Here is a 71,517-nt window from a genome sequence, read left to right as displayed (position 1 = left end):
CACCCCCTTCTATAGACTTACACAGTAATTATGACAACTTCTGGAGGGCATCCTCCAACCTATCTGAGCTCTTAGAACATGAACTGACATGTTGCCCAGCCAATCAAAGGATCAGAGAATGAATCTAGTGCTGAAAGCACAAGCCACAGCTAGCTAGCCCCGCAGTGCATAAAATGTGGTGAGTAGTTGACTCAAAGAAAGAGAAAGACAATAGTTGAACAGTTTTGAACAAATTAATTTCTTAAAAAATGAAGGAGAATCGAGAGGAGAGGAGAGCTACAGTTGAAGTCGGAGCTTAAGTTGGAGTCATTAAAACTTGTTTTTCAACCACTCCACAAATTTCTTGTTAACAAACTATAGTGTTGGCAAGTCGGTTAGGACATCTACTTTCTGCATGACACAAGTAATTTTTCCAATAATTGTTTACGACAGATTATTTCACTTATAATTCACTGTACCACAATTCTAGTGGGTCAGAAGTTTACATACACTAAATTGACTGTGCCTTTAAACAGCTTGGAAAATTCCAGAAAATTATGTCATGGCTTTAGAAGCTTCTGATAGGCTAATTGACATCATTTGAGTCAATTGGAGATTTACCTGTGGATGTATTTCAAGGCCTACTTTCAAACTCAGTTTCTCTTTGCTTGACATCATGGGAAAATCTAAATAAATCAGCCAAGACCACAGAAAAAAAAGTGTTGACCTCCACAAGTCTGGTTCATCCTTGGAGCAATATCCAAACGGCTGTACAAACATCTGTACAAACAATAATATGCAAGTATAAACACCATGGGACCACGCAGCTGTCATACCGCTCAGGAAGGAGACATGTTCTGTCTCCTAGAGATTAACGTACTTTGGTGGAAAAAGTGCAAATCAATCCCAGAACAACAGCAAATTACCTTGTGAAGATGCTGGAGGAAACAGGTACAAAAGTATCTATATCCACAGTAAAACGAGTCCTCTATCAACATAACCTGAAAGGCCGCTCAGCAAGGAAGAAGCCACTGCTCCAAAACCACCATAAAAAGTCAGACTACGGTTTGCAACTGCACATGGGGACAAAGATCGTACTTTTTGGAGAAATGTCCTTTGGTCCGATTGTCACGTTCGTTGTAAAGATGGGACCAAGGCGCAGCGGGAATGTGTGAACTCATCTTCTTTTATTGAAGGAACGTGAACACAAAACAAATTAACAAACAATGACGACAAAGACAGTCCTGTCAGGCAAAACGCTAAACACGGACCAACTACCCACAAAAACCCATGAAAAAACACCCCTACTAAATAGGACCTTCAATTAGAGGCAACGAGAAATAGCTGCCTCCAATTGAAGGTCAAACCAATAAACTAAGCATAGAAATAGATAAACTAGACACAGACATAAAAATAGACTAACATAGAACATTGCCCAACAAACTCCGAAACATATTAAACAAACACCCCCTGCCACGTCCTGACCAAACTACAATAACAAATAACCTCTTTACTGATCAGGACGTGACACTGATGAAACAAAAATAGAACTGCTTGGCCATAATGACCATCATTATGTTTGGAGGAAAAAGGGGGAGGCTTGCAAGCCGAAGAACACCATCCCAACCGTGAAGCATGGGGGTGTCAGCATCATGTTGTGGGGGTGCTTTGCTGCAGGAGGAACTGGTGCACTTCACAAAATAGATGGCATCATGAGGAAGGAACATTATGTGGATATATTGAAGCAACATCTGAAGACATCAGTCAGGAAGTTAAAGCTTGGTCGCAAATGGGTCTTCCAAACGGACAATGACCCCAAGCATACTTCCAAAGTTGTGGCAAAATGGCTTAAGGACAACAAAGTCAAGGTATTGGAGTGGCCATCACAAAGCCCTGACCTCAATCCCATAGAACATTTGTGGGCAGAACTGAAAAAGTGTGTGCGAGCAAGGAGGCCTACAAACCTGACTCAGTTACACCGACTCTGTCAGGAGGAATGGGCCAAAATTCACCCAACTTATTGTAAAAAGCTTGTGGAAGGCTACCCAAAACATTTGATCCAAGTTAAACAATTTAAAGGCAATGCTACAAAACATGAATTGAGTGTATGTAAACTTCTGACCCACTGGGAATGTGATGAAAGTAATTAAAGCTGAAATAAATCATTCTCTCTACTCTTATTCTGACAATTCACATACTTAAAATAAAGTGGTGATCCTAACTGACCTAAGAGAGGGAATTTTTACTAGGATTAAATGTCAGGAATTGTGAAAAACTGAGTTTAAATGTATTTGGCTAAGGTGAATGTAAACTTACGACTTCAACTGTAGCTATGTTTGCATTGGAACGTGTGAAAATTGCAAGTACTTTCAGAATTGTTTGGTGAGCTACTCAGGTGGGCTGTGAGCTACTGTACTGGTATCTCGCGATGACCTGTTGGACAGTGGCAGTCGGTGCCGTTTAAGACGACGGATCATTATTTTGATTTTATGAGCATGGCCTTATTTCTATTACAGCATGTTGGATGACTGTCATTCATATTCCAATATTCCATTCACCCAGCTCAATGTAACATTGATAAGTTTAGGCTACTACTACAATTTTTCCTATGCTCATCACGAGGTTACTAGCCTATGAATGAAAGTTTACATCGTAGGTGCACAGGTCCAGAGAAATTTGAGTAATCAAGGTGACAGACATTGACACATTCAATACCGCCTTGAACACAGCTTGCCTGCATCTAGCTGATATAGGGTGCAATCTAGAGTCCAACAGTTGCAAACGAGAGTTTCTATTGGACAAATGCAGGTATTTTTATCTCCGTTTCGCGCCGTTTGCTATCGTTTAATAAAAGTTTTTCTACAGAATCGGCAGAGTGAATACACCCCTGATCACCACAAACACATTTTACTTCCATAGCAGCCGCATACAAACACCATGATCATTTGCGCGTTGTATAATTCCTTCTCGCATCTATGCGCTCTCTTCCTCTCACCTTCTCCTTTCGCTTGTGGACTTCAGTGCACAATACAACAGCTGTCTGTGGCCAGTTGAAAAAACCTTTCCAAACCATAAATGCTAACCGCTACACACAGCCCACATGGTTGTCACCTAACATCATAGTCAACATAGCTAGTTACTAGAACTAATGCGTTAATAAACCTTGTACAATCATGGAGTACAGTAGGCAGTTTAGCAGTTACACCAGCGGGCCCAGGTGGCAATAAATTAATACAATTAATACAACCAAAATCTTACCTTGACTTGGAAGAGTTCCAGTGTTGGATAGCCATAGCCAGCTAGCTAACATAGCATCCCTCTGTTTGAGCCGGGGGTTTGAGTAGGCTAAACTAGCTAGCTGCATTCACGTGAAAGGGGGAAAAAATACAAGGAAATATAGATATCTCTCTCTCTCCTCTCGATTATCCTTAATCTTTTAAGAAAATTATTTATTTATTGTCTTTCTATCTCTTTGAGTCAACTACTTACATCGTTTTCTGCAGTGCTAGCTAGCTGTAGTTTGTGCTTTCTAGATTCGTTTTCTGATCCTTTGATTGGGTCGACTACATGTCAGCTCATACTGCAATTGCTCTGATAGGTTGGAGGACGTCCTCCGGAAGTTGTCATAATTACTGTGTAAGTCTATAGAAATGGGTGAGAACCATGAACCTCCTAGCTTTTGTAGTGAAGTCAATGTAACCAAAGGAGGACGGAAACTAGCTATCCTCCGGCTACACCATGGTGCTACCCCAGAGAGTGCTGTTGAGGGTACTGTAGGCCTTCATTCCAAAACAGTGTACTTTAATCAATTATGTGGTGACGTGAACATATTGAGAATCTTAAAAGTACACCGGTGCCCCCGCACATTGATTCTGTACTGGTAACCCCGTTATTGTTATTTTACTGCTGCTCTTTAATTATTATTTTGATCTCTTACTTTGTTTTAGGTATTTTCTTAAAACTGCATTATTGGTTAAGGGCTTGTAAGAAAGGTTGTATTCCTGTTGTATGCGGCGCATGTGACAAATAACATTTTATTTGATTTGATTAGAAAATTATATATATTTGATTGTTTCACTATTTTTTGACTCTGTCCATTGTAATCTTGTTTATAATCAGAAATTCAATTGAGATCCTAGATCATCACTCCAACTGAGATGCTTCATACAAAAGGACCCAGATCTCAAATCACCCAACCATGGGACCTACCCTTATTGTGTAGCATTCCCCTGGGTGAAGCATAGAGGGCGCAACATTCCAGGAAGTGAGTGAAGGCTTGTCTTGACTGAAGTACATCACCTTCGGTTCGGCCCAGTTGACTGAAAGTCGAGACTGCTAAGTCAATTTATGGTCACACAAGTCAGACGGCACATTCAAACTATTATCTCCGTCATGTCTTGATGTTTTGTGTATGTAAACCAATAAATAAAGGCCCTTGTGATCCCTTCTAGGTAATAGACAACACATGATTATCAATCCAACTTCTTTTTCTAAAACAGATTTTAAATTGAACAAGGTGAAAACCTTTTAACACACCGTTCTTCCCCTAAGATATGAATTATGTGATCGGTGGCCTTTTTTTAAATACTAAAACATTTACTTGGACATTGACAGTGGAAGTAATACATGCATAAGAACAAATGTTCTATTGGCAATCAATAAACCCATTTTCAACAATGTATTTAAGAGCATTCCTTACATTCATTGAAATCAATAGTATTATTTCTATATGCACATTTTGTTAGAGGTTTATGTCAATACAAAATGTTTTAAATCATGTTAGTCAGTAATAAGTCATCTTTGAATATAAAGAATACGCAATGTTTGATTCAATAATACTGAATGTCAATTTAGGGGTTAAAACATTTACCATAACATTGTGGCAATAACAAGGAAAGCCAAAGTACCGGCAGAGCCTAAAGTTATTTATAAGAAATCATACAAAATGTTTTCTCAGGACTCTTTTGTTGAAGATGTAAGATGTGTATAAGGAGGAGAATCCAGATGCACCACTTTGATTATTTGTAATATTATTCTTGCCAATTGTTGACAAACATGCACCTGTTAAGAAACAAACTGTGAGAACATTGAACATTTATATGTTTCAAAGAAAGGATGCTGTAACGTAGATGCAGGGAGTCAGGAAGAGAGTGCAATTAGTGAGTTTAATGACAAAGAACATTGAACAATACAAAACAAGAAAAGCATCTAAACATGGAAACATAAACAATATAGCCTGCTGGTGGGTGATAACAACAGAGTACTAGATAAAGGGGAAGTAATCAGGGAGGTGATGAAGTCCAGGTGTGCCTAATGAGGCGCAAGTGTGCATAATCAAGGTTGCCAGGTGTGCATAAGGATGGGTTGCCAGGACCGGTAGTTAGTAGACCGGAGAGGGGGAGTGGACGTGACAGATGCAAAAAAGGTGGGATACATGTCAGACTGCTCAGGTGATTGGTTGACATATTGACAATTCAAATCAAAATCAAATCAAATGTATTTATAAAGCCCTTCTTACATCAGCTGATATCTCAAAGTGCTGTACAGAAACCCAGCCTAAAACCCCAAACAGCTAACAATGCAGGTGTAGAAGCATGGTGGCTAGGAAAAACATCCTAGAAAGGCCAGAACCTAGGAAGAAACCCAGGCTATGAGGGGTGGCCAGTCCTCTTCTGGCTGTGCCGGGTGGAGATTATAACAGAACATGGCCAAGATGTTCAAATGTTCATAGATGACCAGCAGGGTCAAATAATTGAGAAATGTTGTGACTAAACTTAACAAAAAAAATAAGTGTCAGAGGAAGGCCCCAAAAATGGTCAAAGACTCCAGTCACCCAAGTCATAGACTGTTCTCTCTGCTACCGCATGGCAATCGGGACCGAAGCGCCAAGTCTAGGACCAAAAGGCTCCTCAACAGCTTCTAATCCCAAGCCACAAAACTGCTGAACAATTAATCAAATGGCCACCCGGACTATTTACATTGACCCCTTTGTTTTAACACTGCTGCTACTCGCTGTTTATTATCTATGCTTAGTCACTTTACAATGACCTTAACTAACCTGTACCCCCGCACATTAACTCGGTACCGGTACCCCCGCATATAGCCTCGTTATTGTTATGCAATTTTTTTTTTAATTCTGACTTTAGTTTATTTAGTAAATATTTTCTTAACTCTATTTCTTGAACTGCATTGTTGGTTAAGGGCTTGAAAGTAAGCATTTTATGGTAAGGTCTACACCTGTTGTATTTGGCACATGTGACAAATACAATTTGATGTGATTTAAATATCTAATAATGAAAGAGAAGGATTACCGTTTTGAATTTGGACAAGTTTGTGTGGATTAGGTGGAAAAACGGTCGTTATCCATCAATAATGATACAGTGCATTCGTAAAGTATTCAGACCCTGTCAGCGAATGCTAGGAGTGGTGGTAGGAGTCAGGCACAGAGATCAGAGTTAAGGAAAAATGTATTTATTCCTTAAATACATAAAACGGTCGACGCCAACACAACCGGCGTGAATAGCGAAGTGCCCAAATACAACGGGTCCACAGTACGCATATAAAACAACACAAGCAGATCGCCAGCACATCCAACAACAAAAACACTCTGACGAAAATAATCCCGCACAAACCTGGGCGGGCTAAACAGGCTTAAATAACCATAAATCAAGAGACACAAATAAGGAACAGGTGCAAACAATAAGACATACCAAACGAAAAGGAAAAAGGGATCAGCGGCGGCTAGTAGGCCGGTGACGACGACCGCCGAGCGCCGCCCGAGCAGGCAGGGGAGCCACCTTCGGTGGGATTCGTGACAGTACCCCCCTCCTGACGCGCGGCTCCCGCAGCGCGCCGCCACCGGCCTCGAGGGCGACCCGGAGGACGAGGCGCAGGGCGATCCCCATGAAGGCGGTGGAATTCCCTCAGTAGTGAGGGTTCCAAAATGTCCTTCCTAGGTACCCAGCACCTCTCCTCCGTGCCGTACCCCTCCCAGTCGACGAGGTACTGTAGGCCCCCCACCCGACGTCTGGAGTCCAGCATGGCGCGTATCTTATACGCCGGGGACCCCCCAATGTCCAGCGGGGGTGGAGGGACCTCCGGCACCTCACCTTCCTGCATGGGACCAGCCACCACCGGCCTGAGGAGAGACACATGAAACAAGGGGTTAATACGGTAGTAAGATGGAAGTTGTAACCGGTAACACACCTCGTTTATCCTCCTCAGGACTTTAAACGGCCCTACACACTGCGGGCCCAGCTTCCGGCAGGGCAAGCGGAGGGGCAGGTTTCGAGCCGAGAGCCAGACTCGATCCCCTGGTGCAAACACAGGGGTCTCACTGCGGTGCTGGTCAGCGCTCTTCTTCTGCCGTCCACTCGCCTTAGTGAGTGCGTCTTGGACGGCTCTCCAAGTGTCCTTCGAGCGCTGCACTCACTCGGTCTGGCTCTGGTGCCATGGAGCCAGGACCGGCTGGTACCCCAACACGCACTGAAACGGTGACATATTGGTCGATGAGTGACGTAGGGAGTGTCGTGTCTTTGGGGTACCATTAAACTGAAGACATGTTTATCAATTAACTCCCTGTAATTATTATCACGCGATCAAACTGATTAATCGTTTAATTGTAATTAACTAAGAGATCGGGGCACCAAGGAAAATATTCAGATTACAAAGTTATAATTTTCCTAATATAACTTTCCTATATTATAACATTATATATTATATTCTATTATAGTATAGGCCGATTATCTTCTGATTTAAATGGTGTATTTTACCTCGCGTCCAGTCTCATTCCAAACGTCGTAAATTGTTGTATCTGCACGAACCCAGTCTTTACTAAGAGTCATCCATACATCAATTGTCTTAAAATCATTTATTTACTAAACTAAGTAATTCACAGAAAGTATACAAACAGTAATTATCATCACAAAGAATTGGTAGAGTAATGTGCCCTAGTGGGCTAACAGGCAGGGCTGGTGTCTTGTAGAACAATGGGTCATAAAAGGTCAGCTGAGGATGCACACAGAGTTCATTAATATTAACAATTGATATGCTAATCCTTTGCACATGAACGCTCACTCATTCGGGAACAATTGCAATCAATATATATTTACGCTCAGTGTGTCGTCGGGATCCTTGTTGGAGCGTCGTTCTGTTGGAGAGTTCTCTCTCTCGGTTAGAATGGATCTTTCAAAGCGACATTCATTAATGTCGTAATAGAATGGATGTTTCGTCGGTCTTCGCGTTCAATTATATAATTTCTAGCTGCAGACTATTAATTAATATCAAAGACTTATTCTGATTCTGTCGGTATCAATAGTCTAAAAGTTAACCACGTGGTATAGTTCACTTTCAGTAGCGGAATTGGATGGTCAAACCTATTGGCCAACTCGCAATGGAGTGGAGGCCTGGTCTGTTAGAAAGTAAATCAGTGTATGGTTTTATAGTGAACATGTCACATGACGCCTGGTCCTGTCTGTTTCCCTGGGGGCGTGCCGATGACTGAGTTAAGCTTGGTACAGAGATACAATTCTATCACATTAACATCAGTACATAGCATCTCAATGTATTACAAATAGCTTTATCCTTATTAATACATTCTATACAACCATGTGGATGCAAGTCTCAAGGCTGAGGCTATTCTATAAACCGTTTTATGGTAATATGGCTATATTGTCTCTTCTGAGTATCACAAAATTGTACCAAGTGGACCAGTTCGTAGCTGGATTCTTCACCAATCTTCCATACCTTCTCCAGAACACAAAGGTCGCTTGGCTCCCCAATTCTGTGAGTTGGAAGAATTTCCTGTGTCTCTCTATGGGCCATGTGGCAAGAGATTCTCCTCTTAGAGTTTTTACAACTCCTTCACACAGGGACTGGGTGGGGGAAGGTAGGTTGGGAGATGGTGCAAGGGGGGAGGGGGTCAACTGTTCTCCCTGTACTCAAAGAGGCCAACTTCATGACAGGAGTTTTGGGCTACCTCTGCCCATGGGACGTATCTCGCCCACTCCCTGGGCCGGTCCCAGCAATACGTCCTTAGAAACCTACCCACCTCTTGGTTCACTCTCTCCACCTGTCCATTACTTTCGGGGTGGAAACCCGAGGTCAGGCTGACCGAAACCCCCAACCGTTCCATGAACGCCCTCCAAACTCTGGACGTGAACTGGGGACCCCGATCAGAAACGATGTCCTCGGGCACCCCGTAGTGCCGGAAGACATGGGTAAACAGGGCCTCCGCAGTCTGCAGAACCGTAGGGAGACCGGGCAACGGGATGAGATGGCAGGACTTCGAGAACCGATCCACAACGACCAGGATTGTGGTGTTCCCCTGAGATAAGGGAAGGTCGGTGAGGAAGTCTACTGACAAGTGCGACCACGGCCGCTGTGGAACGGGGAGGGGGTGTAATTTCCCTCTAGGCAGGTGTCGAGGAGCCTTGCTCTGAGCGCACACCGAGCAGGAGGAAACATAAAACCGCACGTCCTTTACCAAGGTGGGCCACCAGTACTTTCCCCTCAGGTTCCGCACTGTCCTCTCGATCCCAGAGTGACCCGAAGAGGGGAGATTATGGGCCCATCGAATCAATCGATCACGGACACCAAGCGGCACATACTGAACACCTGCCGGACACTGAGATGGTGCAGGTTCCAACCGTAACGCCCGCTCGATCTCCGCGTCCACCTCCCATACCACCGGAGCTACCAAGCACGACGCTGGGAGGATGGGAGTTGGATCGATGGCCCTCTCCTCGGTGTCATATAGGCGGGACAGTGCGTTGGCCTTCATGTTCTGTGAACCTGGCCGATAAGAGAGTGAACCGGAAACGGGTAAAGAACATGGCCCACCTGGCCTGACGCGGATTCAGTCTCCTAGCTGCCCGGATGTACTCGAGATTACGTTGGTCAGTCCAGATGAGGAAAGGGTGCTTAGCCCCCTCAAGCCAATGTCTCCACACTTTCAGAGCCTTGACCACAGCTAACAACTCCCGGTCCCCCACGTCATAGTTCTGCTCCACCGGCCCGAGCTTCCTAGAAAAGAAAGCGCACGGGCGGAGTTTGAGTGGCGTGCCCGAGCACTGATAGCACGGCCCCCACCCCAGTCTCGAACGCGTCCACGTCCTCATACGGCATGACGAGGTACTCATAGTGGCCCGATGTGGTACTAAACGCGGTTTTCCACTCGTCTCCTCCCCGGATACGCACCAGATTGTACACGCTCCTGAGATCCAGTTTCGTGAAAAAACGCGCTCCGTGAAATGATTCCACCGCCGTAGCGATGAGAGGTAGTGGGTAACTAAACCCTGCTGTGATGGAATTTAGACCTCGATAATCAATGCACGGACGCAGACCTCCATCCTTTTTCTTCACGAAAAAGAAACTCGAGGAGACGGGTGACATGGAGGGCCAAATGTACCCCTGTCTCAGAGATTCCGTGACATATGTCTCCATAGCCAACGTTTCCTCTTGTGACAATGGGTACACGTGACTCCTGGGAAGTGTAGCGTTTACCTGGAGGTTTATCACGCAATCCCCTCGTCGATGAGGTGGTAATCGGGTCGCCCTCTTTTTACAAAAGGCGATAGCCAAATCGGCATATTCAGAGGGAATGCGCACAGTGGAAACCTGGTCTGGACTCTCCACCGTCGTCGCACCGATGGAAACTCCTTTACACCTGCCCGAACACTCCTCTGACCACCCTCTGAGAGCCCCCTGTTTCCACGAAATATCAGGATTGTGATTGGCCAGCCAGGGAATCCCAAGCACCACTGGAAACGCAGGCAAATCAATGAGGAAGAGACTAATCCGTTCCCCATGATCCCCCTGCGTTACCATGTCCAGTGGCACCGTGGCCTCCCTGACCAGCCCTGACCCTAATGGTCGGCTATCTAAGGAGTGCACGGGGAAAGGTTGGAGCCTCCTCCTCCGGTTCCCCTCGACGCGGCCCCCCTTAGCTCCATAGGGATGGGAGCTGGAGGGCCTGGAGGTGGAACCAACAGGGCCCGTTCTGGACGCCCGCGGGCAGCCAGCAGGTTGTCGAGACGAATGGACATGTCAATTAGTTCATCCAGTGAGAGGGTAGTGTCCCGACAGGCTAGCTCCCGGCGGACGTCCTCCCGGAGGCTACACCGATAGTGGTCCATCAAGGCCCTGTCGTTCCACCACGCTCCAGCAGCCAAGGTCCGGAACTCCAGAGCAAAGTCCTGTGCGCTCCTCGTCTCCTGCCGCAGGTGGAACAGCCGTTCACCCGCCGCCCGGCCCTCCGGTGGGTGGTCGAACACAGCCCGGAAACGGCAGGTGAACTCGGGGTAGTGATCCCTTGCCGAGCAGGAACCCCTGGCACCTAGCCGCCGCTCCATTGTACTCCCTGGGGAGAGCCAGGCGTAGGGCCCCGGGTCCGGACGCCGGCGGAGGGGTAGCTGGTGGAGGGGGAGGAGTAGGTGCTGGGGATGCGGCGGCTAGTAGGCCGGCGACGACGACTGCCGAGCGCCGCCCGAGCAGGCAGGGGAGCCACCTTCGGTGCGATTCGTGACAGACCCCTTGACTTTTTCCACATTTTGTTATGTTACAGCCTTATTCTAAAATTGATTAAATCGTTTTTTACCTCATCAATCTACACACAATACCCCCTAATACTTAAAACTAAAAAACTTTTTGCTTTGTCATTATGGGGTATTGTGTATAGATAGAATAAGGCTGTAACGTAACAAAATTTGGAAAAAGTCAAATGGGTCTGAATACTTTCCAAATGCACTGTAAGCCACCAGGTATAGACAACCTAGATGGGAAACTATGAGAATGGTAGCAGACTGTATTGCCATCCCTATTTGCCATGTCTTTAACCAAAACCTAAAGGAACATATGTCCACAGGCGTGTGGAAGAAAGCTAAAATAATTCCACTACCCAAAAATAGTAAAGCACCCTTTGCTGGCTCTAACAGCTGCCCAATTATTTTTCTGCCTGTTCTTAGTAGTAAGAGTAGGGGTGTTAACCCCGGTGTCCTGGCTAAATTCCCAATCTGGCACTCATACCATCACGGCTGTCTAATCATCCCCAGCTTACAATTGGCTCATTCATCCCCCTCCTCTCCCCTGAAGCTATTCCCCAGGTCGTTGCTGTAAATGAGAATGTGTTCTCAGTCAACTTACCTGGTAAAATAACGGTAAAATAAAAATAAATAAAAAATAGTAAACTGATGGAGAGAATTGTCTTTGAACAAATACAATGATATTTTTTAAAGAACAAGTTAATTACTCACTCTCAGCATGCATATAGGGAAGGGTGCTCAACTTGTACTGCATTGACTGATGCACGGACTGATGATTGGCTAAAATAAATGAATAACAAGATGATAGTTGGAGCTGTATTGTTAGATTTCAGTGCAGCCTTTGACGTTATTGATCATAATTTGTTATTGACAAAAACTCACTTGTTATAGCTTTACGTCACCTGACATCACATGATTGGAGAGTTACTTATCCAATAGAACTCAGAGAGTATTGTTCAATGGAAGCTTCTCTAACATCATATATGTACAGTGCGGTATCCCTCAGGTCAGTTGCCTTGGGCGTTACTCTTTATTTTTACAAATTATTTGCTATTTGTCTTACAAGAAGCTAAAATTATATATTATATAGAAGGAAAAAAATTACCGTAGAGTGTGCTGATGACTGCACACTACACATCAGCACCTACAGCCAGTGAGCTCACTGAGACTCTTAGCAAGGACTTACCAGTCAGTGTCAGAATGGGTAATTAACAATAAACTGGTCTTGAACACATCTAAAACCGAAAGCATTGTATTTGGGTCAATGCAGGGGTCTCCAACCTTTTCAAGCATGAGAGCTAAAGGCAGCATCAAATGACGCAAAATGCATCATACGGGGATGATTTATGTATTTTGAAAGTTACATATCTTGAAAACTTGATTGCTGACAAGCAAAACATTTTGGGACTACGTCAATAATGGACTAATGAAACAAATACAAAAAGATAGTTTTTGGGTGAAGTTGTCCTTTAAGTAAAAATACTACTACTACTACTTAAGTAGTTTTGTGGGGTATCTGTACTTCACTTTATTATTAGTATTTTTGACAACTTTACTTTTACTCCACTACATTCCTAAAGAAAATATGTACTTTTTTACACCCATACATTTTCCCTGACACTAAAAAGTACTCATTACATTTCGAATGCTCAGGCAGGACGGAATTATGGTCCAATTCACGCACCTATCAATAATAATGCGTTGTCATTCCTACTGCCTCTGATCTGGCAGACTCACCTAACACAAATACTGTGTTTGTAAATTATGTCTGAGTGTTGGAGTGTGCCCCTAGCTGTCCGTCATTTAAAATAATAATAATAATAATCGTGCAGTCTTGTTTGCTTAATATAAGGAATTTGATGTATAGCATTTCATTTGACTTTTGAGTTTTACTCAAGTATGACAATTGAGTACTTTTTCCACCACCCCTCTGGTGTCTCCAAACCCTGTTGTGTCAATAATGGTCAGAGAGTAAGGAATCTGAAAGCCTGGCTGGTTGTAGAGCTCGTATGATGTTATGATTGAAGTCTGGCTCTCAGCCTGTGACCTGTTGGTCACCTCATGGATGAGCTTAAAGCGGTAGGGATCTTCCCACTTTACCCTGAGAATATAGTTGATCATGACAATGACCAGAGTGTTTATTCCTGAACCTGTGGACCCCAGAAGCAGTATTACCTTGTTATTTACTTTCTCCACTTGTCTCCGAAACATGTACTGTCGAAAACTCTTACCAACACATTTATCTTCCTCAATGCAAGCTTATGGATTGAGAGGTTGCCTTTCTGCAACGTCTCTGATTGGTCAAGGAATTAATCACTTTTTGTGTCTGTCAAACGTTTTACTTTTGGTGAGTCAGACATCCTGACAGTGTTCAATTCACTCTCAGGACTGAACAAACTTCACTACCTCACCACATTTAGCAGAGACTCTGACACTGTATGCAGCTTCAGGCTTTAGACCTTCCAGTGTGCACTCTCTGGTGGTAGTTTTGATGACGTGCCACATCTTATTGTCAACAGCCTTCGCACACTGTAGTCAACCTCATAGCCTATGACCTCAACATTGTCTCCCACTATGGTAGGAATGTCCCAGTTCACTCTGATACTTTCAGATTCTATTATTGTCTCTGTGGCTACATGGGCGGGTCCTGGAGTATTCTGTCCAGTTATCAGAGAGTGTCAAACAAGGTCAACACACCACCCTGCAGCTGAACCGGTAGTCTTTATAGGGGTTCAAACGTCTGATGGTGACCTGGTTAGTAGTAGTATCGGCTTTGACCCCTGTCCACTCAGATCAGCCTGCACAGCCTGGTACAAAACCTGGTACAACTCCACAGACTTGACACCAAGGTTGGGAGGGTTGATTTGCACGTGGACACACTCATGCTCTTGATGGTGGGGACACCTGGATTTTATGGCAGTTCAAACTTGGATGCAGGACGCAGTGATGAGTTTGTCTGGAATTGGTGCAATGCAGAATGCAAGACTGTATAATTCGTTGAAGTCCAGGAACAGACACATGGTTTGTCTGGTTAGGGTGGTTACCTCACCGGAGTGAAACCACTTTTCTGCACCAGATTTGGGGGTTGTAATGCAATTGAGAACCAGCACTCTTTGATTTAAGTAGTTCTCCAAGTCTCCCAGATGCTTCTATTCCTCCTTCAAAGATGACAATGCCAAACACACTACATAGTCATTAGCTTGATCAAGCACTCTTTTATCAAAGTCACTCTTGGATGACACAACTTGAAACTCTTTCATTATGTCAAGGTAAGAGCTGACAACATTCATCTCTCTCTCTCTCTGTCATCCAGGTAATGTGATCATAAGGTCATTCTGGCATGGAGAGCGTTCCATGCTGTTAAGCATTTTTTTTTAGCTCTTCCTCTCTCCCTCCTCCTCATATGGCTGTCACACCTGAAGATGTTGTAATCAGCAATGTAAATGTCCTTATCCGGGATTGAGCCATTTGGCTAAGTCTTTAACTGTGGTTACACCTTACATTAACATGTGCTCGTCGTCATCCGATCAAAATGATCCGATCACTATCCGATTGAGATTTGTTGCATCTACACATGGTAATCAAGTGTGTCTCTTATCTGCCCACTTCATCCCTTCCTGTACGCAAATGAATCCAACCCTGCCTTGGACCAACGATTTAAGACTGGGTGTAACAGGCTACTGTCCTCATAACCTCAACCTGAGTGTCCACAGTCATACAAATATATGTTCAGAGAATCTCTCCCGTCCCTAAAAAAGTAACCACACGAACGAGCTGAGTATCTGGATGTGTGTACACAATGCAATTATTGCACAGTATAAATAAAAATGACACTTAAACAAATTACAGACAGTAGCCTACAAGTAGCAAAGTAGAACTCAATTGATTGAACATTTACGTCATTTAGCAGACGCTCTTATCCAGAGCGACTTACAGTAGTGAATGCATACATTTCATACAATTTCATACAATTTTTATTTTTTTTCCTGTGCTGGCCCCCCGTGGGAATCGAACCCACAACCCTGGTGTTGCAAACACCATGCTCTACCAACTGAGCTACAGGGAAGGCCGTGTAATTCTATGTTTAGCGGAGATCTGTGTATCCAGAAAACAAAATGAAGCCTTCAAAGAAAAGAACACCTTCCTCACAGTCAAACATGGAGGAGGTTCACTGAAGTTTTGGAGTTGCTTTCCGGCCTCTGGCAATGGGTGGCTTGAACGTGTACATGGCATCATGAAATCAGGAGAATGCCAAGGCATTTTGGAGTGTAATTTCGGACCCTGTGTCAGAAAGCTGGGTCTCCGCTGAAGGTCATGGGTCTTCCAGCAGGACAATAACCCCAAACACACTTCAAAAAGTACCCAAGGAATGGTTAAAGACAAAACGCTGGACTGTTCTGAAGTGGCCAGCATTGAGTCCAGATCTAAATCCCATCGAAAACTTGTGGAGAGATCTGAAAACAGCAGTTGGGAAAAGGCACCCTTAAAATCTGGGAAAACTGGAGCAGTTTGCACATGAGGAATGGGCCAAACTGCCAGTACATTGATGGCTATTGGAAGCACTTGATTCAAGTTATTTTGACTAAAAAAGATTGTGCTACCAAATATTAAGTCTGGGGTGTCATTTCTGTTGATTTTCTGATTTAAATGGATATATTAAGTTCTGAATCAAAAACAAAGGTTCTGTAATATTAACAGTGAAATAAAGAATTTGGTGAATTTCATCTTATTTTTAGGGAAAATTGTGAGTGACTTGAAAAAAATGCAAGAGTGCCAATATTTGTATTTTTGCCATCTATTTTTAACTGTGCTGTTTCACAAAGGTTCTGAACCTATATACATTTTACGGAGAGTATATTTTATATTAGTTATCATGTTGTTTTTAGTCACACCCTTCAGCTTCACTCAACCCCTCCCATCGATCTCTTAACACCATCCAGTTTTGATTTCTATTTGCCATATATTTTTCAACTGTGCTGTTTCACAAAAGTTCTGAACCTTTCTATTCTCAAGATCAATTTTTTTGCTCAAAGTATTATTATATTAGCGATCGATTAACTATGACTTTTCAAATCACCCAGCAGTGCTATTTGCAGAGTTAGCTCCAGGTAAATGTTGCAATTCTTCAGCAATTCCTGAACCTGCGACCAAAAACAAGCTATACTGTATATGGACAGTACCAAAACAAATGATCTAATGAATCTGGTTCTTCGCAGCAAAATCTGCAGAGCTGGGATGGTTGTATCCCCCATATATATAACATTATACTGGTTGCAAAATATTTGTATAATCATTTAAATAAAAAAATGTTGAATCCGGGGTCGTTTTGTGTATTAGTTCGCTGGCAACAGCCCTCTTCAACCTCAGGATGGTGAGGAAAATCGGCTTTGCCCCTAAGACCCTCATTAACTTCTACAGATGCACCAACAAGAGTATCCTGTCGGGCTGTATCACCGCCTGGTACGGCCATTGCACCGTCTACAATTGCCGTACCCTGAGGGTGGTGCGCTCAGCCCAGCGCATCACCGGGAGCACACTTCCTGCCCTCCAGGACATCTACAGCACCTGGTGTCACAAGAAGTCCAAGAAGATCATCAAGGACCTCAGCCACCCGAACCATGGCCTGTTCACCCCTCTATTATCTAGAAGGCGGAGACAGTAGATGCATCAAAGCTGGGACCCGAGAGACTGAAAAACAGCTTCTATCTCCAGGCCAACAGACTGTTAAATAGCCACCACTACAAGGTCTCCGCCCAGTACACTGGCCTGAACTTAATCACTGTTACAAGCTGGCTACCACCCGATACTCTACCTTGCACCTTGCACCTTAGAGACTGCTGGTCACTACGCACTTCATATGTATATACTGTATTCTAGTCAAGGCTCATCCTATATAACTACGGCTGTACACACATTTCCTATTCATATACTGTCCACACTGTCTATACACACACCATTATATACATATACACTGTGGACAAAACATTAGGAACACCTTCCTAATATTGAGTTGCACCACCTTTTGCCCTCAGAACAGCCTCAAATCCATTACATAGACTGACTGTAGTAGGATGTCCCTTGGGGGTATCCGTACCCATGTATGACATGCGAGGGTTGGGTTAATAAACAGGCTGGAGCTAAAACCTCGTTGTCGCCGCTCCTTATTTTAGATCATACTACATGGTGTCAGAAGTGGTTTTAAAATTCACATAAACGTGAAGGACGTACCAAGTAAATCATCCATTCAGGCTGTTTCAAAGCAGGGAGGGCAGTGTTGGAGATAAAACAACGCATATCATTATTTTGCTAGCTAACGAGCAAGGACTAAGTTACTGCTAAGCAACATGTTGCAAGAGGAAGAAGCTGGCGGGATTTCAGGGTTTCCGACTCCAAGTTCAACGGGCTCTGGCGCAAACACGGACAGGCCAGTGGCTAGTGCTGATGGATTTCGCATTAGTCCGCTGGAGAATTTTGTTTGTATGGACATTCAAAACTGGCCGAAATGGATCAGGCGCTTTGAAAGGTACAGGGTAGCATCAAGCTTAAACGTGAAAAATGAGGCATTTCAAGTTAATACACTGATCTACTCTATGGGTGATGAAGCCGAGGATATATTAAATGCTTCTTGACTGAGGAAGATAAACTTAACTACAGTGCCGTTAAAGACTGTTTTGAAACGCATTTTGTAGGGAGACACAACATTATATTTGAGAGAGCTAGGTTTAATATGCGCAAACAGGAGCAGGGTGAAACCACCGACAGTTTTATCATAGCTGTTCACAAACTAGCAGAACATTGTCAGTTTGGCGCGCTCAGGGAAGAGCTGATCCGAGATCGGATTGTAGTGGGAATAAGAAATATCACTTTCTGAAAAGTTACAGTTGGATTCCCAGCTTACCTTGTCCATAGCTGTAAACCAGGTTAGGCAGAGTGAGGCAGTAAAAAGACAGCAGACGATACTACGCGATAACAGCTCCTTGCAGAGCGAAGAGAGTGAGGAAATAAATGCATTTTCATACCGAGCTAAAAAAACGGAGGGGAATAGAACAGAGACAGACGTGGAGAAAATAATCACAGACAGCACCAGTAGCTAGTTCAAGTGTTTGTCGTAAATGTGGGAAATCCCCTTTCCATAGATAGATTGATTGCTCAGCAAAGGATGCGGAATGCAGGAGATGTCACAGGAGAGGACACTTTTCAGCTGTCTGTCGATTAAAGCAAATGCATGAGGTCTCAGAGGAGTTACAGCAGGACAGCATCTTTCTGGGAGAAGTAAAGGAAAACAATGCTGGCTGGCATTCAGACATTAAACTCAATGGGGAGGTTGTGTCATTTAAACTAGACACTGGGGCAGCAGTGACAGCTATCCCAACTAGGCTGTATAGCTATAGCAGAGATGGCCCTTTGCTCTCTTCAAACAAAAAACTGTACGGGCCCAGTATTAAGATATTACCAGTGGTAGGGCAGTTGGTGATTAAACTGGAGAGTAAAGACAAAAGTGCCATCCAGCCTGTCTTCGTCATTGACTCTCTAGCCAGACCGTTGCTGGGGCTGCCAGCAATTGAAGCATTGCAACTCATTGAGAGAGTGAGCGAACTGGAGGACCCAGGTGAGGTTTTCAAAAAGAAATTCCCAAAAGTGTTTTCTGGTCTAGGAAGGATAGAAGGTGACTACAAAATCCGCCTGAAAGAGGATGCTGTCCCCTATGCCCTTACCACCCCTCTCCGTGTACCTATTCCTTTATTGGCCAGAGTAAAGGAAGAGTTGGGGAGGATGGAAGAAATTGGGGCAGTGTCTAAAATAGAGAGTCCCACAGACTGGTGTGCATGGATGGTAGTGGTCCCAAAAGCCAATGGGGACATAAGGATCTGTGTGGACATGACTAACTTGAATGGGGCACTCTGCAGAGAGAGACACATCTTACCATCAGTGGAGCAGTCACTGGCTCAGTTGGATGGCTCACAAGTCTTCACAAAGCTGGATGCCCGCTCAGGTTTCTGGCAGATACCGCTGTCATCAGAGAGTAGGGCGCTCACAACGTTTATAACACTGTTTGGCCACTACTGTTTTGATGTTTTGCCATTTGGAATCGCTTCCGGTCCTGAGCATTTCCAAAGACGCATGTCCCAGCTGTTGGATGGGCTGAGTGGCGTCATAGTCCACACGGACGATGTGCTCGTGTGCGGAAGGGACAGAGCAGAACATGACGTAAGGCTCACAGCAGTTCAGACCCGACTCCAGGAGACTGGCCTGACACTCAATGAAAAATGCACTTTTGCACAGTCAGAGGTCTTGTTCTTGGGACACAAAATCAGTGCAGCTGGAATAGAGCCTGACCCGGAGAAGATCAGCGCCATCACAGATATGCCCAGACCCCAGAATGTGGCTGAAGTCAGGACCTTAGGCATGGCCACATATGTGGGTAAGTTCCTCCCACAGTTCTCAGATCCAACCAAACCTCTGAGAGACTTACTAGCCAAAGAGAATGACTGGTCATGGGGTCACATGCAACAGGTAGCGTTTGACAAATCAAAGGAGACCTGGCCTCACAGAGTGCTGGTCCAGTACCGTCCCCACGCTAAGACAAAAGTATCAGCAGATGCATCATCCTTTGGGCTAGGGGCGGTCCTCACACAGATGCAGGACAACACGGAGTGGCGTCCGATAGCATACATCTCCCGAAGCTTATCCGACACAGAGCAAAGGTATGCTCAAGTGGAGAAGGAGGCGTTGGCTATCACATGAGCATGTGAAAGGCTCAGCCAATACCTTATTGGCCTACAGTTTACAGCAGAGACTGACCACAAACCACTGTTGGCTCTGTTAGGGACAAAAGCACTGGACGACTTGCCTCCCAGAGTTCTGTGCTTCCGCCTCAGATTACTGAGGTTCACCTACAAGATGGTGTATGTGCCAGGGAAGGCACTGATCACAGCAGATGCACTCTCCAGGGCCCCAATTAAACGGCCATTATCAGAGGAGGAGCAATGTCTAGAGGGTGAGGTACAGGGGTCCATTAATGCAGTAAGGGACAGCCTACCTGCATCTCAGACCAAACTGCAGCAGATTGCAGAAGAGTAACAACAAGACCACATCTGCCGACAGATAGTGCAGCAGTGCAAAAGGGGATGGCCCAGGCAGGAGGAACTGCCTCAGCTGCTGAATCCCTATTGGGTGCACCAAAGTGACTTCCACTGTAATGGAGACCTTCTCATGAGAGGACAACGGATAGTTATCCCAGAGACTCTACAACCAGAAATGCTAGACAGAGTGCATGATGGACACATGGGGATAACCAAATGCAGACTTAGGGCTCAACAGTCAGTGTGGTGGCTTGGTCTGAGTACTCAGATTGCCAAGCTGGTGGCCCAGTGTGAGGTCTGTACAAAATGTCAACCTTGTCGTCCGGAGCCAATGATGGCAACAAAGCTGCCAAAACGGCCAGGGCAAAAGGTAGGAGCAGATATGTTCTATTGGAAAAATGACACTTATCTGCTAGTGGTAGATTACTACTCAAGATACATTGAAATAGCAAAGACACGCATAACCACATCAGCTGGTGTTATCAATGGATTAAAGTCAATTTTTTCCAGGCAAGGGGTCGCTGAGGTCCTGGTTACAGATAACGCTCCCCAGTTCTCTGCAAGCTCCTTTTCTGCTTTTGCCGCAGAATATGACTTCACACATGTGACCAGTAGCCCCTACCATGCACAGAGTAATGGTGAGGCAGAGAGAGCTGTGAAAACAGTCAAGGGACTGCTGAAAAAGACCAAGGATCCATACAGGGCTCTGTTAGCTTACAGAGTTACACCACTGCAACATGGGTTGTCGCCTGCCGTGCTCCTGATGGGCAGGAGGCTGCGTTCCCCATTGCCTGTCTCGCCGGCTCAGCTTAAACCCCGATGGCCTAACAGGAAGGCCTTCGCTGAGAGGGACAAACGCAAACTGGAGACTTTAATTGGAGACACCGTGCTAAGGAGAGGCCAGAGCTGACCGAAGGTCAACGTGTGTGGATTACAAACCCAGACACCAGCAATAGTGCTGAGGAAAGCGGATGCCCCACGCTCCTATGTGGTGGACACAGGCTCAGAAGAGGTACGAAGGAACAAAACACACCTCAGAGCTCTTCCAGATCTACCAGCCACACAGACTGAGGCCACAGAAAATGCACAAAAAGAGGGTGAAGGAGAGAGAATGCTCACAGAGCCACAAGCGCGCCCAAAAAGGGATGTGAAGCCACCAGAGTGGCTGAAAGACTGTTACGTGAAGAGAAAACATACTGTTGGGGACCATACCCAGCAAAAAGAGACTGTACCTAAGTTAATGTTCATACTGTGTGATTTTATGCTTTCATACTGTTTCAGGATGTGAAGTAGCATGTTAGAGAATAATACTGGTTTCCAAATTGCATTTCAGTTATGCTTCAGTGGTTATGCATGTTGAGTTGTTGTTCATGGGAGAGGGGAAGATGTAGTAGGATGTCCCTTGGGGGTATCCGTACCCATGTATGACATGCGAGGGTTGGGTTAATAAACAGGCTGGAGCTAGAACCTCGTTGTCGCCGCTCCTTATTTTAGATCATACTACACTGACCAGGTGAATCCAGGTGAAAGCTATGGTCCCTTATTGATGTCACTTGTTAAATCCACTTCAACCAGTGTAGATGAAGGGGAGAAGATGGGTTAAAGAAGGATTTATACGCCTTGAGACAATTGAGACATGGATTGTGTATGTGTGCCATTCAGATGGGGAAAGGAGGGGGGATGAATGAGGCAATCGGGCAAGACAAAATATTTAAGTGTCTTTGAAAGGGATATGGTAGTAGGTGCCAGGCGCACCGGTTTGTGTCAGAACTGCAACACTGCTGGGTTTTTCACGCTCAACAGTTTCCCCAAAGCGTTGCAGTTCTTGACACAAACCGGTGCGCCTGGCACCTACTACCATGCACTATGCCTTTCAAAGGCACTTCAAACCTTTTGTCTTGTCCAATTGGCTCATTCATCCCCCCTCCTTTCCCTTGTAACTATTCCCCTGGTCATAGTGTTAATAAGAATGTCTCAGTCAAATAAGTGTTAAATAAAAAGTATCAAGCTGCTGGGTTTTTCATTCTCAACAGTTTCCCGTTTGTATCGAGAATGTTCCCCACCAAAAGGACATCCAGCCAACTTGAGACAATTGTGGGAAGCATTGGTGTCAACATGGGCCAGCATGCAGGATTTTCACCCTCAAGAGTTTCCCGTGGGTATCAAGAATGGTCCATCACCCAAAGAACATCCAGCCAAAAATGGGTAATTGATGAAAGAGGACAAAGAAAGCTGACACATTGTGCAGAGCAACAGACGGGCTACAGTTAGTCAACTGACAGTCCAGTACAACATTGGTGTCCAAAGTCCCATAAAAGAATGCACAACTCGCCGTATCTTGACACAAATGGGGTATGACAGCCGACGACCTTACAGAGTATCACATCTTTCAGCAAAAAACAAGACACTGTGGTTACATTGGCCTTGGAACTAAAACACTGGACACTGGAGAATTGGAAAAACATTGAAACCACATGAGTACATGTATCCATCATGCCGCATGTCAACATTGCAGGCTGGTGGTAGTGATGTGATGGTGTGGGGTGTGCTTTCATGGCACACATTGGGCCCCTTGATAAAAGTGGAGCAATGTTTGAATGCCACAAGATATCTGAACATCATTGACAATCAGGTGCATCCCTTCATGGCAGCAGTGAAACCATATGCAAATGTATTTTTTCAGCAGGATAATGCCCCATGCCACAAGGCTAGGATTGTCCAGGAATGGTTCCACAATCATGACAGTGAATTTAGCTTACTGCAGTGGCCTGCCCAGTCACCATATATTGAGCATCTGTTGGAGGAGATGGGACGAGATATTCGGAGTAGAGATTCACAACCAGCAAACTTGACACAACTGTGGGAAGCATTGGAGTCAAAATGGGCCAGCATCCCTGTGGAACATGAAACCAAAAAGAGTTCTACCTAGAACCAAAAATGGTTCTACCTGGAACCAAAAAGGGTTCTCCTATGGGGACAGCCGAAGTGTACAGTTCCTTTGGAAAGTATTAATTCCCCTTGACTTATTCCACATTTTGTTGTTCGCAGTGTGTTTCTTGTTGATCCATGTTTTATTTTCTTACTGATTTTATAATTCTGCCTTAACTGCAATTGATTCTTTAAAATTCAATAAAAAAATAGACGAGGAATGATTCATTTTAAAATGATAGAATGGTTTGAATTATAAACTATAGGATCAAATCGGATAACCAGTGATATACAGTATTCTGTAGGCCATAAAGAACTGTATGTAACGGGCGTCGTATAAAAAACAACGAAGGTGCAGACTCCGAATGCACCTAAAACAAAATAAACCACAAAAACAAAAGGGAGGGTAGGGAGGGTGACAATTGTCTATGGCGGCTCAAATGCAGTCCACATAACCTTAACCTCCAGCAGAGGAGGCGGCTCCGGTGCGTACTCCCCGCTCCACCCGCTGATCCTTCTGCTTTATTACCACCTGACGGTGGATCGTCGTCAAAAGAACCGGACTGTAGATCATTGCTGGAGGTTCTGGGCTGCAGGCCGCCGCTGAAGGCTCCGGACTGGGGAACGTCGCTGGAGGCTCCGGACTGGGGATGCGCACTGGAGGTCTAATGCGTGGGACTGGCATAGGTGGCGCCAGCCTGGTAACATGCACCTCAGGTCGAGTGCGGGGAGGAGGCACAGGACGTACTGGACTGTAGAAGCGCACTGGAGGGAGAGTGCGAGGAGCAGGCACAGGACATACTGGGCTTTGGAGGCGCACTGGAAAGAGAGTGCGCGGAGCAGGAACAGGACATACCGGGCTGTTGAGACTTACTGGAGACCTGGTGTGTATCGCCGGTATCACTTGTTCCGGAACTTCCACACACTTCTCAGGATATGTATGGGGAGCTGACTCTGGTGGCACCAAACTGACGACACGTTCCTTTGGGAAAAACTTGTGCGTCCTCCACCAACTCAATAACTCTCCCATTTCTCCCTCTTCTCCCAGATTGGCTCTGGTTTGCTCATCAGCTCTGCCGACTGCTCCATGTGCCCCCCCAAAAAATATCTTTTGGCTTTGTAGCCTCTCGTGCCTCTGTGGCAGGCTTCTATATCTGTCTATTACTTGGCCCCAAGTCCAGTTTACCCTCTCTAGCCTCTCCTTCAGAGACCAAGTATCCATCTCCTCCTGAGCACGCTGCTTGATCCAGTTGTGGTGGGCAGTTCTGTAACGGACGTCTGATAGAGGGGACCAAAACGCAGCGTGTTGAGTGCTCATTATGATATTTATTAACTCAAAAATATTAAAGACAAAATAACAAAAGGCAAACGATCAGAAATACAGTTCTGTCAGGTACAAAGACTAAACAAAAAATAACTGCCCACAAACACAGGTGGAAAAAAAAACCCTACTTAAATATGATCTCCAATCAGAGGCAACGAGGACCAGCTGACTCCAATTGGAGATCAACTCCCCAAAAAACAACATAGAAATAGAAAAACAAGAACTTAAACATAGAAATAGAAAACATAGAAAAACACCCCCTGTCACGCCCTGACCTACTCTACCATAGAAAATCACATCTTACTATGGTCAGGACGTGACAGTGTAGCCTACCTTTATGTCCTCTTTTAGACCCCTGGTGTGTTAATCAGCATTGTAGATACTGTAAGTGGTTTAAAAACACCAAAAAAAGCTAGAGGAGCCCCCTAGTGGTGTATGTTTTAGTGCATATTCTGAGGTTTACACAGGCTGCACACACACACACACACACACACACACACACACACACACACACACACACAATGACATCTTATTGCTCTTTTTATTGCAGTATATAATTAAACATTTTATTTATAGATGTTTATTTTTTTGTGTGAGCATGGCCTTATTTCTATTACAGCATATTTGATGGCTGTCATTCATATTCCATTCACCCAGCTCAATGTAACATTGATAGGTTTAGGCTACTACATGATACTCTACTTTTCCTTGTTCCAATCATGAGGTTGCTACAACCTAGCCTATGAATGAAAGTTTACAATTTAGGTGCATAGGTCAAGAGAAAGATTGTAAGTAATCAAGGTGACAGACAGTGACACATTCAAACTGCCTTGTACACTCTTGCCTGTATCTAGCATGTAACAGTAGAGGTCAGTGACGTTTAAGATAAGGGAGGACATTTTTTTTAATGATCAATGCCTTATTTCTGTTACAGCATATTGGATTTTATTTATTCTTTATTTAATTAGGAAAGTCAGTTAAGAACAAATAATTTTTTACAATGACGGCCTACCCTGGCCAAACCCTAACCCGGACGATGCTGGGCCAATTGTGTGCCGCCCTATGGGACTCCCAATCACAGCCGGTTGTGATACAGCCTGGAATCGAACCAGGGTCTGTAATGATGCCTCTAGGACTGAGATCCAGTGCCTCATATCATAACCGCTAACTGCTACACACAGCCTACATTGTTAATGTTACCATATTAGCTAGCATCATAGCTAGTCAACATAGCTGCTAGAACTAACGTGTTAGTTCAACCTCTATATGTAACATCATTAACTGAGATAACAATCCTAAGTTACCAAACCCGTTCACAGGAATGGATAACACTACAGATCCCTCCAGTCTCCACAGATTTAGGAAAATCTGCGTTAGTTTTTTTTTTATCCTAATTTGTGGAACAATCTGCAGAGTTCGCTGCAGTTAGATGTGCTGGTTCCACTCAGGCAGTTTAAATTATTGAATGAGGACCTCTATGTAGTTGAATGTGTTGCTTTTATTAAATGTTCATTTTTTATTGTGTTGAATTATATTGTTTTATACACGTTTAAAAAATAATAATAATAATTTGGTGGATCAGCTTAATATTGCGGAAAGAATGTTGCTTCCATCAATGTAATTGTCTGCATCATTTCCAATCTCCCATATTTTTTGGGTAAATATATATATATCCATAATCATACACACATGCATACATATACACATATATACATACACATACCTAGACATACTTTTTTTTTAATATACCTTTATTATTCCCCGCAAACCCTACCACCCTTCTCCCAATTGGAGTAAACCAATAAACACTTAGGCTTCTACCTTCAGTTTATACATCTTATACACATTTTACAGACACAATCTATTTTACAATAGTTCTATTTTGTTTGTTTTTAGCCCTTCCTCTATTTCTGATGTCCATCCAGTTTGATTTCTATTTGTAACTGTGCTATTTCACAAAAGTTCTGAACCTATATACATTCTACAGACCCCGTATGTTTTACATTGTTTATCTTATTAGTCCCACCCTTGAGCTCCATTCAATCCCTCCCATCTATCTCTCAACATCATCCATTTTGGATTTCTATTTGCCATATATTTTTCAACTGTGCAGTAATGCTTCACAGAAGTATTGAACCTTTCTATTCTCATAGCTTCTACAGACTGTAAATTTAAAAAAAAATTTTTTGCTAAAATAATTATATTATTGATTGACTGACTATGGCTTTTCAAATCACCCAGTATTGCTATCTGCTGCGTTAGTTCTAGGCAAATGTTGCAATTCTTCAGCCATTCCTGGACCTGTGACCAAAAAACGAGCTACGTATGGACAATACCAAAATAAATTATCTATTGACTCTGCCTCCTCACAGCAGAATCTGCAGAGCTGGGAAGATTGTATCCCCCATACTGTTGTTTTAAAATTCTGTTTTTATTGTAATGTGTACAGGGCTCTCTTGTAAAATTGATTTTTAATCTCAATGTGACACCCTGTTTAAATAAAGGTAAAATAAATGTAAAAAATAAACCTGCTACAATAATGCAGTACAGTGTACAGCCAACAAGCAGTATAGGAGTTACACCGGCGGTCCACCGTGGCAATGAATTAATAAAACCAAAAGCTTACATTGACTTGGAAGAGTTCCAGTGTTTGATTGCCCTAGCCAGCTAGCTAACATAGCATCCCTCACTGTTTGAGCCTGTTGTTTGACTAGGCTAAACTAGTTAACTGCATTTGCTATCTAATTGAAAGTGAAAAATAAATAGGAAACATAGCTACAGTTGAAGTCGTAAGTTTACATACACCTTAGCCAAATACATTTAAACTCAGTTTTTCACAATTCCTGACATTTAATCCTAGTAAAAACTCCCTCTCTTCGGTCAGTTAGGATCACCACTTTATTTTAAGTATGTGAATTGTCAGAATAAGAGTAGAGAGAATGATTTATTTCAGCTTTAATTACTTTCATCACATTCCCAGTGGGTCAGAAGTTTACATACACTCATTTCATATTTTGTAGCATTGCCTTTAAATTGTTTATCTTGGGTCAAACGTTTTGGGTAGCCTTCCACAAGCTTCCCACAATAAGTTGGGTGAATTTTGGCCCATTCCTCCTGACAGAGTCGATGTAACTGAGTCAGGTTTGTAGGCCTCCTTGCTCGCACACACTTTTTCAGTTCTGCCCACAAATGTTCTATGGGATTGAGGTCAGGGCTTTGTGATGGCCACTCCAATACCTTGACTTTGTTGTCCTTAAGCCATTTTGCCACAACTTTGGAAGTATGCTTGGGGTCATTGTCCGTTTGGAAGACCCATTTGCGACCAAGCTTTAACTTCCTGACTGATGTCTTCAGATGTTGCTTCAATATATCCACATAATGTTCCTTCCTCATGATGCCATCTATTTTGTGAAGTGCACCAGTTCCTCCTGCAGCAAAGCACCCCCACAACATGATGCTGCCACCCCCATGCTTCACGGTTGGGATGGTGTTCTTCGGCTTGCAAGCCTCCCCCTTTTTCCTCCAAACATAATGATGGTCATTATGGCCAAGCAGTTCTATTTTTGTTTCATCAGTGTCACGTCCTGATCAGTAAAGAGGTTATTTGTTATTGTAGTTTGGTCAGGACGTGGCAGGGGGTGTTTGTTTAATATGTTTCGGAGTTTGTTGGGCAATGTTCTATGTTAGTCTATTTTTATGTCTGTGTCTAGTTTATCTATTTCTATGCTTAGTTTATTGGTTTGACCTTCAATTGGAGGCAGCTATTTCTCGTTGCCTCTAATTGAAGGTCCTATTTAGTAGGGGTGTTTTTTCATGGGTTTTTGTGGGTAGTTGGTCCGTGTTTAGCGTTTTGCCTGACAGGACTGTCTTTGTCGTCATTGTTTGTTAATTTGTTTTGTGTTCACGTTCCTTCAATAAAAGAAGATGAGTTCACACATTCCCGCTGCGCCTTGGTCCCATCTTTACAACGAACGTGACAATCGGACCAGAGGACATTTCTCCAAAAAGTACGATCTTTGTCCCCATGTGCAGTTGCAAACCGTAGTCTGACTTTTTTATGGTGGTTTTGGAGCAGTGGCTTCTTCCTTGCTGAGCGGCCTTTCAGGTTATGTTGATAGAGGACTCGTTTTACTGTGGATATAGATACTTTTGTACCTGTTTCCTCCAGCATCTTCACAAGGTAATTTGCTGTTGTTCTGGGATTGATTTGCACTTTTTCCACCAAAGTACGTTAATCTCTAGGAGACAGAACGTGTCTCCTTCCTGAGCGGTATGACAGCTGCGTGGTCCCATGGTGTTTATACTTGCATATTATTGTTTGTACAGATGAACGTGGTACCTTGAGCCGTTTGGATATTGCTCCAAGGATGAACCAGACTTGTGGAGGTCAACACTTTTTTTTCTGTGGTCTTGGCTGATTTATTTAGATTTTCCCATGATGTCAAGCAAAGAGAAACTGAGTTTGAAAGTAGGCCTTGAAATACATCCACAGGTAAATCTCCAATTGACTCAAATGATGTCAATTAGCCTATCAGAAGCTTCTAAAGCCATGACATAATTTTCTGGAATTTTCCAAGCTGTTTAAAGGCACAGTCAACTTAGTGTATGTAAACTTCTGACCCACTGGAATTGTGGTACAGTGAATTATAAGTGAAATAATCTGTCGTAAACAATTATTGGAAAAATTACTTGTGTCATGCAGAAAGTAGATGTCCTAACCGACTTGCCAACACTATAGTTTGTTAACAAGAAATTTGTGGAGTGGTTGAAAAACAAGTTTTAATGACTCCAACTTAAGTGTATGTAAACCTCCGACTTCAACTGTAGCTCTCCTCTCCTCTCGATTCTCCTTAATTTTTTAAGAAATTAATTTGTTCAAAACTGTTCAACTATTGTCTTTCTCTTTATTTGAGTCAACTACTCACCACATTTTATGCACTGCGGGGCTAGCTAGCTGTGGCTTGTGCTTTCAGCACTAGATTCATTCTCTGATCCTTTGATTGGCTGGGCAACATGTCAGTTCATGTTCTAAGAGCTCAGATAGGTTGGAGGATGCCCTCCAGAAGTTGTCATAATTACTGTGTAAGTCTATAGAAGGGGGTGAGAACCACGAGCCTCCTAGGTTTTGTATTGAAGTCAATGTACCCAGAAGAGGATAGAAACTAGCCGTCCTCCGGCTACACCATGGTGCTACCCTACAGAGTCCTCTGAGGAGCCTCCAAATATCATCAGTATCCTGCTTAGTCTTGTCAATTCTGCCTTGTTTAATCCCTGGAGGAATAGTGAGAGGGAATACAATGAGACAGCAAGGTTTACTATTCCAAAGTATAATGAAATAAATTGCATTCTATCAGCGCCTCCTCATTTCTGTATTTTGGGTCATGGGTGAGAATATGAGAAGTAATCTCTAGAGTCACTGAGTATACTAAACATTAAGAACACCTGCACTTTCCATAGCATAGACTGACCAGGTGAATCCTGGTGAAAACTATGACCCCTTATTGATGTCACTTGTTAAGTCCACTTCAGTCAGTGTAGGTGAAAGGGAGGAGACGGGTTACAGACAGATTTTTAAGCCTTTAGACAATTGAATGGGCACCGGGGTATGGTAGTAGGTGCGAGGCTCACCGGTTTGAGCTTACGACAACTTGTAGAGTCCATGCCCCAACGAATTGAGGCTGTTCTGCAAGTGTTTGGCATACTCAGTGTACATTTGGTCAGTTAATAGTACATAACATAACATAACATAACATCTTTAAGGAATACCTGGGATAGGATAAAGTAATCCTTCTAACCCCCCCCCTAAAAGATTTAGATGCACTATTGTAAAGTGGTTGTTCCACTGGATATCATAAGGTGAATGCACCAATTTGTAAGTCGCTCTGGATAAGAGCGTCTGCTAAATGACTTAAATGTAAATGTAAATAACATACTTAACTGAAAATACACTTAACTTAATACCCAATAATACTTAATATACACAACTTGTTGCTGCTTATGACTCATTCAGGGAAGTGGACTGGAGATAGGTGGCAGCTGTCACATTTCTCATCCATTTACTCCTGAACTTGAATGAACTTTCGCTCTGCCAGTGGTAACTGTTGCTGTCCTTCTGACTACATTTACAACTTGCCAGACTAGGCAGGGTTAGAGATGTGCAACATCTACATTGTCTGCAGGTAAGTGTGTATATAGTTAAAATAACTACTCGTGGAGGATTGTAATTTTTTGTCTTGTACTTTTTGATTTTCATGTATGTTTTGTGTTTTGTTTACTTTCTTGCTGACATCTGTAATGGTGTGTTGTCTTTTCAAACTTCAATAGTAAGAATCTAGTTAGAGTTCTCAGGTTTTTATTGAATTGGCTAGCTTTAGTTTGGCTAGCTTTAGCTTCACATTCCAGCTCAAGCTTCATCCATGATATGCAGGAATCAATATATCTCCATATGCATCAGAGTCACGTCTTTTGTGGGCATTTTAAAGGTTGTTTCTAGCAAAAGGCATCACGGATTTAACATTGTTATAGAATGCGTTATATTATCTGGATATTTTTATTTATTTATTTCAAAATATAAAGTTAACAATAGGTATAATTTTTGCCATTTTCTTTAACAAAGGGTATGGCATACCCCCACTCAATTTGAGCCCTGTTTTTAACCGAACACACCAAGCCCTTCCCAGGCATGGAGGTATTTAAGGAGTGACAGTATTGGAGTATTTGGCTATACCGACAAAATCTATGGATAGCATAATTGCGTCTGTCAAACAGGTAGACCTGCCTTTTATTTTTTTTATAGGAAGAAATAGGCTTCAACAAAGCCCTCTTGTTGTTAGTTAAGTCGAATTAAAATGAAGTTATTGTTGAAATTAATTAATTTCAGAACCATTTGCTGTCAACCTCCATTGGATTATGCCGCAGCCGCTCCAAAACTGGTGTCTGCCCGCTTGCCTTTTTAGTTGACTTTCTCCCGCACTCTCTCTCTCTCTCCTCATTATTAAGTTAATGATTGAAAATGTGTCTGTCTCATAACATTGTAATACATTTGGTCTCCAGTCTATGGGCTACAGAAAAAACACAAAGGCTACTACTCTTTCTGCATTAGGCTATATCATTTATGTTAAATTAATTTGATGGAGCGTTAGTGGATCGCCGCAGCGCTGCGTCTTTCCAACAGCACCCTGGATATGCGCGCTGGGCAGGGACAAGCTAAATATTTTGCGTCCCTGCCTTGGTTTTCATGGGGCCCTGGCCCTGGTTTTCATGGGGCGGCATCAGCTCTCACCTAAATAGCACTCATGCCACTGGTTGAGAGAAGTTTTCATTGTTTTTAGGCAGAATAATTAGTTATTATGTGTTGTTGGAGGTGCGTCTTTGTGAGTTTAGCTCTATGCGGCTGCCTCTTTATTGTGGCATGAACACAACCAGTCATGATGTTTTAATCTGATTGTCAAACAATCACTTGAAAGGGCTCCTTTACTGGCTACCCGCCTAACACCTGCATTCAAGTCCATTGCTCATTTTTCATGCCTCTGACATAACGAACATTACCGCTTTACTTTTCACTGCTTCTTATTTTACAACCTTAACACCTTTAAGACAAGCTAGTAACCACACACATCTTTAGGAAATGTACTTTCCCAGTTAATGGGACTTCCTTCAGCAGTTTTGTACAACTTATTTCTCACTTTTTATAGTTAATTTTTGGAATGCTAATGTAGTTTATAAGGAAGGTTCAATAAGTAAGGCTGGTCTGAATGGGTGGCTCACTTTTAACTTCATTCAGTAAGGCTGGTCTGACTGGGTGGCTCACTTTTAACTTCATTCAGTAAGGCTGGTCTGACTGGGTAGCTCACTTTTAACTTCATTCAGTAAGGCTGGTCTGAATGGGTGGCTCACTTTTAACTTCATTCAGTAAGGCTGGTCTGACTGGGTAGCTCACTTTTAAATTCATTCAGTAAGCACAATAAAAACATCACATTGCTTTCTCTTCTGTAGGCATAATTTGAATGTTGATTCAGAGGGGTTGGGTTAAATGCGGAAGACACATTTCAGTTGAATGCATTCAGTTGTACAACTGACTAGGTATCCCCCTTTCCGTATACAGTGCTTTTGGATAGTATTCAGACCCCTTGACTTTTTCCACATTTTGTTACATTACAGACTTATTCTAAAATTGATTAAATAGTCCCCCCCCCCCCATCAATCTACACACAATGCCCCATAATGACAAAGCGAAAACAGGTTTTTAGAAATGTTTGTAAATTTATTACAAATAAAAAACAGAAATACCTTATTTACATAAGTATTCAGACCCTTTGTTATGAGACTCGAAATTGAGTTCAGGTGCATCCTGTTTCCATTTTTTTTTATTTAACCTTTATTTAACTAGACAAGTCAGTTAAGAACAAATTCTTATTCTCAATGACAGCCTAGGAACAGTGGGTTAACTGCCTTGTTCAGGGGCAGAACAACAGATTTTTACCTTGTCAGCTCGGGGATTCGATCTTGCAACTTTCGGTTAAGTCCAACGCTCTAACCACTAGGCTACCTGCCACCCCATTGACATTCCTAGAGATGTTTCAACAACTTGATTGGAGTCTACTTGGGGGAAATTCTTGATTGGATATGATTTGGAAAGGCACACACCTGTGTATGTAAGGTCCCACAGTTGACAATGCATGTCAGAGCAAAAACCAAGCCATGAGGTCAAAGGAATTGTCTGTAGAGCTCCGAGACAGGATTGTGTCGCGACAGATCTGGGGAAGGGTACAAAACATTTCAGCAGCATTGAAGGTCCCCAAGAACACAGTGGCCTCCATCATTCTTAAATGGAAGAAGTTTGGAACCACCTAGACTCTTTCTAGAGCTGGCCGCTCAGCCAAACTGAGCAATCGGGGTAGAATTTTTTTATTTTATCTTTATTTAACTAGGCAAGTCAGTTAAGAACAAATTCTTATTTACAATGACAGCCTAGGAACAGTGGGTTAACTGCCTTGTTCAGGGGCAGAACGACAGATTTTTACCTTGTCAGCTCGGGGATTCAATCTAGCAACCTATTGGTTAATGGCCCAACACTCTAACCACTAGGCTACCTGCCGTCACAAAGGGCCTTGGTCAGGGAGGTGACCAAGAACCCGATGGTCACTCTGACAGAGCTCCAGAGTTCCTCTGTGGAGATGGGAGAACTTTCCAGAAAGACAACCATCTCTTTGACACAAATTGTATTGCTTTGCCACATTTTTTGGAGGCATTGGAAGACCTCCCTGGTCTTTGAGCTTGGATCTGTGTTTGGAATTTACTGCTCGACTGAGGGACCTTACAGATAATTGTTTATGTGGTGTACAGAGATGAGGTAATGCTTCAAAAATCATGTTAAACACTATTATTTCACACAGATTGAGTCCATGCAACTTATGTAACTTGTTAAGCAAATTTGTACTCCTGAACATATTTCGGCTTGCCATAACAAAGGGGTTGAATACTTATTGACTCAAGACATTTGAGCTTTGCATTTTTAATTCATTAGTAAACATTTCAAAAAACATAATTCCACTTTGACATTATGGGCTATATTGTGTAGGCCAGTGACAAAAAACATAATACATTTTTAATTTTAGGCTTTAACACAACAAAACATGGAAAAAGTCAAAGGGTGTGAATACTTTCTGAAGGCACTCTATTTCATTTTATATATATTTCAATGACAGACCAGAGGGTATTTGATGGTCATGAAATCACTTTTTTTGTTGACTAAACCAGAACAAAGGCTAGCTTACCCCTTAATGTGTGAACATGTGAACTAAAGCATTCATTAGGCTATTATGTACATTATATACATTTTCAGGTAAAACATTTGGAAAAACAAAACAATGTAGACTGACTATGATGTTAATTTGCCTATAATCCTTCAGCTGTTTGATTAAGACCTATAGGCTACACGCATTCTATATAAAATGTTATTATCGGTTTATTATTGATCTCTTTACAGGTGGTGAGGATTCTGTGACACCCAACAGATTCCCTGCTATTGGCAAAATGATTATCTTCAGGATTAGAAAAGTCAGTCGTGTCATCGTTCTACTCTGCATCACAACTATCGTTGTGTTTTATACTGGACAGCTATCCTCCAATTCGCTTGTGGATTTTGTTAAAAATGCCCTTCGGCCTCTGGACAGGATCCTCTCTCCAAGATATTGCGCATGTCTCAAATGTATGACACAGCCAGACGATGACCTCTGGTTTCAGAAGCGCTTCAACACATCTCTTAAACCATTTCTGACCAGAAAGTACAAGACACTCTCCAACGATACAAGAATGTGGTGGCAGGTAATAAAAACATTTTTATCAACTGTTTTTATTACATCTTATCTTAAAGCAATAAAAGCGATGTCTGCACACACACACCCAACACATATTCACATATTTAGTCATACATTATACATAGTATATATCCACACCTAACAAGAAAAAATAGATAGAATGCTAATTAAATTAACCATTAAAATAAAATAAAACAAATTAGAAAAATACAACACTATTCACCATCCCATTCGAGTGACCTTTGCATTGATTATTCTAAACTTTATAACAGTAATTGATTATTATCTGTAAAGAACAACTGATTAGCCTATTAACGTTCCCATTGGTCAAGGAGAGTCCCAAACACTCAGTGTCACTACACATTGAAATATCAAAACCTGTTTATTGTTTTCTAAAGTTAATGGAATAGTGTGACATTTTGACAATCAAGCCCTTTTTTTAATTTACTAAAGTCAGCTAGCGTTAGCGCACTGACGAAGTCTATGGGATCAGCTAGCTGATTGCACTAATGCTAGCTGATCCAGTAGACTTCCAGTCATTGCGCTAATGCTAGCTGACTTAGTGTGAACTTGAGTCACATGACTTGAACTCAAGTCTGACTCTAGTCACAAATTTGATGACTTGAGACTAGACTCGATATAAAATAAAATAAAACTTGAGACTCGACATGGAGCCTCAAGATGCGGGACTCTATTTTGACTTGAGACTGATGACTTGAAATTATCTGGACAGGTTTTGTAACATTTTGTCACTCATTTTGTGGCACATATTCTCTGTGGATTATTTTCCATGCACTTGTAAAAAAGCAGATTAGCTAGTGAAACACCCTCTGATCAGCCCTCAACCAACACAGGTCAGGTTAGCTAGAACAGTGAGAAGATTTTGGGGGGGTTGCAAGTGTTTTATTTGACCCTTTTTTAGGCATCTCAGTTAAGAACAAATTCTTAATTACAATGACAGCCTAGGAAAAGTGGGTTAAGTGCCTTGTTCAGGGGCAGAACAACATATTTTTTACCCCGTCAGCTCTGGGATTTGATCTAGCAACCTCTCAGTTACTGGCCCAGCGCTTTAACCACTAACCTACCTGCCACCCTGAGTGTGAAGCTGAACGAATGAGAGGTTGTAAGGCTTTTTAAATGATGACCTCATGAAAGCAGCAGAGAACTGGAGTGGTTACCATTTATATATTTTAATACACTACATATTTAATAAGCTACAAATCATTTACCATTTGTATTTATACCTTTGCTTATTTGATCTGGTCATTAACATAGGCCTACAGCATTGCACCAAATTCTTGTTTCAAAAACATCTAATCTTTGCTTCAGAACCAAAAAGTTGTGTGTCTTGACTGTTGACCAATGAGCAGTCATCAGCATTGGCATGCAAAAGAGGGTGCACATATCCAGAATAGTGACCAGAAAGAGCATGTTTATTTTTCTCCGGATTTCTTGGCAAAAACAGAGCAGCCTACCTACATCCTTAATTTCACAATTAATAAACATATATTTTTTAACCGCTGAAAATTCGGTTTTGGCTTTTTCTTTGCAATTCTGCCTAGAAGGCCAGCATCCCGGAGTCACCTCATCACTGTTGACGTTGAGACTGGTGTTTTGCAGGTACTATTTAATGAAGCTGCCAGTTGAGGACTTGTAAGGGGTCTGTTTCTCAAACTAATGCACTTGTCCTCTTGCTCAGTTGTGCACCGGGGCCTCCCACTCCTCTTTCTATTCTGGTTAGAGCCAGTTTGCGATGTTCTGTGAAGGGAGTAGTACACAGTGTTGAATGAGATCTTCATGTTCTTGACAATTTCTCGCATGCAATAGCCTTCATTTCTCAGAACAAGAATAAACTGACGAATTTCAGAAGAAAGAACTTTGTTTGTGGCCATTTTGAGCCTGTCATTTTTCCAATGATCAATTAGCCTTTTAAAGTGATAAACTTGGATTAGCTAACACCACGTGCCATTGGAACACAGGAGTGATGGTTGCTGATAATGGGCCTCTGTATGCCTATGTAGATATTCCATGAAGAAATCTGCCGTTTCCAGCTACAGTAGTAATTTACAACATTAACAATGTCTACACTGTATTTCTGATCAATTTGATGTTATTTTAATGGACAACAAATGTGCTTTTCTGTCAAAAACAAGTACATTTCTAAGTGACCCCAAACCTTTGAACGGTAGTGTACATGTTCAGTAGGTAGAGTTATTAAAGTGACTATGCATAGATGATAACAACAGAAAGTAGCAGAGGTGTAAAAAAGGCGGGCAATGCAAATAGTCTGGGTAGCTATTTGATTAGACGTTCGGGAGTCTTATGGCTTGGGGGTAGAAGCTGTTTAGAAGCCTCTTGGACCTAGACTTGGCGCTCCGGTACCGCTTGCCGTGCTGTAGCAGAGAAAACAGTCTATGACTAGGGCCTTCCTCTGACACCGCCTGGTATCGAGGTCCTGGATGGCAGGAAGCTTGGCCCCAGTGATGTACTGGGCCGTACGCACTACCCTCTGTAGCGCCTTGCGGTCGGAGGCCGAACAGTTGCCATACCAGGCAGTGATGCAACCAGTCAGGATGCTCTTTATGGTGCAGCTGTAGAACCTTTTAAGGATCTGAGGACCCATGCCAAATATTTTCAGTCTCCTGATGGGGAATAGGTTTTGTCGTGCACTCTTCGACTGTCTTGGTGTGCTTGGACCATGTTAGTTTGTTGGTGATGTGGACAACAAGGAACTTGAAGCTCTCAACCTGCTCCACTACAGCCCCGTCGATGAGAATGGGGGCGTGCATGGTCTTATTTTTCCTGTAGTCCACAATCATCTCCTTTGACTTGATCACGTTGAGGGAGAGGTTGTTGTCCTGGCACCACACAGCCAAGTCTCCTCCCTACAGGCTGTCTCGTTGTTGTCGGTGATCAGGCCTACCACAATCGGCAAACTTAATGATGGTGTTGGAGTCGTGCCTGGCTGTGCAGTCATGAGTGAAGGAGGGGACTGAGCATGCACCCCTGAGGGGCCCCTGTGTTGAGGATCAGCATGGCACCTGGGGGCGGCCCGTCAGGAAGTCCAGGATCCAGTTGCAGAGGGAGGTGTTTAGTCCCATGGTCCTTAGCTTATTGATGAGCTTTGAGGGCACTATGGTGTTGAACGCTGAGCTGTAGTCAATTAATATCATTCTCACATAGGTGTTCCATTTGTCCAGGTGAGAAATGGCAGTGTGGAGTGCAATAGAGATTGCATCATCTGTGGATCTGTTAGGGCGGTATGCAAATTGGAGTGGGTCTTGGGTTTCTGGGATAATGGTGTTAATGTGAGCCATGACCAGCCTTTCAAAGCACTTCATGGCTACAGACGTGCTATGGTGCTATGGGTCAGTAGTCATTTAGAAAAGTTACCTTAGTGTTCTTGGGCACAGGGACTATGGTGGTCTGCTTAAAACATGTTGGTATTACAGACCCGGACAGGGAGAGGTTGAAAATGTTAGTGAAGACACTTGCTAGTTGGTCAGCGTATGCTCGCAGTACAAGTCCTGGTAATCCGTCTGGTCCTGCGGCCTTGTGAAAGTTGACCTGTTTAAAGGTCTTACTTACATCGGCTAAGGAGAGTGTGATCACACAGTCTTCTGGAACAGCTGGTGCTCGCATTCATTTTTCAGTGTTATTTGCCTCGAAGCGAGCATAGAAGTAGTTTAGCTCATCTGATAGGCTTGTGTTACTGGGTAGCTCTCGGCTGTGCTTCCCATTGTAGTCTGTAATGGTTTGCAAGCCTTGCCATATCCGACGAGTGTCAGAGCCGGTGTAGTATGATTTGATCTTAGTCCAGCACTGACGCTTTGCCTGTTTGATGGTTATTCGGAGGGCATAGCGGGATTTCTTATAAGCTTCCGGGTTAGAGTCCTGCTCCTTGAAAGTAGAAGCTCTAGCCTTTAACTCAGTGCGGATGTTGCCTGTAATCCATGGCTTCTGGTTGGGGTATGTACGTACGGTCAATGTGAGGACAACGTCAACGATGCACTTATTGATGAAGCTAATGACTGATGTGGTGTACTCCTCATTGCCATCGGAGGAATCCCGGAACATATTCCAGTCTGTGCTAGCAAAACAGCTTAGCATCTGCTTCATGTGACCACTTTTTTATTGATTGAGTCACTGTTGCTTCCTGCTTTAATTTTAACATGCTGATAGAAATTTGGTTAGACACATTTAAGTTTCCCTGCATTAAGTCCCTTGCCGCTAGGAGCACCGCCTCTGGGTGAGCATTTTCCTGTTTGCTTATGGCGGAATACAGTGTGGTCTTAGTGCCAGCTTCAGTCTGTGGTGGTATGTAGACAGCTACGAAAAATACAGATGAAAACTCTCTAGGTAGATAGTGTGGTCTACAGCTTATCATGAAATACTCTACCTCAGGCGAGCAAATCCTTGAGACTTCCTTAGGTATCGTGCACTAGCTGTTATTTACAAAATACATAGTCCGCCGCCCCTTGTCTTAGCAGAAGCCTCTGTTCTGTCCTGCCGATACAGCGTATAACCAGCCAGCTGTATGTTGATAATGTCGTCGTTCTGCCACGTCTCCGTGAAGCATAAGATATTACAGTTTTGAATGTCCCGTTGGTAGTTTAATCTTCAGCGTAGGTCATCGATTTTATTTTCCAAAGATTGCACGTTTGCTAGCAGAATGGAAGGCAGTGGGGGTTTATTCGATTGCCTACGAATTCTCAGAAGACATCCCTTCCTCTGGCCCATTTTTCTCCGCCTTCTCTTCACACAAATGACGGGGATCTGGGTCTGTTCCCGAGAAAGCAGTATGTCATTCACATCGGGCTCGTCGGACTCGTTAAAGGAAAAAAGGATTCTGCCAGTTCGTGGTGAGTAATCACAGTTCTGTTGTCCAGAAGCTCTTTTCGGTCATAAGAGACGGTAGCAGCAACATTATGTACAAAATAAGTAAAAAACTAAGTTACAAACAAGGCAAAGAAAAGAACAAAAACACAATCGGTTAGGGACATGTAAAACATCAGCCTTCTTCTCCGGCACCACCTTTGACATCTTAGTACGAAGGTAGTGATGTGCCAACAAAAATAAGGGGTTAAATATGTGTCCAAAAAAACTAAAACATTTCCTGAGCTTTCTTATATCTGCTAGATATAGGACAGGCACGTCAACATTTTATTCCATCTGATTTATTTTTTGACTGTCTTTTTTGCCATTTATGAATGCGTTATTCAATGTGCTTCTATTGTAAAGGCCAAATTCAATATTTTAGCAAAGTAGAAAAATCTGCTGTTCTGCCCTTGAGCAACTCAGTAAATCCTCCAAAACAACTGCTCCATGGGCTCAATGTGACATTATATCTCAAGTTGATATTGACTGTTAACATAAATTACGTTCAGTTCAAAATGTAGGTGTAAATTGCATTTATTTTTGTATCTTGCGCTTTGAAAATGCATCACCGTTTATGGCTGTAATGACACTGGTTGAATCAACGTTGTTGAACCAATGTGGAATAGACGTTGAATTTACATTTGTGCCCAGTGGGAGGCTATATTTGCGTAGCGATTGTGCACGTGTGCAAGCGCGGGGGTCACACACTTTTTAACGATTGCGGGTCAAATGTTTGAAAACCACTGGGTTAGCGAACAGATTTCTGATTTGATGTTCAGCTATACGATCGGGTGCAGCGTAAATGTCAAATTGTATGGAGAGAGGATTGACATCAATAAAAATGCAGTTCCAAAACATTTTTGGTGATCAAGAATATGAAATGTTTACTTTGCAAGTTTATTAGCAATGGGGCAATAAGCAACAATGACTAGCATAGGCTCTACTGGTCATTTGGTATGCAAAATGGCTTGAAATGTATCCAATGTATCACTTATGAAACTTGTGTTTGGAATTTGTTGTTAAAATTTATTATTACATAATCAAAATGTGTTGTAGACAAAATAATGAAAAGGCCTTTCTGGTAGCCTCAATAAATAGACAAAGATTTGTGGTTGAATGAGTCATTGCCTATGTAGATTTTTTTTACTTGTCTTGAGACCTTTGACTCAACTTGTCCTTAGAATGCACATCTTAGACATGACTCGAGACTCGACCCGTTCTACTTGGGACTCAACTTGAGATTTGGACCTTGTTACTTGAGACTTACTCGTGACTTGAATAATATTGACTTGGTCCCACCTCTGGCAATCGAGAAACAACCATAAACTTCCATCAAACTGCACACAGAGACATAAAACGACTTGTTCATCTGACTCTGGGGAAGTTTGCCAAAATCTCACACTATCCCCTTTAAGAATCTCCAATAGTTTACTGTAGTTACATTTTTGTATATGAGGGAGTTTTATTCAGAAGGAAATCTTTTATTTGATGTTTAGGCTGCAATATAAGCATGGTCACTGACAACTGATTAACGGTTTGCTATAGTAGTCGTCAATAACCTCAGTGTAAAGAGCAGGTGGCTCTGGAGTCTTACCTTTAGTGTGTGGGGCTTCCTCAGATGTTATGGTGTGTCATTTGCAGTAGGCTGCTTTTAGTGTCAGCCTGTCCATTGTTGTGTATTTATTGTGTATTCATTGTTGTTTTATGTATTGGCTGGTGCAATTAAATAACCAGAAATTGCAGAAAGACCGTAACAAAGCCAACTTTAGCGAGGTGGTGGAGAAGTTGTTCCAGGTCATCCCTGATGCTGACCTTTACATGGACGCGGGCCCTGAGCGCTGTAGGACCTGTGCTGTGGTGGGGAACTCTGGGAACCTCAAGGGCTCCCACTACGGAGCCCTCATCGACTCCAGTGATGTCATCATAAGGTAAGCCAACTGAGAGGGTGTGGATGATCGAGGGCACACTTGTCACAAAGCCTGTTTCAGCATGGGCAGCGCAACACAGCCTGTTTCAGCATGGGCAGTGCAACACAGCCTGTTTTAGCATGGGCAGTGCAACACAGCCTGTTTTAGCATGGGCAGCGCAACACAGCCTGTTTTAGCATGTGCAACACAGCCTGTTTTTGCATGGGCAGTGCAACACAGCCTGTTTTTGCATGGGCAGCGTAACACAGCCTGTTTTAGCATGAGCAGTGCAACACAGCCTGTTTTAGCATGGGCAGTGCAACACAGCCTGTTTTTGCATGGGCAGTGCAACACAGCCTGTTTTTGCATGGGCAGTGCAACACAGCCTGTTTTTGCATGGGCAGCGTAACACAGCCTGTTTTAGCATGTGTAGTGCAACACAGCCTGTTTTTGCATGGGCAGTGCAACACAGCCTGTTTTTGCATGGGCAGTGCAACACAGCCTGTTTTAGCATGGGCAGTGCAACACAGCCTGTTTTTGCATGGGCAGTGCAACACAGCCTGTTTCAGCATGGGCAGTGCAACACAGCCTGTTTCAGCATGGGCAGTGCAACACAGCCTGTTTTAGCATGGGCAGTGCAACACAGCCTGTTTTTGCATGGGCAGTGCAACACAGCCTGTTTCAGCATGGGCAGTGCAACACAGCCTGTTTTAGCATGGGCAGCGCAACACAGTCTGTTTTAGCATGGGCAGTGCAACACAGCCTGTTTCAGCATGGGCAGTGCAACACAGCCTGTTTTAGCATGAGCAGTGCAACACAGCCTGTTTTAGCATGGGCAGTGCAATTGAGGACTTTCACCATTTTGAAGTTGTCAACTGGGTGGGACTTCCTATAGGTTAAGGAAGGTTCAAAGAATTCCAAGGAATTAAGGGCTATGTCCCATTTGTCCCTCCTACCTCAAAGTGTGCACTTGTTCACTTGCACATGGTTGTTCAATGCTTTTAGATTTGTGGGAAGTAGTGAACGAGTGCACACTCCAGGAAGAAAGTAGCAAAAATGTGGCATAGCTGCATGTGGCAGTTAATCACTAACCTTGGCTTTATACCTGTATCCAGACAACACTCCAGGTGGTATTATATGCACCCTTTCAGTTTGTTTACCAAGTAGAATAAGAAGAAATCAATGATTTGAACATATATATATATATATATATAGCCCTGCCCATGGTGTCACAGAAGACAGTATGGCAAAGATGTGCCTTTATCCAACTTAATGATTTAATGTCCTATATGTATGCCTGGTTTGGTTTGGTGTGTTCAGTTTTTATCTTGGCAGTATGAATGACTATGGGTTTTGAATTAAAGTGTTTTGGAATATGGCAGTCATGATTTGGATCCCAGCTATTTACTGTGTTATCCAGAATGAACAAGGCTCGTACCTCTGGCTATGAGCGGGATGTTGGCAGCCGGACCACACATCACATCATATACCCAGAGAGTGCCATAGACCTGGACAACACCACTAGTCTGGTGTTTTTCCCTTTCAAGACTCTGGACCTTCAGTGGCTACCCGGTGCCATTACCACTGGATCTCACATCACTTTGTGAGTAACCATTCTCCTTTGATTAGTCCATCAGTCTGTTACACCATGCATTTTTCAAAGATTACATAGCAACTCTGGATGAAATGTAGGTCTTATTTTACTCAACAGCTCATATTTACGTCTTAGACCGAAGATAAAGGCCAACAAAGATTTGGTGAGTCACATTGTTGATCATGATAATTTATTATGGTTGTAATACATCTACAGTCAATGATAAATGCATGATATTTTTATATCTTGGATAGTAGGTAATTGAGGATGTTTGTTAGTTAGGTATGGGCTAATCTCGGTTAACCCTAAAATCGTGCGTAATTTGGTCAGATGCTCGATAACACATTTACGAAGTCTCGTAAACGGAAACTCTCAGCCCTTTCTGATAATTTCACTTGTGTTTATCATCCGTGTTGGCGCACGCAAAGCAGTGAAAGAGTGTCACCATGGAATTGTGCAGAGTATGTTTACATGCACACAATACTACCATTATTGTGGATACTGAGATGAAATATGCGTTATAAAGGTTTTGTATAATTTCATCCAGTAGTTTTGAAAGTAGTGCTCACGAGCTAAAATGGCTCCCTGAAAATTGTACACAACTTCCTATGATACACTGTATGTTAATTTATGTATGTTAATTAATAATGATATGTATGTTAATTTTTTTACAATATGTACAATATGTTACCAATTTGTAAGTACTTAAGATCCCGTTCAATCTCTTTAATATAATAGTTCAATTAAAAAGTTGACCTGCTTTACCAGAAGAACATTGTCTCTTACGATCCAGTTTACATGGAGATGTCTGATAATTAGGCTAGGCCTACTTGATGAGACTTAGATAAATTGTAGCGATCCTCGCTATATGGGCCATTTTACAATTCCCACCAAGTGGGTTATTGGCGCAATGCGTAAGGTGTTTGCCTTTCATGGAAGCAACCTGGGTTTGCTTCCCTGCCTCACTGTTTGCTACATTGGTGTCAGAAGGGGAATAGTGAGGCCATTGGGAACACATGGTCTGAATGAAGTGGCTGAGTCATCGAAGCACAGGGACATTCCTTCCTGTTCGGAGGGGGCAGTGTAGCAATACTATATGATCCATGCTACAATTCCCACCAAGTGGGTTAACCCTATTGGGGCGATGCCTAAGGATTTTATGTCTAGGGTGGTTTGCTTTTCATGCCAGCGCTCGGGGCCTATTCATTTTCATTCTGAGTATGGACATCTTGAAGCTATTTTTAAGATGCATAGTTTCAGATTTTCCAAACTCACTTTACTCACTTGTGCAGGAGCTTGCAGGAATGTGTGCAAGAGACAAAAGGCCTCCTGTAGGGGTACGCGCAATGCCGTCGCGGTATACACAAATAAAAATGTGATTCACATTTATTTTCTTTAAAAAATAAAATATTCTTCACATTTTCAAATAGTCCATTTATACATTTGGGTAAGTTTTTATTCCGCCTGAGTAGCCTCGTTTCACTGCCAAAAATAAAATTAAACCATCTAGTGTTCAGCGAAATAACAACACAGTGTCAAATACAGGTAGCCTAGTCAAATAACTAACATCCAATCACATTAACCATTACTCTCTCGCAGAAATTCTACTAACGGTCCGTATGTAGCCAAACGTAGCTACTGCTCATGTTGGTATCTGTACTATATGGCGCAAAAGCTATGACAGGGAGACATAGTGGAGTGGTAATGTGTGTGCAAGCAGTTGTTCCCCACGCCACCTGGGTAGACTGCAGCATCCACTGAGAGGCTCTTGCTGCCAAGGGAATGCCTGACAGCTTGAAAGACGTTTTGGACACTACAGTGAAAATGGTTAACTTTGTTAAAGCAAGGCCCCTGAAATCGTGTATTTTCTGCACTATGCAATGATATGGGCAGCGACCATGTAACGCTTTTACAACATACAGAAGTGCACAGGTTATCAAGGGGCAAAGTATTGACACGTTTGTTTTAAATTGAGAGACGAGCTTAAGCTTTCTTACTGACCATCATTTTCACTTATCTGACCGCTTGCATGATGACGAGTTTCTCACATGACTAGCCTATCTGGGTGATGTTTTTTCTCGCCTGAATGATCTGAATCTAGGATTACACAGACTTTCCGCAACTATATTCAATGTGCAGGACAAATTTGAGGCTATGATTAAGAAGTTGGAGCTCTTCTCTGTCTCCATTAACAAGGACAACACACAGGTCTTTCCATCATTGTATGATTTTTTTGTGTGCAAATGAACTCACGTTTACGGACAATGTCAAATGAGATATAGTGAAGCACCTGAGTGAGCTGGGTGCGCAATTACGCAGATACTTTCCCGAAACGGGTGACTCAAACAACTGGATTCGTTATCCCTTTCATGCCCTGCCTCCAGTCCACGAAGAGAGCCTCATCGAAATTGCAACAAGCGGTTCTGTGAAAATTGAATTTAATCAGAAGCCACTGCCAGATTTCGATGAGCCTCCTGCCTTGGCAAATCGCGCTGTTAAGACACTGTTGCCCTTTGCAACCACGTGCCTATGTGACAGAACTAAATACTGGCACAGACTGTGTGGAAAATGATTTAAGACTGAGACTCTCTCCAATTCAACAGAACATTGCAGAGTAATATGCATCCGTTCAAACACACCCTTCTCATTAACCTGTGGTGAGTTATTCACAATTTACAATGAACAAATACGGTTTTATATGTAAAGTGGTTAAATAAAGAGCAAAATGATTGATTATTACTATATTATTATTTGACCCCTGGTCCTATAAGAGCTCTTTGTCACTTCCCACGTTGTGACAAACTCACACTCATTCTTATGTTTAATAAATGTGTCGTATTTGGCAGGCTTATAATGATGGCAAAAAACAATATTTGAGAGTGCGCTGACCCTGGTGCTAGAGGGGGTATGCAGCTGGAGGTTGAATGTTTGAAGGGGTATGGGACTATAAAAACTTTGTGAACCGCTGTATTAGAGGCTAAAAAACATGTAAAACGTATCAACCCCTCCAAAAAAGTCAATTCATTATTATCCACATGATAATTCACATTTCCTGTTGCATTGTACCGGCAGGATAGAACAGCGGCATCTGGTAAGACAAGGGGCGGCGGTCTATCTATTTTTGGAAACAACAGCCGGTGCACGATATCTAAGGAAGCCTCAAGCTATTGCTCGCCTGAGGTAGAGTTTCTCATGATAAGCTGCAGGCCACACTACCTACCGCGCGAGTTTTCATCTATATTCTTTGTAGCTGTTTACATACCATCACAGTCAGAGGCTGGCACTAAGATAGCATTGAATGAGCTGGATTCCATCATAATCAAACAAGAAAACTTTGGCGCTCCTAGTAGCCGGGGACTTTAATGCAGGGAAACTTAAATCAGTTTTACCAAATTTCTATCAGCATGTTAAATGTGCATTCAGTGGGAAAAGACCTCTGGACAACCTATACTCCACACACAGAGATGCATACAAAGCTCTCCCTCACCCTCCATTTGGCAAATCTGACCATAATTCCATCCTCCTGATTCCTGCTTACAAGCAAAAATTAAAGCAGGAAGCACCAGTGACTAGATAAATAAAAAAGTGGTCAGTTGAAGCAGATGCTAAGCTACAGGACTGTTCGGCTAGCACAGACTGGAACATGTTCGAGGATTCCTCCAATGGCATTGAGGAGTACACCACATCTGTCATTGGCTTCATCAATAAGTGCATCGATGACGTTGTCCCCACATCGACCATACGTACATACCCCAACCAGAAGCCATGGATTACAGGCAGCATCCGCACTGAGCTTAAGGCTAGAGCTGCAGCTTTCAATGAATGGGACCTGGAAGCTTATAAGAAATGCCCTCCGACGAACCATCAAACAGGCAAAGCATCAATACAGGACTAAGATCGAGTCGTACTACACCGGCTCTGACGCTCGTTGGATGTGGCAGGGCCTGCAAACCATTACAGAATACAAAGGGAAGCACAGCCAAGAGCTGCCCAGTGACAAGAGCCTACCGGACGAGCAAAACTACTTCTATGCACACTTCAAGGCAAATAACACTGAAACATGCATGACAACACCAGCTGTTCTGGAAGACAGTGTGATCACGCTGTCCGCAGCCGATGTGAGTAAGACCTTTAGACAGGTCAACATTCACAAGGCCGCAGGGCCAGACGGATTATCAGGACATGTACTGCAGGCATGCGCTGACCAACTAGCAAGTGTCTTCACTAACATTTTCAACCTCTCCCTGTCCGAGTCTGTCATACCAACATGTTTTAAGCAGACCACCATAGTGCCTGTGCCCAAGAACACTAAGGTTATCTGCCTAAATGACTACCGACCCGTAGCACTCAAGTCTGTAGCCATGAAGTGCTTTGAAAGGCTGGTCATGGCTCTCATCAACACCATTATCCCAGAAACCCAAGACCCACTCCAATTTGCATACTGCCCCAACAGATCCACAGATGATGCAGTCTCTATTGCACTCCACACTGCCCTTTCCCACCTGGACAAATGGAACACCTATGTGAGAATGCTATTCATTGACTACAGCTCAGCGTTCAACACAATAGTGCCCTCAAAGCGCATCAATAAGCTAAGGACCCTGGAACTAAACACCTCCCTCTGCAACTGGATCCTGGACTTCCTGACGGGCCACCAACAACAACACATCCACCACGCTGATCCTCAACACAGGGGCCCCTCAGGGGTGCATGCTCAGCCCCCTCCTGTACTCCCTGTTCACTCATGACTGCACGGCCAGGCACGACTCCAACACCATCATTCAATTTGCTGATGACACAACAGTGGTCGGCCTGATCACCGACAACAACGAGACAGCCTATAGGGAGGAGGTCAGAGACTTGGCCGTGTGGTGTCAGGACAACAACATCTCGCTCAAAGTAATCAAGACAAAGGAGATGATTGTGGACTACAGGAAAAAGAGGACCGCGCACGCCCCCATTCTGATCAACGTGGCTGTAGTGGAGCAGGTTGAGACCTTCAAGTTCCTTGGTGTCCACATCACCAACAAACTAACATGGTCCAAGCACACTGTCACGTCCTGACCATAGAAATCTTTTATTTTCTATGGTAGAGTAGGTAAGGGCGTGACAGGGGGTTTTGTCTAGTTTACATTTTCTGTGTTAGTAGAAAGAGGAGGAAGGGAAGCGCTACTAAGGTACACAATAGTAAATGTTGGTAGACAGAAGGTGCTCTTTGGTAAAAGGGTTGAGTTGGTCTTCAAAAAGAAAGGAGGACCAAGGCACTCTTCATATAATTGATTAAAATGCCTTTATTAGTATGGCATGTTCAATAGAAACAATGTTTTTAAAAAACCGACGCGTTTCGGCTGCATGGCCTTCATCAGGGTGTACAAAGAAATAATACAATGTTCTCTGTTTAACAGCTTTTTCCAATTAACCCTAATTAGAAGGGGGAGTGGTTAAAATTGATTGGACACACCTAGTAAGCAATAGTATACACACTTTAAAGTGAAATGCTGTAGCTATGTTATCATAAAAATGTAACTCCAAACTAGAAGTATCAGAACACTTAGAAAGGTAGTTCTAACCTTAAATATGTCTGGGCGAAGTGTCAAGAATAAGAAAGCAATACATTCCATAGTACACTAGAACACAGCAAAACATGAACAACAAGAGTCTAAACATAGCTGAGGGCAATTGAGCAAAGATATCCACTAGATGACAGCAAATGTACCCATCACAACCCTACAGGAAGGGTGAGAAATCCATATCTTCATTCAAACCCGGGTATTTAGTGGCCTGTAGTTTGTAAATCCAAAAACTTTCCATTTGGTTTAACTGTTTAAGGCGGTCCCCTTTTCTAATAGAGGCCGGGATATGATCAATACCCATAGCTTGTAGGGAGGCAGGGTTGCCATGGTGTAAGGACTTGTAGTGCCTTGCCATGGGGTAGTCTTCATTGCCTACCCGTATGGCGTACTTGTGTTCCGCTAGGCGATCTTGAAGGCATCTCTTTGTCCGTCCAATATAGAACACCTTGCACTGTGGACATTCCAATCTATAGATGACATGAGTGGTTTTGCAGTTAATGAAATGCTTGACGTAATACTCCATTTTGGAAGCTGTATCAACGAAATACTTTTTCTGTGCAATATTTCTGCAATGGTTGCACTGGTTACATTTAAAAGAGCCCTTGGGTTTGTGGCCAAGCCAAGTTTTTTGAGAGTCACCCGGAAGATAACTGTGGACTAATTTGTCCTTTAGGGTAGGACATCTCTTAAAGCTTATGACTGGTGGCTCAGGAAAGACTTGGCGTAGTAGCGTATCACTTTGGATGATTCCCCAATTATTTTTAATGATTCTTTTAATGTTCTCTGCTTCAGTGCTGTATTTCGTAACAAAATACACTCTCTCTGATGCATCACGAGGCACTCCCCTTCGCAACAAGTTCTCTCTGTCAAGTAATCCAGCCCTTATACCTGCATCTTTCAGGACCTGGACGCTGTAGCCCCGATTCAAGAAACGATTCTCCAATTCAGCAGATTTGACAACATAGTCTGTTTCCTGATCGCAAATTCTGCGGACTCTTTGGAATTGGCCATATGGAATATTCTCTTTTAGCCTTTTGGGGTGAAAGCTGTCTGCTCTCAGAATGGTATTCCCATCTGTAGGCTTCCTAAAGATTGATGTGTGCAAACAACCTTTGTCATTTTTACTGATGTCGAGGTCCAAAAAATGAATGTTATCCTTGCTATACTCCATAGTTAGTTTGATGTTAGGGTTAATGCTGTTAAGGTATTGGTGGAAGGAAATAAGTTCATCTTCTGAGCCGGACCAAAAAAGGCAAACATCATCAATATAGCGTCCCCACCATATAATCCGGTCAAAGAAATGGTTAGCGGAACACAAGTACGCCATACGGGTAGGCAATGAAGACTACCCCATGGCAAGGCACTACAAGTCCTTACACCATGGCAACCCTACCTCCCTACAAGCTATGGGTATTGATCATATCCCGGCCTCTATTAGAAAAGGGGACCGCCTTAAACAGTTAAACCAAATGGAAAGTTTTTGGATTTACAAACTACAGGCCACTAAATACCCGGGTTTGAATGAAGATATGGATTTCTCACCCTTCCTGTAGGGTTGTGATGGGTACATTTGCTGTCATCTAGTGGATATCTTTGCTCAATTGCCCTCAGCTATGTTTAGACTCTTGTTGTTCATGTTTTGCTGTGTTCTAGTGTACTATGGAATGTATTGCTTTCTTATTCTTGACACTTCGCCCAGACATATTTAAGGTTAGAACTACCTTTCTAAGTGTTCTGATACTTCTAGTTTGGAGTTACATTTTTATGATAACATAGCTACAGCATTTCACTTTAAAGTGTGTATACTATTGCTTACTAGGTGTGTCCAATCAATTTTAACCACTCCCCCTTCTAATTATGGTTAATTGGAAAAGCTGTTAAACAGAGAACATTGTATTATTTCTTTGTACACCCTGATGAAGGCCATGCAGCCGAAACGCGTCGGTTTTTTAAAAACATTGTTTCTATTGAACATGCCATACTAATAAAGGCATTTTAATCAATTATATGAAGATTGCCTTGGTCCTCCTTTCTTTTTGTACATTTTCTGTGTTGTTTGGGTCTAGTCTCTGTATTTCTATGTTTTTTTTGTTGTTGGGATGATCTCCAATTAGAGGCAGCTGGTCATCGTTGTCTCTAATTGGGGATCATATTTAAGTTGTTGTTTTTCCCACTAGGGTTTGTGGGAGATTATTTTGAGTTAGTGTATGTTGCACCGCTTCGTCACGGTTTGTTGTTTTGTTTATTAGTATGTCTTGCATAGTTTCACAGTTAAAATAAAATGTGGAACAATACACACGCTGCGCCTTGGTCTCCTTCATCATACGACAAGCGTGACACACACCAAGACAGTCGTGAAGTGGGCACGACAAAACCTTTTCCCCCTCAGGAGACTGAACAGATTTGGCATGGGTCCTCAGATCCTCAAAAGGTTCTACACCTGCACCATTGAGAGTATCCTGACTGGTTGCATCACTGCCTGGTATGGCAACTGCTCGGCCTCCGACCGCAAGGCACTACAGAGGGTAGTGCGATTGTCCCAGTACATCACTGGGGCCAAGCTTCCTGCCATCCAGGATCTCTATACCAGGCGGTGTCAGAGGAAGGCCCTAAAAATTGTCAAAGACTTCAGCCACCCCAGTCATAGACTATTCTCTTTGCTACCACACGGCAAGCGGTACCGAAGCGCCAAGTCTAGGTCCAATAGGCTTCTAAACAGCTTCTACCCCCCAAGACATAAGACTCCTGAACATCTAGTCAAATGGCTACCCAGACTATTTGCATTGCATTTTCTAATTAAATCATGCTGTTTATGTATAATATATTCCATGCAGGTTTTGGTTCTGAATCCTGTGTTCATGAAATATGTTCATGAAGTCTGGCTTGACTATTCCGGCAAATACCCCTCCACCGGATTCATGGCTTTGATATTAGCCCTACACATTTGTGACGAGGTAAGACGTTATACATATCAACACACATCAAGTTCAAGTTGTGTCATATGCGCAGGATACACATGGTGTACACAGTCCAATGAAATGCTTACTAGCAGGTTCCCTCTCGATAATGCAACAACAATAAGAAATAAGTAAAAATTAAGCTCAATGGAACAGAATAAACATTTTCATAAGTATAAATACAGGAAGACTCAATAATTTACAGTACAATATTTACACGAGTGTCGGGGAAAGAGTATTTGGAGAGCAAAGTGTTTAAATTGTGCAGTGTTTAGCAATACCAAAACATGCTCTGCTAGGAATGGTACTTTCTCAGCTCACTACAAGACAGACTGTATGCTACACCACGCAATGCATATATAACGCTAACACCCAAATAATGTAGGCCTATAGGCTGCATACACAATATATCACATTGCCATACATAAAACTTCTGTAAACACTGTTATTAAACTAATTCTCTAAACACTTAATTCCAATGCAGGTGAATGTGTATGGATTTGGGAAAGACAGAAATGGGAACTGGCACCACTACTGGGAAACACTAACCAATAAAAAGCTCAAGACTGGACGACACCCTGGAGACTATGAGTACAATGTCACTAGAAAGCTCTCGGAAATACACAAACTTGAGATATATAAGGGATGGTGATAATCATTCATCCAGATTATTAACGGGATTTGCTTCAGAAGTCCCGTTTTTCATTTATTGAACAATTTATTTCTGACTTTTTAGTCTGTCGACCACTACATTACATCTTAGAAACACCATTCACACTTTTAAAACGTGTAGATGGGTCTGGATAAACTTGCTTTTGATAACATTTATACTTTTTAAACTTTTTGACCTTCTAAAAAAACAAATCTACTTTTGTGGGATTTCTTCAAAATTCCAAAGCTACCATTGTTAAAAACTCCCATGACTTCTAACGTTCTAATCACAATAATGTAGCACAAATCAGCTAAGTTGAGAGCTTTACCAACATGTTAGATAAAAACTTAGGCTGCTTCTCTGCTATTCAAATCTGGAATCAGATTCGAAATATCTTCCACCAATCATACTATACAGCTCTTTTAAGCCCGGTTCAGATACAACAGCCAACATAAGGAAAGACGAGAAGAGTCGAAACGAGCCAGTTGTAGAATTTTGTGTTGTGGGTACAAAATGTTTTTGTTACAGACTAATGCTATGTAAATGCTTGAGTTGAATAGTACTAGTCACTGGTCATTTTCCACACCTGTTCAGTAACCTCTTTACAAACCACACAGAGGAGTGATTTATTAATTGCTCATTATCTTTCGGGCACTAAAGCCTAGCCAGGTGGAAACATAGTTTCCTCTGGTTAGGCTTTAAAGATCCCATTTCTCCTCTATTTTAGACATACAGTGCATTCAGAAATTATTCAGACCCCTTGACTTTTTCCACTTATTCTAAAATTGATTAAATAGTTTTTTCCCCCTCACCAATCTAATGACAAAGCAAAAACAGGTTTTTAGAAATGTAAAAACTGAAATATCACATGTACAGAAGTATTCAGACCCTTTACTCAGTACTTTGTTGAAGCACCTTTGACGGTGATTACAGCTTCGCGTCTTCTTGGGTATGATGCTACAAGCTTGGCACACCTGTATTTGGGGAGTTTCTCCCATTGCTCTCTGCATATCCTCTCAAGCTCTGCCAGGTTGGACGGGAGCATCGCTGCACAGCTATTTTCAGGTCTCTCCAGAGATGTTAGATCGGCTTCAAGTCCGGGCTCTGGTTGGGCCACTCAAGGACATTCAGAGACTTGTCCCAAAATCACTCCTGTGTTGTCTTGGCTGTGTGCTTATGGTCATTGTCCTGTTGGAAGGTGAACCTTCACCCCAGTCTGAGGAGCAGGTTATCATCAAGGATCTGGCCACCCCTCATAGCCTGGTTCCTCTCTAGGTTTCTTCCTAGGTTTTTGGCCTTTCTAGGGAGTTTTTCCTAGGGAGTTTTTCCTAGCCACCATGCTTCTTTCACATGCATTGCTTGCTGTTTGGGGTTTTAGGCTGGGTTTCTGTACAGCACTTTGTGATATCAGCTGATGTACGAAGGGCTATATAAATACATTTGATTTGATTTGATCTCTCTGTACTTTGCTCTGTTCATCTTTCCCTCAATCCTAACTCGTCTCCAAGTCCCTGCCGCGGAAAAACATCCCCACATCTTGATGTTACCACCACCATGCTTCACTGTAGGGATAGTTCCAGGTTTCCTCCAGACGTGACGCTTGGCATTCAGGCTAAAGAGTTCAATCTTGGTCTCATCAGACCAGAGAATCTTTTTTCTTATGGTCTGAGAGTCCTTTAGGTGCCTTTTGGCAAACTCCAAGTGGGCTGTCTTATGCCTTTTACTGAGGAGTAGCTTCCATCTGGCCTCTCTACCATAAAGGCCTGATAGGTGGAGTGCTGCAGAGATGGTTGTCCTTCTAGAAGGTTCTCCCATCTCCACAGAGGAACTCAGAGTGACCATCGGGTTCTTGGTCACCTCCCTGACCAAGGCCATTCTCCCCCGATTTCTCAGTTTGGCCTGAGGTAAAGGCTTTGTGGTTCCAGTCTTCTTCCATTTAAGAATGATGGAGGCCACTGTGTTCTTGGGGACCTTCAATGATGCAGACATTTTTTGTACCCTTCCCCAGATCTGTCTCGGAGCTCTACGGACAATTCCTTCGACCTTATGGTTTGTTTTTTTGCTTTGACATGCACTGTCAACTGTGGGACCTTATATAGACAGGTGTGTGCCTTTCCAAAATCATGCCCAATCAATTGAATTTACCACAGGTGGACTCCAATCATGTTGTAGAAACATCTCAAGGATGATCAATGGAAACAGGATGCACCGGAGTTCAATTTCAAGTCTCATAGCAAAGGGTCTGAATACTTATGTAAATAAGGTAGTTCTGTTTTCAATTTGCCAAAATGTCTAAAAACCTGTTTTCACTTTGTCATTATGGGGTATTGAGTGTAGATTGATTAGGGAAGAAATAAGGTCTGAATACTTTCAGAATGCACTGTATAGTCTGTGAGAATTGGTTAGAACCTGTTCTCATTTGTATTATTTTTCTAAGGAAATGGAGACAATTATCCGTTTATATCTTTTGTAAGGTTGCCTCCCCCTTGGAGGGGTAAGCAGCTCTTTGTGTAGATGAAGTATATAAAAGGACTGTGTGATTGTAAAATCTTTGAGACCCTCTCCGGTATATCCTGAAAGTTCCTTTCCGGTATATCCTGAGAGTTCCTTTCGGGGTAAATACTGAAAATTCCTTTCCGGTGTGACCACTGTTATAGTGGGTTAGTTTAGTGGGTTGGTGACCACTGTTATATTGGGTTTGTTTAGTGGCTTGGTGACCACTGTTATAGTGGGTTTGTTTAGTGGCTGGTGACCACTGTTATAGTGGGTTAGTTTAGTGGGTTGGTGACCACTGTTACAGTGGGTTAGTTTAGTGGCTTGGTGACCACTGTTATAGTGTGTTAGTTTAGTGGCTTGTGACCACTGTTATAGTGGGTTCGTTTAGTGGGTTTGTGTGAGCTCAGTCTAATGTGCTCCCCCAGTGATATAATTTGATTGGTAGAAGATATTTGATTTGAGATTTGAAAAGCAGAGAAGTAGACCAAGATTTCATTCACTCTAAGTTTTTGTCCACGTTTTTGGGAAAGTGGTCAAAATGTCAGTTGTTTTTAAAAGTTTAGATAAACTGTTGTTGATGCAGTTACTAAAACAACTATCGTTTGATTGGTAGAATATATTTATTGTTCTGATTTCAGATTTGAATAGCAGAGAAGTAGACAAAAATGTTTGTCCAAGTTGTTCGAAAGGTGCTCAAAGTAGCTTTTTTTGTGTCAAAAGTTACATCGTTTACAGTGAATAGAATGTTGGAAGTCATGGGAGTTTATAACGGTGCAGCAGGTAGCCTAGTCGTTAGAGTGTTGGGACAGTAACTGAAAGGTTGCTAGATCGAATCCCTGAGCTGACAAGGTAAAAATCTGTCTTTCTGCCCCTGAACAAGGCTGTCATTCCTAGGCTGTCATTATCAATACGGAGGTGTTCTTAACTGACTTGCCCAGTTAAATAAAGGAAAAATCAAATAACAGTGGGAGCGTTAGAATTTTTAAGAAAACCCATACAAGTGGATGAGTTTTATAGTTTTAAAAGTACAAATGTTATCAAAAAAGTTGTATACAAGCAACCTATTCCAGACCAGACCAATAAATAACGGTACGTTTTATGATTACATGTCCATGCGCTGGTACCATAGATAAATTAATATCCTAGCATGAGTATTCCATCTGCTTAGCTGTACTGTTATAGATTCGGCCCTAATTTATGTGCACTTTGTCACCACCGGCCGCATGGGAAATGGCTCAAGACAATGCCCAAGGACCAGTAGGCCCTTCCCCCCTCTGAGGGGCCAAAATGCATCTCTCTCAACAGTATCCAGAGGTCTGACTACTGGAATGTGTAATATAATAATCATACAGCAGCCATGTCTGGTATCTATCTGAAACTTGTCCTCTGAGGAGAACTTTCATGCCATCTATATGGATGTATGATCTCTGTAGTAACTTGTACCTGTACAGCATGAACGCTCTCTCCTAAATTACTCGATGCAAAAGGGTTTTATTGTCTATTTACATTGTTTTCATCCCCCACACAAGCTGTTAGACGCTGTGACACCCTTTGGAGATGGGGCCTGGGTGATCAGGTTACTGTAAAGTTGGTATTGTTTTATTGGTCAATGGTGGTTGGTTTTGGTTTGAAAATGTTACACCTTCAGATGTTATAAATGGAATGAAGGTCTGTTGTTCTCTCTCTTATCCTGTATGACATTTTCTAGGCATCTGACCTAGTAGGCATCTGTTTGTTCATGCTTTATCTTGTAAGTTAACCTTGGGATTTACAAAGTTATTAAATAACACTTGCTTTGATATTCGCTTCTCATGACCCGTTCTTGATCTGTCAGCTAAACGCATAATATTTGATTACACATCGTTTTACTATAATGTTAAATAGAGTCAGATATACTTTGTAATATACTTAGTTAACATATGAATTGCATTATGGGTAGCATGTGAGGTATATATAATATACACAGATAAAATCCCACTACGCAGTTCTACAGCCCTGTCAAATCCCTGGAGGAATTGTGGGAGGCAATGCAGGGAGACAGCAAGGTTTACTTTACCAAAGTATAATGCAATCAATAGCTTTCTTTCAGCGCAGAGATGGGGCCTCCTCATTTCTGTCTTTTGGGTCATGGCCATGGGTGAGAACAGGAGAAGTAAACTCTACAGTCACTGAGGGTGGAAGTATAGTATATATGTGGTCAGTTAATAATACAACACAACATACTTAACTGAAAATAAATGTAAAAATACTTTACATACATAACTTGTTGCTGCTTATGACTCAGTCAGAGCTGTGGACTGGCTGCTGTCTTATCCATTTACTCCTGAACCTGAATGAATTTAGGCTCTGCCAAAGTGCAACTTTGCAGGTTTAGAGAAGGGCCACGTGTACATTTTCTGCAGTTATCTTGTCTCCTGATAAGGTGTGCGTAGACAGCAGATGATAAAACACTGGGCGGTGGCCAGGTTCAGAGAATTGTAGTGAGTTTAGGAAGAGGCTGGGTGTAATTAAGTGAGTCTGTTCTTCCCCTTCTCTTTTCCTGTATTTCAGACTCATTGTTGTAAAACATGTCAAACATTCTATATACCAGGTTCACATGGGGTTTTTCAGTATATTTCTCATCAAGAGAACTTAGTGTTCAACCAAAATTCAGACAATAGACACTTCGGTAAATTAAATGTTTGTGCCCTTTAAAGTGCATCCTTTCTAACCATGAAGAACCTACTAAACCCAAATAGCAATACCCCACACAATAACTCAGGCATGGTATTAACACCATTAACAAATATTAATAAGTATAGATGAGTGGCGTGTGTGTGTATGCAGGTGACTGTGTGGTAAAACGTAGTACAATAACAAACAATAGCCAGGCCTTACATAATTTGGACGCTCCCTTAACATCCGGATCCAGGTACCTTTATACTTTATAGTACTGCAGAGTCTCACTAACTGCTCTCCCAAGGCACCTGCCTCAGGAAGCTTTTCAAAGGGAGAGATACAGAATCATTGTTAAACTCATCAGAAAACTTGGTAGTGGACATTCCATCAGTCCTGGAAGAGAAAATAAACATGTACTTAGTTATCACTATGCTACATCTTAATCAGTCCTCGCCATTCTCAATCTCAATCAGTCCTCACCATTCTCAATCTTAATCAATCCTAAAAATGCAACATTCAGTATTCCTATGCCTATATATACAATCCTCCCTTATTGAAACAAGCTTACTGCATTTTGGGCAGGAAGCCTTGATAAAACCACGTGTATATAATCATACTGGAGACACATCAGGTGATACTGGGTCCCTTTAAGCAAAATAGGCACCTTCAAAAGTAAACAATCCCAAAGCCCCTTTCTTGTAATCATATCATCTAGACCTGTTACATTTACGTATGCCTTGTGTTTTGTACTTTCTGACCCTGGGACATGAACTCGTCAAAATAGAAAAGCTGTTGTTCAACAATCTGCTAGCACCTTCAAACAGTTGGCGCTGGCTTATCAGCGCTTTCTTTTTTTTCACAGCCCTGGTAAAAAAACATTTATTTGGATCTACTTCAATAGTGGATAGTGTAATGTAACAGATTATTGGTTTAGATGACGTTACCTTCTTACTTAAATCACTGGTGTTATTCACACTGTCGAATTGAGAAATAATAATTGGAAATAGTCAAAAATGTATCTTATTCAATTATTCAGACCTCTGTTCCAAAGTTTTCCACGGCGTCCCTTACAGCCTGAGCAGTGAGTACCACTCTTATCTATGGGTCCACAGGAAGCTTATCTTTAACCTAAACACCAGATGGTAGCCTCTATAATCAGTCCCATGGCACAATCCCTCTTTTTGTCACATGACCTTGTATTGAAACCTTAGTTTCTTCAAATTACTTGGATATTGCATTATTAGACTGCTATCTTTAAGCCACTAATAACATATTACCATTCACATACTGTCAACACTTGTTCAATGTGACATCATCTACAACTCATCCAGAACGCCGCAGCCCGTCTGGTGTTCAACCTTCCCAAGTTCTCTCACGTCACCCCGCTCCTCCGCTCTCCCCACTGGCTTCCAGTTGAAGCTCGCATCCGCTACAAGACCATGGTGCTTGCCTACGGAGCTGTGAGGGGAACGGCACCTCCGTACCTTCAGGCTCTGATCAGGCCCTACACCCAAACAAGGGCACTGCGTTCATCCACCTCTGGCCTGCTCGCCTCCCTACCTCTGAGGAAGCACAGTTCCCGCTCAGCCCAGTCAAAACTGTTCGCTGCTCTGGCACCCCAATGGTGGAACAAGCTCCCTCACGACGCCAGGACAGCGGAGTCAATCACCACCTTCCGGAGACACCTGAAACCCCACATCTTTAAGGAATACCTGGGATAGGATAAAGTAATCCTTCTAACCCCCCCGCCCCCCCCAAAAAAGATTTAGATGCACTATTGTAAAGTGGTTGTTCCACTGGATATCATAAGGTGAATTCACCAATTTGTAAGTCGCTCTGGATAAGAGCGTCTGCTAAATGACTTAAATGTAAATGTAAATGTAAATCAACTGACAGACCATGAGTACCATGAATCTTTCCATTTTACTTTCGTTATCACTGTCTTTGTTACTTTCACTAGTCTCCATATCTGTTTCCTTCACCTAGGACCTTTTACTTTCTTCCCAATAAGAAAACCCTCTCAACCACTACTGCTAATACACATGGGTCACTCTAAAAGAAATGTTCTGCTTTTACCACTACTGCTAATACACATGGGTCACTCTAAAACAATGTTCTGCTTTAACCACTACTGCTAATGCACACGTATCACTCTCAAACAATGTTCTGCTTTAACCACTACTGCTAATACACATGGGTCACTCTCAAACAATGTTCTGCTTTAACCACTACTGCTAATACACATGGGTCACTCTCAAACAATGCTCTGATTTAACCACTACTATAAGATTTAAAAACAAACAAAACAAACATGATAACGTCTGTTCACCGGGATGCCATTGTCCACTTTAACTTTCACCTTATTTGAAAGCATTGTTTGCATTTTAATCTACCCTAATGATGTTACTCTAAATATATATGACCAATTTCCATTGGATGTTCACTTTCTGCTTCACACTCATTAAATGTCTATTTTGAGATTAACATGTAATGCGCCGAAATTAGAAAATAATATAGTCCAGGCTCTGCCAGGGCCACTCAAGGACATTCAGAGACTTGTCCCAAAGCCACTCCTGCGTTGTCTTGGTTGTGTGCTTAGGGTCGTTGTCCTGTTGGAAGGTGAAACTTCGCCCCAGTCTGCGGTCCTGAGTGCTCTGGAGCAGGCTTTCATCAAGGATCTCTCTGTACTTTTCTCCGTTCATCTTTGCCTCGATCCTGAGTAGTCTCCCAGTCTCTGCCAGTGAAAGACATCCCCACAGCATGATGTTGCCACCACCATGCTTCACCGTAGGGATGGTGCCAGGTTTCCTCCAGACGAGACGCTTGGCGTTCAGGCTAAAGAGTTCAATCTTGGTTTCATCAGATCAAAGTATCTTGTTTCTCATGGTCTGAAAGTCTTTAGGTGCCTTTTGTCAAACTCCAAATGGGCTGTCATGTACCTTTTACTGAGGAGTGGCTTCCGTCTGGCCACTACCATAAAGGACTGATTGGTGGAGTCCTGCAGAGATGGTTGTCCTTCTGGAAGGTTCACCCATCTCCACAGAGAACTCTAGAGCTCTGCCAGAGTGACCATCGGGTTCTTGGTCACCTCCCTGATCAAGGGCTTTCTCCCCTGATTGCTCAGTTTGGCCGTGTGGCCAGCTCTAGGAAGAGTCTTAGTGGTTCCAAACTTCATCCATGTAAGAACGATATGGGCAACTGTGCTCTTGGGGACCTTCAATGCTCCAGAAATGATGTGGTACCCTTCCCCAGATCTGTGTCTCCACAACATCCTGTCTCTGAGCTCTACGGACAATTCCTTCGACCTCATGGCTTGGTTTTTGCTCTGACATGCACTGTCAACTGTGGGACCTTATACAGACAGGTGTGTGCCTTTCCAAATCATGTGCAATCTATTGAATTTATCACATGTGGACTCCAATCAAGTTGTAGAATCATCTCGCTGTCACGGTTGTCGTAAGAACGGGACCAGGGCGCAGCGTGTGTAGAATTCCACATATTTATTTAACATGAAACTTTTTCAACAAACCAAATAACAAGCAACAAAACGTGACAACGTGGTGCATCAAGCACAAAACCAAACAAACAATATCCCACAAACACAGGTGTGAAAAATAGCTACTTAAATATGATCCCCAATTAGAGGCAACGATTACCAGCTGCCTTTAATTGGGAACCATACCAAAACATCAACATAGAAATTGTAAACTAGAACACCCCCTAGTCACGCCTTGACCTACTACACCATAGAGAAACAAGGGATCTCTATGGTCAGGGCGTGACACTCGCCCTGTCATTATAGGGTATTCTGTGTAGATTGATGAGGATTTTTATTTATTTAATCCATTTTAGAATAAGGCTGTAATGTAAAAAAATGTAGGAAAAGTCAAGGGGTCTGAATGCTTTCCGAAGGCACTGTTACAGACCTATGTCCATCCTGCCCTGCCTTTCTAAAGTCTTCTAATGGCAAGTTAATAAACAGATCACTGACCATTTCGAATCCCACCGTACCTTCTCCGCTGTGCAATCCGGTTTCCGAGCTGGTCAAGGGTGCACCTCAGCCACGCTCAAGGTACTAAACGATATCATAACCGCCATCGATAAAAGACAGTACTGTGCAGCCGTCTTCATCGACCTGGCCAATGCTTTCGACTCTCAATCACCGTATTCTTATCGGCAGACTCAACAGCCTTGGTTTCTCAAATGACTGCCTCGCCTGGTTCACCAACTACTTCTCAGATAGAGTTCAGCGTGTCAAATCGGAGGGCCTGTTGTCCAGACCTCTGGCAGTCTCTATGGGGGTGCCACAGGGTTCAATTCTCCAACTGTTTTCTCTGTATATATCAACGATGTTGCTCTTGCTGTGTGTGATTCCCTGATCCACCTCTACGCAGACGACACCGTTCTGTATACATCTGGCCATTCTTTGGACACTGTGTTATTAACAAACCTCCAAACGAGCTTCAATGCCATACAACACTCCTTCCGTGGCCTCCAACTGCTCTTAAACACTAGTAAATCTAAATGCATGCTTTTCAACCGTTCGCTGCCGGCACCCGCCCGCCCGACTAGCATCACTACCCTGCACAGTTCTGACTTAGAATATGTGGACAACTACAAATACCTAGGTGTCTGGCTAGACTGTAAACTCTCCTTCCAGACTCATATTAATCATCTCCAATCCAAAATTAAATCTAGAATCGGCTTCCTATTTCGCAACAAAGCCTCCTTCACTCACGCCGCCAAACATACCCTCGTAAAACTGACTATCCTACCGATCCTCGACTTCGGCGATGTCATTTACAAAATAGCCTCCAACACTCTACTCAGCAAACTGGATGCAGTCTATCACAGTGCCATTAGTTTTGTCACCAAAGCCCCATATTCCACCCACCACTGCGACCTGTATGCTCTCGTCGGCTGGCCCTTGCTACAAATTTGTCGCCAGACCCACTGTTTCCAGGTCATCTATAAGTCTTTTCTAGGTAAATCTCCACCTTATCTCAGCTCACTGGTCACCCTAACAACACCCACCTGTAGCACGCGCTCCAGCAGGTATATCTCACTGGTCATCCCCAAAGCCAACACCTCCTTTGGTCGCCTTTCCTTCCAGTTCTCTACTGCCAATGACTGGAACGAATTGCAAAAATCGCTGAAGTTGGAGACTTATATCTCCCTCACTAACTTTGAACATCAGCTATCTGAGCAGCTAACCGGTCGCTGTAGCTGTACATAGCCCATCTGTAAATAGCCCATACAATCTACCTACCTCATCCCCATATTGTTTTTATTTACTTTTTTGCACACCAGTATTTATACTTGCACATCATCTGCACATCTATCACTCCAGTGTTAATTTGCTAAATTGTAATTACTTTGCTACTATGGCCTATTTATTGCCTTACCTCCTCACGCCATTTGCACACACTGTATACAGACTTTTTTCTATTGTGTTATTGACTGTACTTTTGTTTATCCCATGTGTAACTCTGTGTTGTTGTTTGTGTCGCACTGCTTTACTTTATCTTGGCCAGGTTGCAGTTGTAAATGAGAACTTGTTCTCAACTGGCCTACCTGGTTAAATAATGGTGAAATAAAAAATGTATAAAAAAGGTACACAAAGGTATAAATATATAATCTCTTCCTTTGCATATGTGGTTATTATTCTACTCACTGGATATTATTTTATTGAGCTCTGCCCCCAACCAGAGGTACGTGTAGTCTGGCTGTGAGTTATCACATCCCACAGCTGGTTAGACTGGAGGATGTTACGGTGCTGGTGGAAAGCTATGGCTGGCAACAACATCTGACTCCGTACTTCAGTCCGCTGCCACAGTTCAAGCAGTACCAGCACTTCAGGTGAATATCATTTTCATTGCATTGTATGAGGTTATTCTTCTTATCTAAACCTGGGAGGTGAATTGATGTGCAAGGTTGTAATGTCCTAATTTGTTAGAGATGTTTCCTGTTTTACAGCTTCGATGCTCTGGAGCCTTGTGTTGTTGTCACCAAGGAGCGTTCGGAATCAGTCGGGACCAGGTTTCAGCTGCTGCGCAACGCTGACATCCTTCCTCCAATAGATGGTCCGCCTGTACAAGCACCACCTGGACTGGACACAGCTAGACAAAGTTATGTTTTTGAGAAGATCCGTGAGTTTTGCGACGAAGAGGCTATGGACATCACATGCCCTGCACCAAAGTCAGGTGCAGGACAAAAGAAGGCTTTTTTTATCCTCCTGCTCAGCAACTTTACCCTGATTGTATGTATATGAAACACATCTCCCTCGCTAGCTTACCCATTCAGTAGGCTGTTTACCCATTCAGTAAGCTGTTTACCCATTCAGTAGGCTGTTTACCCATTCAGTAGGCTGTTTACCCATTCAGTAAGCTTTTTACACATTCAGTAGGCTGTTTACCTATTCAGTAGGCTGTTTACCCATTTAGTAAGCTGTTTACCCATTCAGTAGGCTGTTTACCCATTCAGTAGGCTGTTTACCCATTCAGTAGGCTCAGTTTTCCTGATGACGACATCCATGTTTTCCATGCGGTTCAGTTCCTTTTCAAGTCCTTCCTTTTAGTGCTACAGGCAATTGTCTGGGTGAGTGAACCACTGGTGTGATATCTGGGTATATTTGTATGTGATGAACTCCTGGAAAACATTTAAGTCCTGTGAATAAATCTTCATATTCAAAATGTCTATCGCTGTCCTTTGTTCAAGCTTGAATATTCTCTGTATTAAGCCCATTTGCAGACAAGCTGATCTTCCAAGTATTGCAGGTACATCTTGTTCTATCACTTTAAATTCCAGATCAAACACCTTCTCTTTGTATTGACATTTGAGTGTTTTCTTGCCTTTTTGCTCTATCTGGTGGCCAGAATACATCACTAGCTTGCAGTTGGACGTTTGCATGGAATCGTGAAAGTCTCTCATGGACAAGACATTACATGGACAAGACATTACGCTCAGCTCCGGTATCCAGTTCAACAGTAAGTTTCTGGTTGTTTATTTATAGTGTTTCTGTCCACTGCTCTTTCTCAGTATTTTTCTCATTGATATCCACTAGCTGTGCTACACACTCTACTTCACTGTTTCAGTTCAGTTGTCCCAATGAACATGTCCTCATTTCCAGTTGTCATCTCCCTGTCAATGCTGTGAATCCAAGTTCATCAGATGTCACGGGTCAAGTGCAAGTACAGCTGATCACATGTAGTAATTACTAACAGCGCCACCCTCAGGCACTCCAGGTAAGTACATGTAAATACATGACAGTTAGCATCAAGCTAGCGAAACTGTTAAACATTATTTTCTGGTGACAAACAAACTTTGCTGACATGTTTCCAATCGTCCACATGGCTGGGAGAACCTATTCAAGTAAGTAAATACATTTCGAAAATGTAAAAAATATATGTTTTATTAGCTAATTAGTTACAGTGCAGGCTAACTCAAATGAGCTGCTAACGTACACTACCGTTCAAAAGTTTGGGGTCACTTAGAAATGTCCTTGTTTTTTAAAGAAAAGCACCTTTTTTCCATTAAAATAACATCAAATTGATCAGAAATACAGTTTAGACATTGTTAATGTTGTAAATGACTATTGTAGCTGGAAACTGCAGATTTTTATGGAATATCTACGTAGGCGTACAGAGGCCCATTATCAGCAACCATCACTCTTGTGTTCCAATGGCACGTTGTGTTAGCTAATCCAAGTTGATCATTTTAAAAGGCTAATTGATCATTAGAAAACCCTTTTACAATTATGTTAGCACTGCTGAAAACTGTTGTTCTGATTAAAAAAGCAATAAAACTGGCCTTCATTAGACTAGTTGAGTATCTGGAGCATCAGCATTTGTGGGTTCGATTACAGGCTCAAAAACAAAGTACTTTCTTCGGAAACTCGTCAAAAATGTTTATTTTTAATTTACAGTCTGTAGAGGCTATGAGAATAGAAAGGTTCAATACTTCTGTGAAGCATCATTGCACAGTTGAAAAATATATGGCAAATAGAAATACAAAATGGATGGTGTTGAGAGATAGATGGGAGGGGTTGAATGGAGCTCAAGGGTGGGACTAATAAAATAACCAATGTAAAACATACGGGGTCTGTAGAATGTATATACGTTCAGAACTTTTGTGAAATAGCACAGTTACAAAAAGAAATCAAACTGGATGGACATCAGAAATAGAAGAAGGGCTAAAAACAAACAAAATATAACTATTGTAAAATAGATTGTGTCTGTAAAATGTGTATAAGATATATAAACTGAAGGTAGAAGCCTAAGTGTTTATTGGTTTACTCCAATTGGGAGAAGGGTGGTAGGGTTTGCGGGGAATAATAAAGGTACATTTTTGAAAAGTATGTATGTCTAGGTATGTGTATGTGTACCAGTGTAGGTTCCATCCTTCTCATCGCCCCAACCTGGGCTCGAACCAGGGACCCTTGCACACATCAACAACTGACACCCCACGAAGTATCGTTACCCATCGCGCCACAAAAACCGCGGCCCTTGCAACGCAAGGGGAAACCCTACTTCAAGTCTCAGAGCGAGTGACGTCACCGATTGAAATGCTTTTAGCGCGCACCACCGCTAACTAACTAGCCATTTCACATCGGTTACACTTCACCCCCCTTTTGACCTCCTCCTTTTCCGCAGCAACCAATCCACCGCTAACTAACTAGCCATTTCACATCGGTTACATATGTATATATGTGTATATGTATGCATGCATGTATGTATATGGATATATATATATTTACCCCAAAAATATGGGGATTGGAAATTATGCAGACAATTACATTGATGGAAGCAACATTCTTTCCGCAATATTAAACTGATCCACCAAATTCTTAATTTTTTTTTTGTTTGAAAAAAACATACACGTGTATAAAACAATATAATTCAACACAATAAAAAAATGAACATTTAATAAAAGCAACATATTCAACTACATAGAGGTCCTCATTCAATAATTTAAACTGCCTGAGTGGCACCAGCACATCTAACTGCAGTGAACTCTGCAGATTGTTCCACAAATTAGGATTTAAAAAAAACTAGCGCATATTTTCCTAAATCTGTGGAGACTGGAGGGATCTGTAGTGTTATCCATTCCTGTGAACGGGTTTGGTAACTTAGGATTGTTATCTTAATTAATGATGTTACATATAGAGGTTGAACTAACACGTTAGTTCTAGCAGCTATGTTGACTAGCTATGATGCTAGCTAATATGGTAACATTAACAATGTAGGCTGTGTGTCGCGGTTAGCGGTTATGATATGAGGCACTGGATCTCAGTGCTAGAGGCATCACTACAGACCCTGGTTCGATTCCAGGCTGTATCACAACCGGCTGTGATTGGGAGTCCCATAGGGCGGCACACAATTGGCCCAGCATCGTCCGGGTTAGGGTTTGGCCAGGGTAGGCCGTCATTGTAACGGCAGTCGTCGTCAGACGAAACAGAGAAATCATCGTCTGAGAAAGTTGACCAATACGCAGCGGGTTGTGTGCTCATCATGATATTTATTAAACTGTGAACACCAAAACAATAAACACGGACGACTTCAGACAGGCTAACAGGCTACTTACAAAATCATAGCAGTGTTAACACAACCACCCACAAACTCAAGTGACAAACATACTCCTAAATATATGACTCCCAATGAGGAACAACGATAACCAGCTGTCCCTGATCGGGAGCCACACAGACCAACATAGAAACAACACCCAGAACAAACATACACAGACATCTTCTGCCAAGTCCTGACCAAAATACTACACAACTACACCCTCTGCTGGTCAGGACGTGACAATTATTTGTTCTTAACTGACTTGTCTAATTAAATAAAGAATAAATAAAATCCAATATGCTGTAACAGAAATAAGGCATTGATCATAAAAAAAATGTCCTCCCTTATCTTAAACGTCACTGACCGCTACTTTTACATGCTAGATACAGGCAAGAGTGTACAAGGCAGTTTGAATGTGTCACTGTCTGTCACCTTAATTTCTTACAATGTTTCTCTTGACCTATGCACCTAAATTGTAAACTTTCATTCATAGGCTAGGTTGTAGCAACCTCATGATGGGAACAGGGAAAAGTAGAGTATCATGTAGTAGCCTAAACCTATCAATGTTACATTGAGCTGGGTGAATGGAATATGAATGACAGCCATCCAATATGCATCCAATAAGGCCATGCTCACACAAAAAATAAACATCTATAAATAAACATTATGTACTGCAATAAAAAGAGCAATAAGATGTCATTGTGTGTGTGTGTGTGTGTGTGTGTGTGTGTGTGTGTGTGTGTGTGTGTGTGTGTGTGTGTGTGTGTGTGTGTGTGCAGCCTGTGTAAACCTCAGAATATGCACTAAAACATACACCACTAGGGGGCTCCTCTAGCTTTTTGGGGTGTTTTTAAACCACTTACAGTATCTACAATGCTGATTAACACACCAGGGGTCTAAAAGAGGACATAAAGGTAGGCTACACTGTCACGTCCTGACCATAGTAAGATGTGATTTTCTATGGTAGAGTAGGTCAGGGCGTGACAGGGGGTGTTTTTCTATGTTTTCTATTTCTATGTTTAAGTTCTTGTTTTTCTATTTCTATGTTGTTTTTTGGGGAGTTGATCTCCAATTGGAGGCAGCTGGTCCTTGTTGCCTCTGATTGGAGATCATATTTAAGTAGGTTTTTTTTTTCCACCTGTGTTTGTGGGCAGTTATTTTTTGTTTAGTCTTTGTACCTGACAGAACTGTATTTCTGATCGTTTGCCTTTTGTTATTTTGTCTTTAGTATTTTTGAGTTAATAAATATCATAATGAGCACTCAACACGCTGCGTTTTGGTCCCCTCTATCAGACGCCCGTTACAGAACTGCCCACCACAACTGGATCAAGCAGCGTGCTCAGGAGGAGATGGATACCTGGTCTCTGAAGGAGAGGCTAGAGAGGGTAAACTGGACTTGGGGCCAAGTAATAGACAGATATAGAAGCCTGCCACAGAGGCACGAGAGGCTACAGAAAGCCAAAGATATCTTTTGGGGGGGCACATGGAGCAGTCGGCAGAGCTGATGAGCAAACCAGAGCCAATCTGGGAGAAGAGGGAGAAATGGGAGAGTTATTGAGTTGGTGGAGGACGCACAAGTTTTTCCCAAAGGAACGTGTCGTCAGTTTGGTGCCACCAGAGTCAGCTCCCCGTACATATCCTGAGAAGTGTGTGGAAGTTCCGGAACAAGTGATACCGGCGATACACACCAGGTCTTCAGTAAGTCTCAACAGCCCGGTATGTCCTGTTCCTGCTCCTCGCACTCTCTTTCCAGTGCGCCTCCAAAGCCCAGTATGTCCTGTGCCTGCTCCTCGCACTCTCCCTCCAGTGCGCTTCTACAGTCCAGTACGTCCTGTGCCTCCTCCCCGCACTCGACCTGAGGTGCGTGTTACCAGGCTGGCGCCACCTATGCCAGTCCCACGCATCAGACCTCCAGTGCGCATCCCCAGTCCGGAGCCTCCAGCGGCGGCCTGCAGCCCAGAACCTCCAGCAATGATCTACAGTCCGGTTCTTTCGACGACGATCCACCGTCAGGTGGTAATAAAGCAGAAGGATCAGCGGGTGGAGCGGGGAGTACGCACCGGAGCCGCCTCCTCTGCTGGAGGTTAAGGTTATGTGGACTGCATTTGAGCCGCCATAGACAATTGTCACCCTCCCTACACTCCCTTTTGTTTTTGTGGTTTATTTTGTTTTAGGTGCATTCGGAGTCTGCACCTTTGGGGGGGGGGGGGGGGTACTACTGTCACGTCCTGACCATAGTAAGATGTGATTTTCTATGGTAGAGTAGGTCAGGGCGTGACGGGGGTGTTTTGTGTTTTTCTATGTTTTCTATTGCTATGTTTAAGTTCTAGTTTTTCTATGTTTTTTGGGGGGGTTGATCTCCAATTGGAGGCAGCTGGTCCTCATTGCCTCTGATTTGAGATCATATTAAAGTAGGGTTTTTTTCCAGCTGTGTTTTTGGGCAGTTATTTTCTATTTAGTCTTTGTACCTGACAGAACTGTATTTCTGATCGTTTGCCTTTTGTTATTTTGTCTTTAGTATTTTTGAATTAATAAATATCATAATGAGCACTCAAAACGCAGCGTTTTGGTCCCCTCTATACGACGCCCGTTACATACAGTTCTTTATGGCCTACAGAATACTGTATATCACTGGTTATCCGATTTGATCCTATAGTTTATAATTCAAACCATTCTATCATTTTAAAATGAATCATTCCTCGTCTATTTTTTTATTGAATTTTAAAGAATCAATTGCAGTTAAGGCAGAATTATAAAATCAGCAAGAAAAGAAACACTGCGAACAGGACCAAGAATCACAACGACGGGCAGTGCAGGCACAGTTTTATATTTAACTAGGCAACAAATTCTTATTTTACAATGACAGCCTACCCCCGGCCAAACCTTCCCCTAACCCGGACAACGCTGGTGTAAGGGGTGTGTACTGAGAAATCAGACGCAGGAGCGCAAAAACTGATTCCAACGGCGCAGTATAATTAAAAACCACCGGAAAACAGAACAATCAATAAATGGGTACATAACCCAGCACACACCAGACATAACGTGCACTTACAATTAACAATACCGGACAAGGACATGGGGGGGGGGGGGGGGGGGGAACAGAGGGTTAAATACACAACATGTAATTGATGGGATTGAAACCAGGTGTGTGGGAAGACAAAACAAATGGAAAGGTGGACTGGCGATGGCTAGAAGACCGGTGACGTCAACCGTCACCCAAACAAGGAGAGGGACCGACTTCGGAGGAAGTCGTGACAGCTGGGCCAATTGTGCGCCGCCCTATGGGACTACCGATCACAGCCAGTTGTGATACAGCCTGGGATCAAACCAGGGTCTGTAGTGATGCCTCAAGCAGTGTCTTAGACCACTGCGCCACTCAGGAGAGTTAGCAAGCCAAAGAATGCAGGCTGAATACAACACGTTGTCCTGATGGAAGACCCACAACCTTTAACAGAAATACCGTTTTTGGATACTGGGTTGATCATTGCACTCCAAAACACCTTGGTAATCAGCCCAGCTTTATGATGTCTTGCACATGTTCAAGGTCCCAAGTAGCAAAGCAATTCCACAGCACTAACAAACCACCCTGTTTGATTGTAGGGAAGGTGTTTTTTTCTTTGAAGTTGCTCTCCTTTGAAGATTGTGGGTCATCCAGCAGGACAATGACTTATAACACACATCCAAAAGCACCCAGGTTCAAGAAGAAATACTGGACTGTTCAAATCACATTTATTGGTCACTTCTGGAAGTATTCACACCCCTTAACTTTTTCCACATGTTATGTTACAGGCTGATTTTGTGTCAGTGGCATACACACAATACCCCATAATGTCACAGTGGAATTATATGGAATAATGTATTTATTTATTTTCACAGTAGAATTCTGATGTTTTATACTTCTGAACTTATTTAGGTTTGCCATAACAAAGGGGTTGAAAACTTATTGACTGAAGACATTTCAGCTTTTCATTTTTAATTAATTTGTAAAAATACATAATTCCATATAATTCCACATAAATTGTGCAATAACAGTGTTCAACATGATTTTTGAATGACAGGCTTGCTA

At 42.7% G+C, this 71,517-nt stretch overlaps 1 protein-coding gene and 1 long non-coding RNA gene across 2 annotated transcripts; both read left to right on the top strand.

The window, feature by feature from the left end:
- The first annotated feature begins 30,965 nt into the window (after window positions 1-30,965).
- LOC115204572 (CMP-N-acetylneuraminate-beta-galactosamide-alpha-2,3-sialyltransferase 1) lies at window positions 30,966-53,418 on the top strand. The gene is made up of 7 exons (XM_029770232.1): window positions 30,966-31,033; window positions 34,843-35,180; window positions 41,786-41,979; window positions 43,379-43,561; window positions 43,670-43,715; window positions 51,960-52,079; window positions 52,567-53,418. The coding sequence occupies exons 2-7, from the start codon at window positions 34,890-34,892 to the stop codon at window positions 52,732-52,734; spliced, it is 1,002 nt and encodes a 333-aa protein (XP_029626092.1). The 5' UTR covers window positions 30,966-31,033; window positions 34,843-34,889; the 3' UTR covers window positions 52,735-53,418.
- Window positions 53,419-63,510: 10,092 nt separating this feature from the next.
- LOC115202785 (uncharacterized) lies at window positions 63,511-64,584 on the top strand. The gene is made up of 2 exons (XR_003880058.1): window positions 63,511-63,747; window positions 63,865-64,584. It is a non-coding gene; the product is annotated as an uncharacterized LOC115202785 (long non-coding RNA).
- Window positions 64,585-71,517: the final 6,933 nt, after the last annotated feature.

Source organism: Salmo trutta, chromosome 12 (genome assembly GCF_901001165.1).
Source record: "Salmo trutta chromosome 12, fSalTru1.1, whole genome shotgun sequence".
In the NCBI taxonomy this organism is placed as follows: Eukaryota; Metazoa; Chordata; class Actinopteri; order Salmoniformes; family Salmonidae; genus Salmo; species Salmo trutta.
The sequence above is the reverse complement of the archived record's forward strand: the minus strand, read 5'-3'. Positions and strand labels throughout refer to the sequence as shown.

Bases quoted from the DNA above. Each gene is read 5' to 3' on its own strand.
- LOC115204572 (XM_029770232.1), top strand. From the start codon at position 34,890: ATGATTATCTTCAGGATTAGAAAAGTCAGTCGTGTCATCGTTCTACTC. The intron at 43,562-43,669 runs GTGAGTAACCAT...TTTACTCAACAG, and splicing joins ACTGGATCTCACATCACTTT to CTCATATTTACGTCTTAGAC. The intron at 43,716-51,959 runs GTGAGTCACATT...TATTCCATGCAG, and splicing joins TAAAGGCCAACAAAGATTTG to GTTTTGGTTCTGAATCCTGT.